Source organism: Balaenoptera musculus, chromosome 2 (genome assembly GCF_009873245.2).
Source record: "Balaenoptera musculus isolate JJ_BM4_2016_0621 chromosome 2, mBalMus1.pri.v3, whole genome shotgun sequence".
Classification (NCBI taxonomy): domain Eukaryota; kingdom Metazoa; phylum Chordata; class Mammalia; order Artiodactyla; family Balaenopteridae; genus Balaenoptera; species Balaenoptera musculus.
Window position 1 is genome coordinate 150015024 of NC_045786.1, and position 70178 is coordinate 150085201.

At 48.7% G+C, this 70178-nt stretch overlaps 2 protein-coding genes across 5 annotated transcripts; one reads left to right on the forward strand and one right to left on the reverse strand.

The window, feature by feature from the left end:
- The first annotated feature begins 10091 nt into the window (after positions 1–10091).
- On the forward strand, positions 10092–35217 carry VASH1 (vasohibin 1). 2 transcript variants are annotated; one of them, XR_005018618.1, is made up of 8 exons: positions 10092–11514; positions 18268–18356; positions 19614–19670; positions 21227–21301; positions 23971–24352; positions 26150–26262; positions 27189–30824; positions 34585–34595. XR_005018618.1 is itself a non-coding variant. In XM_036841918.1 (7 exons), the coding sequence occupies exons 1-7, from the start codon at positions 11212–11214 to the stop codon at positions 27259–27261; spliced, it is 1092 nt and encodes a 363-aa protein (XP_036697813.1). In that variant the 5' UTR covers positions 10092–11211; the 3' UTR covers positions 27262–35217. The 2 variants fall into 2 exon arrangements, 1 of the variants encoding a protein (XP_036697813.1); XM_036841918.1 differs by having other exon boundaries at positions 27189–35217.
- On the reverse strand, positions 34761–57992 carry ANGEL1 (angel homolog 1). Of its 3 annotated transcripts, none has more exons than XM_036841917.1 (10): positions 57854–57992; positions 54453–55028; positions 53310–53536; positions 52779–52848; positions 49926–49966; positions 49318–49444; positions 48898–49008; positions 38274–38343; positions 37582–37748; positions 34761–36837 (listed from the first exon to the last, which is right to left on the reverse strand). In XM_036841917.1, the coding sequence occupies exons 1-10, from the start codon at positions 57915–57917 to the stop codon at positions 36677–36679; spliced, it is 1614 nt and encodes a 537-aa protein (XP_036697812.1). In that variant the 5' UTR covers positions 57918–57992; the 3' UTR covers positions 34761–36676. The 3 variants fall into 3 exon arrangements, with proteins under 3 accessions (XP_036697812.1, XP_036697810.1, XP_036697811.1); XM_036841915.1 differs by lacking the exon at positions 49926–49966 and adding an exon at positions 51740–52173; XM_036841916.1 differs by lacking the exons at positions 48898–49008; positions 49926–49966 and adding an exon at positions 51740–52173.
- Between the last annotated feature and the right edge of the window lie 12186 nt (positions 57993–70178).

Here is a 70178-nt window from a genome sequence, read left to right on the forward strand (position 1 = left end):
TTCCCTGGTGGCGCAGTGATTGAGAGTCTGCCTGCTAATGCAGGGGACACGGGTTCGAGCCCTGGTCTGGGAGGATCCCACGTGTCGCAGAGCAGCTAGGCCCGTGAGCCACAACGACTGAGCCTGCGCGTCTGGAGCCTGTGCTCCGCAACAAGAGGCCGCGACAGTGAGAGGCCCGCGCACCGCGATGAAGAGTGGCCCCCGCTCGCTGCAACTGGAGAAAGCCCTCGCATAGAAACGAAGACCCAACACAGCCATAAGTAAATAAATAAATAAATAATTTAAAAAAAAAAAAAAGTATCCCTCTGCAGGACAAGGAAGCTCAGGGGTTTATCCACCAACTCCCACCCTTGATTAGTTGAGGGTCACTCCTAGGATCTTAACTCCCTGGCATCTCGGGCAGAGAGAGGCAGGAGGCCACGAGCATGTACAGGAGCTGTCTGCAGGTCACCTCTGAGATGGGCTCCAGGGATGTGGGTGGCACCGTTGGCATCCGCTACTCCCAGTCATCTTGTTGCATTATATGCCCAGCACCTAGTGTGGTTTCAGGTGCACAGCAGGCACTCAATAAATAGATGTGGAGTAATTGGATGTTTTATCACCTGAAGATGCCTTTACAGCTGTTCCAGAGTCAGCAGGAGAAAGGGCCCTGAACTTGAACTTGTAAATAGTGGGCTCAAAGCACATTAAGCTATATGACCTTGGGCAAGTCCCTAACCCTTTCCAATCTCAATCTTCACAGCCATAAAAAGGAGACTCTAACAACTTCCTTGCCTGCCTCATTGGACTGTGATGAGACGCCAATAAAAGAAACGCGGTGAAACTGCTTTGGAACGCCAGAACATGCTAGAACTATCTTTCTTGTGGAAAAAGCCTGGAATATGGAATGTGGTCTGAAAAAGTAGATTCTTGGTCAAGTCAATTCTGTGTGTGTTTCCTCAGTTATAAAACAGGCACAATGATAATCAGGCCACGACACGTCTCAGAGTGCTGTGATGGGGCTCATGAGGCAAGATAATGGATGTAGCGTGTGCCACTTCCTTCTGAAACTCTACAAAAATGACAAAAAGGGATGTGGATTTTTAAAGGGGGGGGATCATAAACGCATGATGACACAGCAACAGGAGAGGAAATGATAGCAACAAAACTTTGAAAGCCAGAAAGTAAACGGCCAATTAGCAAATGGCTTAGCTAGCAGAGAAAGTTAAATACTAAAATAGTGCTAGGGAAAGAAGGAACGTAGCTTGCCCCAAACATTAGGCACCAGACACCTCTGGCAGTGAGGGTGAAGGTGGGGCAAAGAACAGGAAGATTGGCTGAAAATCTTTTTAAGAAGTCAGAGCTTCAAACCCCTCCTCAACCCTGGCAGAAACTCTGGGGGTGGCCCCCAGCAAGCTATGTTTCTACAAGCCCTCCAAATGATCGAGGGGCTCTCTGGAGATTGTCTAATTCCACAAGGGTGCACACTTACGGTTGTCTTTCTATGGCCTTGGCTATTTTACAACCCTGTAAGGACAGACGTTTAGTCCTAGAAAAACTGAGAGTAATGCAAATGTTTCTTGGCCATAGAAATGCAAATTAATTTTTCCAGTAGTTTTTAGAAAAAAATAACCTCATTCCAGTTCACTGCCCTATGGAATATTAACTAGATTTACATCCATTGGCAAATTCGTTTCAGTATTACTGATTATATAGGTCTGTTCAAATTTTCCCCTTAACTGGTTTTAACAACTTCCTAGTTCTCTCATTAATTAAATAAATAAATCTTTAACACGAATTCATTTCACATATGTATGAGAGCTATTTGTACCTTTTTGAAAAGTATGCTTTAGCATAGTGATTCTCAAAGTGAAGTCCTGGACCACCGCAACATCACCTGGGAACTAGATGCAGATTCTCAGACCTCACCCAGACCTGCTGAATCAGAAACTCTGGGGGTGGGGGCCAGCCATTTGTGCTGTTAGGAGCCCTCAGGTTCTAATGCACACTCAAGTGTGAGAAGCACTGCTTTAGCACTTCCATCAAACGCTACCAAGATGCTACCTTAGTCCTGACTCAGTTGAAACCTTGGAACTTGACAGTATACGTGGTCTCTAACATAGCTCTGCCTGTGACAGATGAGAACAAGCCAGGCCATCCTTCTCTGTCATCTCCAGGGATGCCTCAGCTGTCCCGTCACTCACTCCCTGTCTCCTTGCAGCACCAAGAGATGGAACAAGAGTCCTTTGTGAGCTGGACAGAACATAAAATACAAGATTCCTTGAGAGGATTCGTTTAGGGCCCGTTGGCACCTGCTGGTCTGACTCTGTGGGACTAAAATCCTCAAGCTTCGGGACTAATGGTCCCAAAGCTGGGACCACTACCCCAAAGAGAAGGGATGAGCATGAAGGAAAAAACTACCTCAGAACCCAGCCCCAAATGTTGTGTTTATTTATTCTCTGCCTCCTGCAATAATAATAGAGTGTTATTTCATTGCTGACAGATGCAAACTAACAAGCCCGTTGTGTGCTGATCTGGAGCACATATGCCACCCATTTGTCTTGCAGCCTGACCGGGCGCTCTGCCCTGTTCACAGGCAGCCCTCCCTGACAGCCGAATGCCGTACAAGCCCGATAACTGCCCTTCACTGGGGGGAGGATCCCCTTCCTCTGCACAACTGATGGGGTGGGAAGGGCATTCTAGCCACTCCTCACTACCACAGCCCCAATTCTGCCACTTAGCAGAGGTGTGAACTTGGACACGTTTTTTCCCCTCTTCTAGCCTCTGTTCCCCTGGGAGAATGCGAATAATAAAAACACCTTCCTCTAGGGGTGCTGTGAGGACTAAATGAACTGATGATTATAAAGCCCTTAACACAGAGCCACTCCCCAGATAAGTGTGGGTGTTTGTACTTGGTGGTGGGGTGGTTGATGATGAAATAGATTCCCTAAAAGCCCCTTGGAAGGGGAGTAGGGGCCATAGGAAGAAAAACAGGCATTAAGTGCAGGCTGAACTAACTGAGGCCAGGAAGGAGCTGGTTATAGAGGACCCGCTCCATCAATGAGAAGCCTCCAGCCTGCACTGAGGTCCCGTGGCAACTTCTTGTGACTGTCCTTTGCTTTGTATGCGACAAGAGTGGGCCACAGGGCCAGTGGGAAGAGGGAAATCTGAGTGGATGCTCTTTGTCAAGCAGGAAAATATTAATTCAATGATTTTTTTCCTCCTTTCTTCATTGCCAAAATACTTGTCTTAACAAGATCCTCCTAGGTCCAGGTGGAAGGCCACTGCTTACCTAAAACCGGTGGTTCCCAACTGGGAGTGATTGTCACCAGTGGGAACTTGCTACTAGCTTCTAGCGGGTAGAGGCCTTGGATGTTGCTAAACATCCTACAGTGCACAGGACACTCTTCACAATAAAGAATGGTGCAGCCCCCAGCGCCAGCAGTGCCTAAAACCAAACACGGTTGCCCATACTAGAGCGAATCTCTCCCTCCTCTATGCTCTTCAGACACCTCGTTTGAGCCTGTGCTGGGGCACTGGCCTGACTCTGCCAGGTGTGGTGGTTAGCTGGTGGCCTCCTGGAACAGCAGAAAGGGCAGAGGCTCTGAAACCTGGCTCAGCCACCCACTGGCTAGGACCCAGAAACAGTCATTTAGCTTCTCTGAGGCCCTTTCCTCATCTGAAAATGGAACTTAGAATCCTAATTTGCAAGGTTATGGTCAAGATTATATAAAATACTCTGTGTAGAGCACCTGGCACATGGTAAGTACTCAGTCAGTTATAGGGTCACATCTTCCTAGATACAACCCAGAGGGCCACAGTGATGTCTTGCATATCTTTACATTGCCTACAGCATCTTAGGCTATGCCATGCACATAGTAGGTGCTCAGAAATTGTGGAACTAAAGTGAAGTCTTGCCTGGAAGCCAAGGCTCAAGAAATAAACCTAGCCCACCTCATGGACCTATAGTCCCGCCACTTGTAAATGGTTTTAATTCAGTCCTCAGGATGCACCCGTATCTCAGAACAGGATCTGTTTTTCCCTGTCACCAAGTCCTGGGTCCTTCCAGGGAGCAGGGAGGCTGAGCTTGGCCTTTGATTCTTTCAGGGACAGCCAGAGCCTTGGCCACTGCTTGGGAGCAACTACCACAGTCCAGCCATTCCCAGCTGACCAACTCGATATCCTGCCAGTAGCCAAATACCTGCCTCAGTACCTGGAGAAAAAAGTCAAAGGAAATGCCAATTTCCTAACAAAGGAGGGATGCAAGTCTGGATGAGTATGATTTGCTTGGAAAATGAGAGGGGCCATCACCCAGCCCTCCAGATTGAACAGAGCCTTCCTAAGTACACACCCTGCCCACACCCACCCACTGACACACACAGCTCGGCCAGAGCGTGAAGCAAATGTGAGAAGACCATTTTTATCCCTTTCCACTGAAAAGCTTTCAAGGGTTCATCTACTACCAGCTTCTCCCCTGCTAGAGAAGACATCAGGGAAGGCCTATTGGACCAAGAGGGAGGCCTGAATGCAAGTGTGATCCCTGCCAATAACATGCTGTGTCATTTTAAGCAAGTCCTGTCACCTCTCTGAGCCTCAGTTTCCCAACTATGGAATGAAACCTGGACAAGAAGGGCCCTTCCGGCTGTGATATCCTATGCCCTTTCTATGGCCAGTCGTGGCTTCGCTCCCACATAGACCTGCTGAATGCCACGCAGACAAACGCTGATCCATTCCGAGTCCAGCCCTTGCTGCTCTCCAAGGCCTGGATCTCCTATTGCTTTACCAGGTGGCCCCCAGCGAATGGCAGGGGAACCCTATCTCCCCCTCTGTTAGAGTTCTTTGGAATGGACATAATAGTCCTGCCCCTCCTCAGCACCCCACCCCCAGCCCCGAGGCCAGGCCAGGCTGCCCAGGAAGTATCAGGCAGGGACTCAGATTGCAAAGATACACGGTGACACAGACACTCTGCCAGCCTCCAAGAATCCAGGCCAAGAATAGATAACGCTTACACCAAGCATGCACCATAATTGCTAGGTGTCTACGAGCTAACTGCTCCAGGCACAACATTGCTCTTAGCTGCTTTCTCCAAATCCCTTGATAAAAGGAATCTAGGCACAACCATCAACAAAAATGAGAACTCCACTCCAAATCCCCTCTCCTGTCCTATTCCTGAATCTTCTTCCCTCCAGGCCCCAGTACCCTCTCTGAGTACAGTGTCTGGGTCACATTAGCTCAGGGGCTTCCCCTGACACACAAAGGACTGCATCTCACCTGCACAAAGCTTTCTTTCCTATGCGGATCCAGAGCAGTACACAACTGTCTGCCAGCTGCCCTGCACTCTTGGCTATGGGGTAGGCTCAGGGTGGGGAAGGGGAAAGAACACCAACTCCGGAGTTGGAATCCCAGCTGTGCCAAGTAGGACAATTTATAATCTTCAGTCTTTTTGCATCTTAGTTTGCAGATCTATAAACAGACATTAGCAAAACCTACCTTACAAGAGTGTCCTGGGGATTAAATGAACTGACCTACACTAGGTGCTCGGGAAAGGGTGCTATTTTTATAGGGGTTTCACCAACTTGGCTGAGTAATACAGTTCCAGGCACAAAACACTCAAACAATTTGTAAAAGAAGCATTTTAAAACCAGAGTTCTATTGGCACTTTATTGGAAGTGAATCGGATTCCCTTTGGACTAAGGAAGAGCAGACTTGGTCTTCTCTAAGAACGGTTCATTCAATTCAGACAGATGCCAAAGGCATGGAGAACTTTGATTCTGTTGTAAGAAGCCCGGAATGGAGGTCAGACCCATGCTGATTCAGGTTTTCAGGTTATCTCAAGCAGCTCACTTCCCTGGTCTGACCAGATTGCAATGGTTCTCAAGCCCAGCTACACGTTAGCATCAGCCCGGGAGCTGTTCCAACCTATGGGTGTGCAAGCCCCATCCCAAAGCAATTTCACCAGAATCTCTGCCAGGTAGGGTGAGGTATCCGTACTTTAAAGAGCTCCCTGGATGATTCTCATGTGAGATGCACTGGACCAAGAGCTCTCCGTGATCCCTCCCAGGCTCCTGGTGCGTACAGTAATGTATGATTCAGAGTAGACATTTAGTATATGTTTATTGAATAAAAGGATGAAGATTCTGACTCACCTTTTTTGCTATTTCCATATTCACAAAAAAAAGAAGAAAAGAAAAAGAGTTGAATTCCAAGTAAGAATCCTAGAGCAGTACTGTCGAATAGAAATTTCAGGGATTCCCTGGTGGCGCAGTGGTTGAGAATCTGCCTGCCAATGCAAGGGACACGGGTTCGAGCCCTGGTCTGGGAAGATCCCACATGCCGCGGAGCAACTAGATCCGTGAGCCGCAACTACTGAGCCTGTGCATCTGGAGCTTGTGCTCCGCAACAAGAGAGGCCGCGACAGTGAGAGGTCTGCGCACTGCGATGAAGAGTGGCCCCCACTCGCCGCAGCTAGAGAAAGCCCTCGCACAGAAAACGAAGACCCAACACAGCCAAAACTAATAAATAAATAAATAAATAAATAAAAACTAAAAAAAAAAAAGAAATTTCAGCAATGATGGAAATGTTCTATAATCTGTGCTGCTCAGTACAGTAGCCATAAACGGTATGTGGCTACTGAGTACTTGAAATGTGGCTAGTGTGACTGAGGAACTGAATTTTAAATTTTATTTAATGCTGATTAAATTTAAATAGCCACATGACTTCTGGCTACCATATTGGACAGTGCAAACAAAGAGTATGTACCTTTAATGAACACATCTATAGCTGTGTACTTCCACGTCCCTCTTTTACCAACAGCACCCCATTGTCATTTAGGGCAGCCCCCTGCCACCACCACCTGCAGTCTTTTGGGGACAGCTAATGAAGTTGCCCTGCCCTTCTCCAGCCAAGGGGTGAGCCCAGCACACAAGCTACATCAACCTCTCCACAAATTTTACTCTAGCTTCAGTGTCACAAGAATAGAAAATGAGTTGGAGTAGATAAATACCTATGTTAGTAGTGGCATTAAGACACTGTGTATCGGTTTCCAGAACATCAGTCCAGAGTTTGACGATCACAACAATGATATACGATGTGAGCTAGGCATCCGTGTATTAGTTTCCAGAACATTAGTCCAGAGTGTGATGATCGCAACAGTGATACATGAGATGGGCTAGGCATCATTATCATCATCATCCTTGTCATCATCAAAGTCCCTGGTACCTAGAAGCTCTGATGTGCCAGCTTCTGAACTAAGTACTTAAGTTGCCTAGCTTCCCTGTGCATCATCTCTTCATCTGTAAAATGGGAATTAACTCCTCCTAACCTCTTCCAGCGTTTTTGTGAAGACAGATCATGTCCATCAGAGCTTTGAGCCAAATAAGGAGTTATCCAAGGTTTTGCTCTCTGGGTATTGGTGTGGGGGAATCATGACAGGATTTGATGCAGGACACAGTATCTAGGCCCAGTTCACAAGCTGTGTGACACCAGGCAAGACACTTGTCCTTTCTGGGCTTTCAGTTAAAATGAGATTGAATTAGACACCTCCCTTTCCAGTTTCTCCATTTTCTAGCTTATTTGCATGCCTCTCCCACCTGGACTGACACCTATCCCTTCCCACTTCTAAGAACACCCCCCAGAAAACTCTCTAGCCAAGACCATGCTGGCCTTGTGGCCAACTCATTTCTTCTTTCCCCGACAACCCACCTGACCAGAAAGTTGCCCGGGGTAAGCACTCCCATACCTTCCTGTACTAAGCGTCTGGCAAAGCACTTTACTCGAAACATGTTTAAACATCTCCTCTACTAGTAGACCATAGCCCTACTAGAGCAAAGACCATGTCCTTCTTATTCACCACTGTATCCCCAGTGCCTAGTACAGGGTCAGGCACATAAAAGGTGCTCAATAAGTACTTACTGTTCGAATGAATACCCCAAATCTATTTTATTATTTATCATTTCAGGAAACCCACAGTATTCATTATCTAATGCTGTGTAACAAAGTATCTCAGAACCTACCGGCTTAAAAACAACAACGATCACTTCTTATCTCCCAATTTCTGTGGGAGAGAGATTCAGACAGGGCACAGTGGGGTTGGCTTGTCTCTGCTCCATATCTGGAACGTTGGCTGAAAGACTCAAAGGCTGGGGGCCGGAATTGTCTCAGTTCACCACCTAGCTGGTGATTGAGGCCAGCTGTTGCCTGAGAGCCTAGCTGGAGATATCGGCCAGACCACTTCATGTCACCTCTCCCATGTGGCTTGGGCTTCCTCACAACATGGTGGCTGCGTTCCAAGGGTGGGTGTCCTGAGTAAGAAAGAGACAGGAGGAATGTCTCCTTTTTATGACCTAGGCTTGAGAGGTACATCCCATTGCTTCCACCACCTTCTATTCATTAGAAGCCAGCCACTAAGTCCAGCCCACATTAAAAAGGAAGGGGATTAGACTCCATCTTTTGAGAGAAGTGGTAAAGAACTTGCAAACATATTTTAAAACCATTACAGCCATTTAGCTAACACAAGCAGGCAAAATGCATGGCGAAAGCTAAGTGTCTGAAGAAGTAGGAATTCAGGTCAAATTATTAGCTGTGTGAACGTGAGGAAATGACTCTCTGAGACTGGGTTTCCCCATCTAAACAATCAGTAGGTTGCAGTTATTGGTCCCTGGTGGTATTTACATGCTTGGAGTCTTCTTGCCTCAGTCATCTTAAAAGGATTCCCTCTTAACTTTCTTGACATCCACTGACCCTTCCCATCATTGATCACCCTTGGTTTCTGACAGTGGAGGCAGCAAGAGTTTGCTACTGGAGCTAGGGGACCTAGGATTCAGACACCAGGGGCAACTTTAAGGAACAGATGTTGAACCACTGAGGACCTCCGGATTCTCCAAGGTCTTCTCAGTCCCAGCCCAGGAGAGGTGAGAAACGCAGCAGTCACAGACCTGAGGAATCTGAATCTGCCTGCCGGGGCCCAGGGATCTGCATTTACTTTTTCACACTAACTGCTGCTGGGGGGAGGGGAGGAGTCTTAAAGCACGTACCCCGGCTGCCTCATTTTAGTCAAGTTCCTTGCTTTTGCTCCCAGTTCGAGGATTTTCCACACCACCACTTTGTGAAAGGGGGAGGGGGAGGGTGCCTTGGGTCTCCGCAGTCCTGGGCCCCGCAAACAATAGTGAGCCGTACTTTCGCCTTTTTCTGGGCCGGCTGACCCTCCCCAGCCATCGCCTCGCGTGGGTCATGGTCCTAAGACTCGGGCGGAGCATCCCTCTGCTGTGTGCGCCCGGCGCCCAGAGCCGGGTCCAGGGAGGCCCACAGGGGCGAAGCCAGCACACCCCGCTATCACTGGTGCAGGTCATGGGGTGGAAGAGGGTGACTTTTAACCCTTTCATTTTCAAGTGGTAGTAACCCTGACCCCTTGATAGCTTCCTTTAAGGAACACGCGCGCCGGGAGATCTCTGTGCTCACCCAGTGTGAAGACCTCGGCTGACAGATGGGGAAACCGAGGCCCATAGAAGGCAGTGATCTGTTGCATGTCCCACACGATCTAGAACCCTGTATTTTCAAACCATAGTCTGGTTTCTACACCCTGAGGGAAATTCAGGCAGGCTGTCCCTCAGGAAATTCCCGACCGCGGGCCTTCCGAGCCCGGAATCTCCGTGGAGTTTGAGCTCGGTTTGGCACGTTGCGAACTTCGCCCGCAGCTCTGCACCGGCTTCGCGGCGTCCTGAGAGAGGGGTGAGAGGGCAGCGCAAGCCCACCGGCATCCAAGAGGTGACTGGGGTCAGAGGAATGGCTGCGGGAGAAGGAGGCCCCGGCGGGAACACACTGGCCCTTTAAGGGGGGGACGGAGCGCATGCGCGGCGCGGGCCGGAGTCGAGCCGGGTGGGCGGCGGGCCGGCAGTGGACCCCGCCGGCAGCTGCTGGGTCCCGAGGCGGCGGGGGTGGTGGTGGCCTCATCTTCGCCGAGCCTCGGAGCAGCGACCTGCGCGTGGACCCCTCGCTCGGCGGGCTGCTCTCCGGGGACTAGCGCAGCCCGCGTTCGCCGAGGCTTTGTCACTCGCCTCCAGCTTCATCCGCGGCCGTGGCTGCGCGAGCCTCCGGGCTTGCTCTCCCCGCCCAGCTGTCCTGCCTCCAGCCCTTAGCTGGGGGCGTGGGGTACGCAGCTGGAGCCCGAGCGAACAGCCGCGGAGCATCCTTCGCCCGTCCCGGCCGCGCCACCGCCCATGCTGCAGCCAGTCCAGGGCGGCGACCCTGTGGCCGCAGCCCGCCGCTCGGTGACCCTGCGCCCCGCCCGAGCCTTCCCCGCTGAGCCCCGGGCCCGGGAGCGGAACCCGCGCCCCGCGATGGCTCGGCTGGCGCAGGTTGGCGCCGGGTGCCCGCCATCCGCCCTCTGAGACGCGCCCGGCTGGGTACCGGAGGGGCCTTGGCGCTCCCCGCTTCTCCTCCCCGCCGCGCCCTTCCCCCTTCTGGGGGCTCCGCCGCTCCTTCCCGGGGGCGAGGGCACAGGGGGCCGAGACAAAGCCCACTTTGTGCGGGGAGTTGGCTGCGGGCGTGGAATGTGCGCGTCGGCGCGCGCCCCCTCCCCGCGCCCCGCCAGCTGCGAGTCTTGGCTCCCAGACTCGTCGCGTCGGAGAAATCGTGCCCCCTCACCGCCCTCCGGTCCGGGGGTCCCGGCTCGGAGCTGACGCGGCCTGGAGTCGGGTCGGTCCCCCACCCCGGAGCGCGCGCAGGTGTGAGAGTGCGATATTTTGTAGAGGAATTTGCTTGCCTTCAAAACTGGGAGCTGGGGCGCCCAGTCGGCGTGGGCACTCGTGCCTTGACCCTTTCGTGGCCGCAGATCTGAGCTGCCTGGCCTCAGTTTCCGTCCGACTTTCCTCTGCCAGCCCAGACTGCTGTCCGTTATTGTTCTCGCCGTCAAATGGGGGTGCTTTGTGAAAGCTGCCAAGTTGGGATGTATTCTCTAGATCCCGTTTTTCAAAAAGAACAAGGCCTCTAAGGCTCATCCGGGACAACCAACCCCCTCTGCCCCGCACTTCACGTTGAGGCACTGATTTCCGCCCCCCCCCCCCCATCAAGTAGTATTTTATTGTACGGGAGCCACGCCCTGGTTTCTTAAAGGCGCGTTGCACTCTGTTTGGCCATGTGTTATCTCTGCAGCTGGTGTGTGGGAGGCCTCCTGTGAGCCACCTTTCTTACCCCTGCCCGCTGAGACATCCTCCCACCCCCGTCAAGGATTTGGGGATGCCAGGGGGGAAGAAGGTGGTCGGGGGCGGCAGCAGCGGTGCTGCCCCCACTGCCGCTGCTGTCCCCTCTGGGGCCAGGCGTTTGGAGACCAGCGAAGGAGCCTCAGCCCAGAGAGATGATGAGCCAGAAGAAGAAGGGGAAGAGGACCTGCGAGATGGAGGCATCCCCTTCTTTATCAACCGGGGTGGGCTGCCTGTGGACGAGGCCACCTGGGAGAGGATGTGGAAGCACGTGGCTAAGATCCACCCCGATGGAGAGAAGGTGGCTCAGCGGATCCGTGGGGCCATGGACCTGCCCAAGGTGAGGGGTTTGTGTGTGGGAGGGGAGCGGAGAGCTAAGATCTTAGTGACCTTGGGGCTTCCAGAACAAAGGGACACTTTCTGTGTTGGGGTAGGGAACTACTGGCATGGAAATATGTTAAAAATATAGGTAGGTTGAACCTGTCCAGAAGAACTTTCTCTCAGTTGCCGTTGAGGTTGTTCTGTGAGGTCCACATGCCATGTTTCCAGGAGGCCCTCCTCTATCTCTTCTAAAAAGCCCATGTTTTGTGGGCAGAGCAGCAGATTAACTAACAAGTACACTAAAGTGGCCTGACATCTTATTTGCTAAGCCAGAGAACTGTGGGCAGAGAGAGAATGAATGACTAAGGAGGCTCCAGGGCTTAAGATGTTGAGAAAATATTTTCATGTGTTGTTTCGCTGAATTCTTCAACAGCCTTGTGCATTAAGTGCAGTTTGGGGACCCATTTTACAGACAAGAATGCTGAAAACTCAAGTAGGAACTAGGGGTCCCACAGCCAGTAAGTGGCAGAGCTTGGGTCTCACCCCCAGGTCTTCCGGTTCCAGGGCCTCTGCTTGGGGGGACACGAGGTTCAAGGGCAGTTAGAAGAGGGCCTGTGGAGAGGGGCAAAGCTCAGTCATTTATCTGTGTACGGCTGGAACTTCTCCATGACGGCGCTCCTTCAGTTGTGTCACCATGGAGGCTGAGGCTGTCTCATTCATCTTTGTCTTTCCAAGGCCTCCTGTGTGCTTGGTACAGAACAGGCACTTGTAAGTGTTTGCTGAATGAAAGGGTTCTTGAGACTTTCTGTGCCCTATAGTGCTAGGTGGAAAAACGTGCCTGATTTTTTTTTTTTTTTCCCAACGTTATGGTTAAGACTAAGGAAGCACTCTCCCAAATGCAAAGTCCTGAAATCCCCCAAGAAAAGCCAACTGGACAGAGGTCAGAGCCCCAGGCTCAGGTCCTGCCTGCTCAGGTGAGAAGGAGGGGGCCAGGGAGAGCAGCAGTTAATGTGGATTAGACATGGAGACAGGTGGCCTATTTTGTTTTCTTTTTACCAAGTTATTGGTAGAACCATCAGAGACTATCTTCTGGGACAGGCTGAATTCAGAGGTTGAAAGTTGGGCAACTGCCTTATATTTCCAGGGGAAATCAAATGTGGTTTGATTTTGAATGGCTACCTAATCGCCTTCTGTACTAATTTAGAATTTAGCTAATTCCCTGTGTCTGGACATTGTTTCTGATAATTTATTCTTTTTTTTTTTTTTTAAAGAATTTTATTTATTTATGGCTGTGTTGGGTCTTCGTTTCCGTGCGAGGGCTTTCTCTAATTGTGGCAAGTGGGGGCCACTCTTCATCGCGGTGCGCGGGCCTCTCACCATCGCGGCCCCTCTTGTTGCGGAGCACAGGTTCCAGACGCGCAGGCTCAGCAATTGTGGCTCACAGGCCCAGTCGCTCCACGGCACGTGGGATCCTCCCAGACCAGGGCTCGAACCCGCGTCCCCTGCACTGGCAGGCAGACTCTCAACCACTGCGCCACCAGGGAAGCCCCTGATAATTTATTCTTAAAGTGAACACTGTGTTGTACATTCTAAAACATGAATTTGGGGGTCCATCTCTGATTATTTCCTTGGGATAAATGCCTGGAAAAGGAAGTGTGGCGTCAAAGGATATGGACATCTGTTCTGATCACCCACCTAGCTATGAACTCAAGCAGGCCCCTTCAACCTGTTTGAGCCACAGTTTTCTCATCTGTAGAATGGGGTTGATTGTAGTGAAGCTTAAATGAGAGAATATGTTTTAAAGCATTTAAGAAACTGTAAAGCCTCAAACCAGTACTGGTTACTGGATGTTCATTACCTCTGTTCACATCCTTCATCAGGAGAGAAGGCTAGATCTCACTCAGCATTTGTTCCAGTGAAGCTAGAGCCACATGCTTCTCCCACGTGAGCAAGTTGGGGATTAGCAGATGGCTATCCAGCCATCCTGCTGATGTCTAAATCAGGCTACGAGAGAGTGTGAATGGTCCCCTGCAGAACTGTCACAACTCCTGGGGGCTGAAAAAAAAAAAATTGACAACCTCATTAGCAACTGGTTTGGTAATGTCATCTTGTCATCTTCAAGCTTCCATAGGAAAGATACCGATGAAGGAATGAAGCTATTGTCTGTGGGGGGGTGTCATGACTGACAGGAGTGTGCAGGTCCTGAAGGAATTTTGTGAGAGGATTGGGAAAATTGAAACTTCGCCTCCTCAAACCACAGGAAAAGTGTGTGTGGGGTTCCTCCTCCACCTCGGCCCAGAGTAGGAAGGAGCCCCAGAGTCTGGGCAGGGTGGAGGAGGCCAGGAGGCATCAGGGTCAGATCCCAGAGTGCCAGCAGTATGCACCCAGTGCTGGGCTGGCCCCTCCCTGAGTGGTCATGCCCTTGGAGTTGACACAGAGGCATTCACAGAAGAGGTTACACTGTGGTGAGACTAAGAGTTTGGGGACGGCATAATGGGTTTTTTTTGTGTGTTTTTTTTTTTTTTTTTGGCTGCGTTGGGTCTTCATTGCTGCGCGCCGGCTTTCTCTAGTTGCGGTGAGCAGGGGCTACTCTTCGTTGTGGTGCGCGGGCTTCTCATCGCAGTGGCTTCTCTTGTTGCAGAGCATGGGCTCTGCGTGGGCTTCAGTAGTTGCAGCACGCAGGCTCAGTAGTTGTGGCTCGCAGGCTCTAGAGTGCAGGCTTAGTAGTTGTGGCGCATGGGCTTAGTTGCTCTGCGGCATGTGGGATCTTCCCGGACCAGGGATCAAACCCGTGTCCCCTGCATTGGCAGGCGGATTCTCAACCACTGTGCCACCAGGGAAGCCCTGGCATAATGTTTTAAAAGACCACTTGAGCCAAAATTTAAAATAGGGAGATTTCACATCAAGGTCCAGATTTTTGGCATCTTTTCAGAAAATGAGAAGATCTGGGAACAGAGAATCTGTGATCCCACGTGGCAGCAGGCAGCTGGGGGTGAGGGCTGGTTCCACTCCCCCAGGCGGCCACAGTCCCCGCCACTCACTCTCAGCCTGCTTTCCCTGTGGTTACCTGTATGGCCCCTGCAGGTGGTTGAGTCTGGGGCCCCTGCAGTGTAGTGTGATGAAACATCACATCCACCATGTTCAAATCCTGGTTCTCCCTTAACTACTTGTAGGTGGAAGGTATGCAAACTCCTTGTGCCTCAGTTTCCTCAGCTGTGAAATATAAAATGGGCATAATAACAATACCCACTTTCGAGGAGTTATTGGGAGGGACTGATGAAGTAAAGCATGTGAAATGGGTGAGCATGTAATACGTACCCAGCAAATGGGGCAAGGAGGTGAGGGTGCAGCAGACCACCCCACAGGCGCTTTGGGGAAACGTCCTTTAAAAGGATGATGCCAGTATGTTAAAGGGCAGCAGTTTCTAAAAGGATCACAGATCCAGGAGCAGTTTGTGCCCCTTTGTATGAATGTCTCCTTGATGTTTCAAGCTGCCACTGCCTTTTTTTTTTTTTAATAAATTTGTTTATTTCATTTATTTATCTTTGGCTGCGTTGGGTCTTCATTGCCGCGCGTGGGCTTTCTGTGGTTGTGAGCAGGGGCTACTCTTTGTTGTGGTGCGCAGGCTTCTCATTGCCGTGGCTTCTCTTGTTGCGGAGCACGGGCTCTAGGCACACGGACTTCAGGAGTCGTGGCTTGCGGGCTCTAGAGCGCAGGCTTAGTAGTTGTGGCGCACGGGCTTAGTTGCTCCGCGGCATGTGGGATCTTCCCGGACCAGGGCTCGAACCCGTGTCCCCTGCATTGGCAGGCTGATTCTTAACCACTGCGCCACCAGGGAAGCCCCTGCCACCACCTTTGTGAAAGCTCAGCGGCCACTGGTGGGGCTCTGGACACTGAGCTCCTGCAAAATGCGAATTTGGACATCTCCCCCAAAAAGCCAGCATTGCCGGGGTCCTCATGGGCTGACCAGTGTCTTTGGCATGCACAGGAATAACAGTGACAGTGGGCAGGAACCAAGCCTCTGCTGTGTACAGAGGACTGTGTGCAGGGCCTTAGGCCCTGTCCTAAGGCCTGGACATGCAGTGTCTCATCTAGGCTCCGAAGTTGGTTCTGTTATGGCACCCACTAGGATCTTGCTGCCAGGCAGTGAACGACAGGGCTGGGATTTAGACAGAGATGGACTGGTTCTAGATCCAGCTCTGTCAGCCTCTAGGCTATCTTACTTCCTGTCCGCACACTCAGCTGCGGGCTGCCCCTCCTCCCCCAAGCCTCCTTTCTGTTCTAGACTGAGATGGACTCCGCCGGGGAGAATGTCTTAATAGAACTCAGGACTTTAGGGGGTTCCTGGAGCAAAGGTAACCCTTGGCCTTGGTAGTGGAGGAGGAGTCATCCCTGAATTGATCTGGGCCAATATCACTTACCTCCACTGTGACCCCACTTAACCCCACTGCTCAACAGTGAGGGCGCATTTCCTGGCTTCTGGTTTGGGGTTGGGGGCTGTGGGCAAACCCAGGCTGCCAGCCCTCCACTAGGCCTGATCATTTGGATGTACAGAATCTTGTCTGTTTGTTTTGAGTGAATGAGTGTATGCTCGTGTGAACATTCAGAAGAAAGGTGCCGGCCTGTTGGCAATGGTTAATGTGAGTTAATGTGTCACTGAGCCGCTGGACAGCTCCCTCCAGCTAAGCCTCAGTGATGGTGGCCTTTAAGCCCCTGCTCATGGATCCCAGGTCTTTTTTAACTTTTTTGGAGCCGTTTAGTTTTTGCAGAGCCGCCAGTTCTTGGGTCCTCTGTCTGGATGGCAGGGGATGCCCTCGTGGGTACCGCCCGGCCCTGGCCCAGGGCTGGCTCTTGTGAGCTTAGTCAAAGGACTCTTGGACCGCAGTGCCCTCCTTGTTTGGAGTGTCTCATGGGAGGGTGTACTTACAGTCCCTCCCCAAGCTCCTAGAAGTCACGGGATGCCCTCACGGGAAGTGGGAATGACGTGCCTGGGATCGATCTTCCACCTGAAGAAACCACGTGCCATGCTGTTTATAGTAAATTGTGCAGTAGTTCCTCTCATTCCTCTCCCACCCCATATCCTTGACACGGGGAGGCCAGCCAGGCCCTCAGAGAGTTCTGGAGCCCGTCTGGCACGGGGTGGTCAGGCAGGCAGGGGGAGAGCCCACCGTTTGTCCGGGGCTTTTATCCCTCTGCTGATTGTAAGTGGTGGCGACAGTTTGGGCAGCAGGGGGTGGTGTGAAAGGGAAAGTAGCTTCCCCCAGATGAGGTGTCAGTGGCTTGCGACTGCCCAGACCGGAAGGAGGGGACGGGCAGGGAGGGGGAGGAAGTTCACGCAGAGCTGTCTCCTGGACCGGGCCTTCCCTCTGTGCCTCGGCCCTTAGGGGCAAGTCAGTGTCTGTTAGAGGCTGTGCTGTGTCCCCCTGCCATCTGTGATCACTGGTGTGTCACTTCCCTTCATGTCAGAGACCCAGCCGCTGTAGCCACGTTATTTGAAAGGCTGTGCCTTCACCACACCACAGGGAGCACCTCCCCCAGCCCAGCCCTACCTGTGGGCTCCTGCTTTACCCCTTCCCTTCCCTACCTGCGCAGATCGACACTCTCAGCAGCCCCTGCCTGCTGGGGGGCTGGGCAGAGGCCTGGGGGGAAGAGCGTGGGACCTTTTCGTGTGAGGAGCCCGAGGCCACCTCACAGCTGGCAGTGCTGGTAGCCAAGGGGGACCCCAGAGGGGTGGGCCTTGGCCCTGGAAATCTGGTTCTTCTACCCAGTGAAGGCGTTTCTGTAACCCCGAGGACCCAGTTGATGCTTCCCTTGGCTTCTGAGGCCTCACTGACTTGTTGCAGCCAAACCGTCAGCCTTCGGGCTCCCCTGGCCGGAGAGGGTGGCCTGGGGGTGCACACCTGGTGGTGTCCTCTTTCCTGGCTTGGTTGCTGGGGGACAGCCCTGGGGGTCCACAGCTCCTGACCTGCCTCCCAGCATCCGGGCAGCCCAGGCTGGCGGTTCCCAGCCCTCAGGAGGCCCCTGCCCAACACCCCGCCTCTCCCCTTCCTGGGTCTGGCTCTGGAAGGTCTCTTCTGGTGAGGAGAACTGTCCAGTTCCCTGGTCACCTGTGCTGGTTACAGGTGTGGAACTGGTAGGACAGGGGGCTGTTGAAGGGGAAAAGGAGTCCCTGTGCCGCCGTGAAACCCCTTCAAAGTGGCTAGTCCATGGCAAGACCTGTCCCAAACCACGTCCCCCTGCACGTACTCCTGGACAGCTCAGCTTGGAGCTGGAAGGCCTGGTCGATGTGCTGTGATGTGGGGGTGGCGTGGGTGACACCACCTGCCGAGGGTGCGTTCACCTCTCACGGAGCGCTCCCCCAGCCCAGGGCAGGGACACCTGATAAACCGATTTTGATCAGAGTGAACGCCACCCCAATACTGACATTCCTGTGAAGCCTTGAAGTTAATGAAATTTAAAATTCAAACACCTGTGAGTCAGGTGAGTCAACCTGTGTTTTTCTGAAATCACTAAAGAAGCATAAAATTGGCACATCGACGTAAGCTCCAAATTAGAAATGCTGTCCAGTGCCAGGAGGGAGAGGAAGGGCTGTGGTGGGGGCCTGACGGGAGCCTCTGGAAGGGGCTGCCGAGGAGAGAGGCTCGGCCGAGGAGGGAGCCGGGGTGGCCCTCCATGGGATGTGGCTTCTCTGGGGGCTAATCTGAGTGTTGGGTGGGCTGGAAGCTCCACGGTGAGCGTCCCTCTGTGACCAGAGCTCTTTCTCCGTCCCCAGATTCCCATACCGAGTGTGCCTACGTTCCAGCCGTGTACTCCTGTCCCTGAGCGCCTGGAAGCTGTGCAGCGCTACATCAGGGAGCTGCAGTATCCTCCCTGGTCAGGGCCATGGCCACCGTCTGGCTGGTCCAAAGGCCAAGTGGGGCTTGTTTTCGGACGGGGCCAGAGAGGGCTCGGCAGAGCAGCCTCACTCCACGATTCCAGGGGCGCCGTTCCCACGGCACCTCTGTGCCCCGGAGTCGTGTAAGCACAGCCTGTGTCCGCCCGGGTGTTGGAGGTAGTTTGATGAATGCCAGGCCCACTCCAGCCTCTCTGCCACCTGCTTCCTCCTCTGTGTGACGGGCTGAATGTCTCCTGAGCGACCTGCTGGTGGAAGCCTAGTCCAGGTCCACCAGGCCAGACCTCTGCTGACCATCCAACACCAGCAGAGGGAGAGAGGGGAATTTCCCTTGGGGCTGTTTAAAAACTGGTCTAAAATGGGTGTGTGGTGGGAGGGCGGCCGGTAGATGGAGGAGAAAAAGGATTTTATGCTTCGGGAGGTCACTTCCACATCTTGGAAGTTTCTCCCATTTCTTCACCTTTTTCTTCCCTGGCAGGAGGCCAGCTGCCCAGCATGGGAAGAGCCTCCCCTGAGCCCAGGATTCCCCAGTGTCACTGAGTTGGGGCCCTCCACCCCTGTGCCCTGCCTGGAGCTATGCGACCTAGGCTCTCCCCCGCCCTCCTAGCTGCAGAGCCGGTCAGAGATGGCGGGACCAAGCACCAATTGCGGGTCCTGAGCAGAAGAAAAGCCAGGCTGGTGACTGAAAACTGGGCCCAGCCCTTCCTTTGCCGTTGGGGGGGGGGGGGGGCGGGGGGGGGGCGGGGGGGGGGGGGAGTTGGGGCCCGGAGAGGGAGGCGGTTGGCTTGGGAGCAGTACTCAGCAACGTAGTCGTAGTCGTGCAGGAATCCCACCCCAGCCTTCTCCTCTCAGTTCGTGCTGCTTCTCACTGGTTGGAATATGAGGCACTGCAGAGAGCTGTCCGGGGCTCAGCCTCTTTCCCAGCGCTGGCCTGCCTGGCTGCCTGCCCCACGGCTCCCTCCCTAGGAGAGCAAGGGTGGGAGCAGAGGATGAGAGAGAAGGACGCAGAGGGGCCCTGTGGGGCAAGGAGAAGCAGCGTGCTGCGTCCCCTTCTCCCTTCAGACAGTCAGGTCTTGGGCATCCTCCCAGGTGCCTTACAGAAGCATTTTGTGGGGTCCTTACCCAGCCTGCACCCCTGGGAGTGCTGGACCCCCAGGGTCTGGATGAGGGCAGAGGGACACACCTCTTCCAGCTCAAGCCAGGAAGCCCTTAACCAGCACCCACAGGTACAATCACACAGGGACGCAGTTCTTTGAAATTAAGAAGAGCAGACCTCTGACAGGGTAAGTGTGGGGAGTGCCTCGTCCCTCTGCACCAAGGTAACAGCGCCTGGTCCAGTTGGAGCCCCTCAGGCACCTGTGGGTGGAAGCTTATGAGGCAGGCAGGGACTCTTCCCAGGGGAGCCCGCCAGCAGGGCAAGTACCACCGTGGGGCCCTCCTTAGGACATCCTAAAGAGGGGACTCTGGCCAAGACGGGCAGCCGGGGCTCCCTTGAGGATGAGGAACCCTGACATCCATGCTGAGCCAGGAGGGTGATGGCAGCCCCCCAGCTTGGTGATGACAGAGGGCAGTCCCAGGTAGATGTCTGGGTGTGAGCCTCGTCTTCTTTTTAAGAGAGGTGGGCCTCGCAGGGGAGAGCCCTCTGCCTCCTCTCCATTCCCTAGAGCTGCCTGTGCACTACCCCCGGCAGGGGCCTGCGTGTCACCCCAGTGGCCTTACTGGACTCTCTTCTGGTCATTTAGTACAAGGCCCAGTGTCTGAGCAACAGGGACCCCACTGGGGAGAACGCTGCATCTCTCACTTCCCATTCTACACCCCAAGTGTTGACCCCTGACTGGATCCACCCCGAAGAAACCCTTAGGGCAGAGCAGAGTGGAGACTGAATGCCACAGCTGAGTCTGGGGGCCCAGCCCAAAGCTGTCCAGGTGTCTAAAACCCTGTGCTTTTAAAATTAATGTGAATTTTACGTCTTGCTCCACATATAATCTGCCCATGTTCACTGCCTTGTAAAAAATGCTTTAAATGGTTTATTAGCTCATTAATTACCCCCTTTCCAAGCCCCCTGGGGGAATGCAGCCTTCCTAACCCCAAAGCTTTGCTCTTGTTGTCCTGTGGCCGCTGTGTGGCCCAGCTCCAGCCTCATGGGATGGAGGAGTCCAGCACCCTCCCCAGCACAGCCAGTGGCCAGGCTGCATTCCCAGGCCCAGGGGGCAGCATTCGGTGAGGAGGGAGGAACCCGGCTTCAGGGATAGTCTATGTTAAAGTGGCCTGAATTTCCAAGTTCAAGAGCAGGCAGGGGAGTCACTGGGCAGCTAACTTCTTGAGATCCCATGTCCAGGCCCCAGGCAGCTGGCCAGCTGCGGGGTAGCAGTTACAATCAATTACAAACTCTTCAGAGAAGTCATAGTTGGGTCAGGGGTGTCCACTGTGCTGTGGAGGAGACAAGATCAAGATCAAGGCCAAGGTCTCCAGCATCCTTGGCATGCTTTCCCATGGGCCCCCCAAGCACCATCTTCACAGAGGGCCCCTAGCCCAGTGGCTGTCAAAGATCTGCCTACCACTGCATGGCCCCCATTCATCCTCCGCTCCAGAGGTCTTGGAGCAGAGCCTGAGGGGAGGGGGAAGAGGCCTCTTTCCTTATCTTCAGTGGTTGCCTCTTCTCCCACCCCCTTAGGCTCAGGAAGGATGTGAAGGGAAGGAGAGGGAGGTGCTGGGCCTGAGCTGAGGCAGCTTGGAAGGGAGGGGACTCTTTGTCCACCTAGCATCTCTAGTCTACCTCGTGATACTCCTTCACTGGAAGGAGCCTCTGTCCTTATGACTCTGCCTCCCTTCCCCCCAGGCTGATGGACCTGGCCAAGGAAATGACCAAAGAGGCTCTGCCAATCAAATGCCTGGAAGCCGTGATCCTGGGAATGTATCCTTCCTCTGAGAGGCCTAGGTGGGGGCAGGCACGTGCTCAGCACCTCTGGGCCAGCTTCCTCCTCTGGAAGGGGAGGGCTGAGTGAGCTCCAGGGCCCTCCCAGCTCCTTCTCCCAGCAGTCATGAACTTGGCCCAAAGTGAACGAGCTTGAGGGGGACTCAGTCCCTTGCACCTCAGTTGCTAACTTCCGAGGCTTACTGGGCAGCTTTTTTGAGTCGTGGACGAAGTTACCCTGTTCTCCGAACCACAAATCAGGGCACATTGTTTCATAAGGCTGTTGTGCTATTTCCCAGAACCAGAGTCTGGAAGAAGCAGGCTGGATGCCCAAATGTTGGCATTTCCAGGACATGTTAATTTGTGGAGATGATGGATGGGATCTTTGATATAAAACTGCCTATTAAAAAAAAAAAGCAAACAGAGTTTCTCAGTCTCCCCCACCCAAAGGGCAGAACTGGGACCTATAGCTGGGTTACCAGAGTAGCTAAGTGGGATGTATAAGCCCCCCAATATCCCCAGTTAGAGCAAAGTAAGGAGACAGGTGTTTATGGCCAGTTCTCTGTCATAAGTGGACCCTGCCTGAGCCCTACCCTGTTTTGTTTTGTTACAGAAAATCTTAACCTTGTATAAACATAGATTAATATAATGGAACCCATGTGCCCATCACTCAGTTTTACCAATTGAAGGCCAATCTCAATCCATCTCTGCCCACCCCTCACATCACCCTCTTTCCTGTACCTACCAAGGCTTTTAAATATTCTGTTTGCCACCCCTGGTGCAGGCACCTGGCTCTGTGCCGAGCAGGGCAAGGCGGCAGGTGCCTAATGGTTCGGAGGAGTCCACTCGCTAGGGCGGGTCACGGACGCGAAGATGACGGTCAAAGGCCAGGAGCACAGCTTCTTTGAGGAGGACTACTGTGATCTGAGGGGGACACTCCCCACCCCCGTAGGCATACCTGCCTTAAACTATGTGAAGAGACTGAAGGGGTGCCCCCCGGTCCCCCTCCCTGAGGGGTCCTCAGAGCTAACCCTACTGTGGCAGTCCTCTGTGGATCAAAGAGCCCCACGAGCATGGCCCTGTCCAAAGGGTTCTTTGCTGGGACGAGTGTGAGGCCAGCCCAAGAACTCCAGGCTGCTGCCAGCAACCCCTTCAGAGCCACACACGAAAGTGGAGGTTCCCACCCCGTCGTAAGAGGGAGACGCGGCTCCCCTCCCCCTGAGCACACAGAGAAGCTGGTCCAGACGGGATCACGTGGTCCTGCAGGCTTTTCAGGGGTTACCTGCTGGCTCGTACGTAGGCGGGAAGAAAACAGGAGCAGCCCCCATCTGGGGGGACCCCTCCCCGCTGTCCCCACAGGACCACCACGGGTCCCTCCTACACACATGGTGAGCGCTGTATTGGGTTTGTCCCTGGGCCTCATCCTCGCTGCACACTGAGCCTGCACCTTGCTCATCTGTGTCCCCAGTCACTTGCTTGCAAGGAGTCAGGCTCCATAAGCATCGTGGTGACTGAGAGAACAGACTTCGGGGTCAGGCCAACCTGGACCTGAATCCTAGCTCTGCCGCATCCTCACTGTGTGACGCCGAACAAGTTCCTTAACATCTCTGAGCCTTGGAGTCCTTCTCTGCAGAAGGGGACGATGGCAATCCCATCCCGCAAGTTTGTTAGGACAGTTGAATGAGCGGGTGCACGTAGGACACTGGATGCAGTGTCTCCGTGGTCTCTCCTCCAAGCTTTTATCCTGTTTATCTCATTCTACCCTTTGTTCAAGAAGAGTTTTGAGTGACTCTTATGTGCCCACCTCTGTGCTGGGCCCCAGAGATACAGCAAAGAACATGACAGACAAGGTCCCCATTCTCAGAAGATTACATTCTAGCCGGGGAGACAAAAAATAAGCAAGTAAACCAAGAAATAAGAAAAATAGTTACAGATTGTGGTGATGGGCCGTGGGGAAAATACGTAGAGCAGACTTGCTTTAGAAAGGGAGGTTGGAGGAGCTGGCAGCTGCAGCGGGGGGTGGAGGGGAACAGCTAGAGGAAAGAGCTGGTGCAGAAGGTCCCCTGTGGAGATTGCAGTGGGCCGCTGGACCAGGCTCTCGGCCTCCCAGGCCACGGGGGCAAGCTTGGTTTTATTTGAAGAGCAACAGGCAGTATGTCTGTGCGTGGGGGGTGGAGAGAGAGAGAACAGGATTGTCAGTGCATCTGTGAGGAAGTGTGTGTGAGGGAAAGACCATGTGAGAGGCAAGGCAGAGGTGAGGAGGGCTGTGTGACTGACAGGAGGAGAGAGGGAGATGGGGTGGTGGGCAGAGGGCCCTCTTACCCTTCCTTCAGCCCAGGACTCTGGAGGGCCCTGCAGTTTGGAGTGCCGGCCTCACTCTTAAGGTGTTATTTGGTGAGCCCTGCTTGACGTCATAGCAGCAGCCGGTAATCACTGAGTGCCCTGACCCATAGAGATTGAGTTTATTGAGCACCTACTTATGCCAGGCCCAACCCTGACGACAGGAAGCGGAGATGAGCAAGACCTGTTGCCTGCACTCAGGAGCTGGGGTGCAGGGCCGCTCACTTAGCCTCTCCCAGGTTGGGGTGGAGGCCGTCCCCGTCCCGCCCCTGCGCGCTGGCCCTCGGGCCTCTCCCTGGCTGTTTCCTTAGCTGGGGCGGCGCGGCCAGTTACCTCACCAACAGCATGCCTACCCTGGAACGCTTCCCCATCAGCTTCAAGACCTACTTCTCAGGGAACTACTTCCGCCACATCGTGCTGGGGGTGAACTTCGGCGGCCGCTACGGGGCGCTGGGCATGAGCCGGCGCGAGGACCTGATGTACAAGCCGCCGGCCTTCCGCACGCTCAGCGAGCTCGTGCTGGACTACGAGGCCGCCTACAGCCGCTGCTGGCACGTGTTGAAGAAGGTGAAGCTGGGCCAGTGCGTGTCCCACGACCCGCACAGCGTGGAGCAGATCGAGTGGAAGCACTCGGTCCTGGACGTGGAGAGGCTGGGCCGCGAGGACTTCCGCAAGGAGCTGGAGCGGCACGCCCGCGACATGCGGCTCAAGGTCCGTGTGTGCGGCCGCCCCGCCCGCCAGCGTCCGGGGGCGTGAGCGTCCAGGGGCCGGCAACGGTGGAGACGGAAGGGCTGCTGCTTCCTAGGGGGTCGCTCTTCCAGGGAAGCCCCCTCCCTCCTCCCCTGTCCCCCCGCCCCCGTCCCAGCAGAGGTGGTGCCAGGATTAAGGGAGATGAGGGGGAGAAGTTTCCGGGCTTTGCGCAAAGGTCGTTATCGATGAGGCAGTCCCCTCAAGTGAGCAGGCCAGGGGAGGCTCTGGAGGGGGCAGCAGACGAGCCGGGTTTGGGCACGTGGAGGAGGGCAGGGGTGCCACAGGCCAGGTGGAGGGGGCTGTGAGTAAGGACGAGGGAAATCAGGGCCTGTCTGGAGGGAATGGTAGTGTGGGCTGGGCAGCAGCTGCCATCACCCCTGTGCATCCTGACTCTTGACCCCTAGCCCCAGTGAAGGACTAGGAGGAAGTCAGAAAAAGGAGGAGGTGCAGACTGCGGGGAGACGAGGAGGGGGTGGTTCCTCCTCCCGCTTCCCACACCCACTGAGCAGGGGTCTTGGAGGAGGGGGAGGAGCTGCTGGACCCAGAAGTAGTTGGGCTGAGCTGCTGAGGGGTTGGCCCCCAGAGCCTTACAGGTGAGCAAAATCTTGGCCTCTCCCTGGTTTCCCCTGTATGGGGGGTGCCTCCTCTGGGGCCTGCCAGCCCCTCCCCATTGCCCAGTCATGCAGTCCTGTGCTCTGCCCCTCCGGGTAGCCTGGGGCCGCAGCCATGACTGTGGCACTTTCACATCCACTGCTGCTCCCCAGAACGCCGCGAGGGCAGCGGGCAGCGGTGGGTGCTCCCTTTTCAGGGTAAGGAACTGAGGTGCGGGCAGCCCAGAGACTTGCTCGCGGGCCGTGGGAGGCAGATGGAACTGGGGCTCAGTCTCCAGATGGGGAACCCAGGCATATCACAGGTGCCTTCAGGTGTCCCGGCGGGGATGCGGCAGAGCTAAGGCTGCCCTGCCCCGCCAGCCAGCCCCTAGGCCAAGACCGTGGGGCAACAGTGCCTTCCCCAGGGCGGAAGTGGGCTATAGTTGACCCTGCCGCTTTTAGGGGCTGCCCGCTTCCCTTCCTGAGCTGGTCCTCCCCTGTTCTTCCCCTGCAGAGCTCTGGGTACCCAGGTGCTGCAGGGTTACTGCATCTTCAGGGGAGCAGGTTGGATTTAGAGTTGGAGGCACTATTACTTAGTTTTTAGTGCTGTTTCCCAATCTGTTTGGTGCTATGCACTTCCCATGTTATTTGCCCCTTTCCAGTACCCCTCCAGTATACCCCAAGTTTTGAAGATTCAGGTCAAACGGACAGTGCTGCATAAATTCGCTTGCTTTTCTTATTTTTTTCTTAATTAGATATAGCTGCTAGTCTGAACTTCTGATTGACTCGAGATAACCAGTGTCACCCTTGGGTCTGGTAGGATCCCAGCCCAAAGCTCAGACATGGGCTGTTTCCCCAGCCGGCACATCTACCTGGCATGGGTAAATGGCCCTTTTCTCAAGGGCCACCATGAACCCTCAGTAACTTCCACCCATATCCTTGCTATTTCAGGGGCCAACGGAGATTAGGCAGCCCTGCTGTGGAACCACTGCCCTGGCGGTTTTAGTGCCTGGGAAACAGGTTCGGGAAGACCCTGAGACAGGGCAGAGCTTGGCACGAGGCTTCCTGGGCCCTGCCCGGGGCAGCTTTGGGGCTTGTGGCTCCTGCAGGGCAGGACGGGCTCTGGGGCAGTCCTGGAATGAGTCTTTGTTTCTTCCTCCCCATCAAGATTGGCAAAGGGACCGGCCCTCCCTCCCCCACCAAGGACCGCAAGAAGGATGTGTCCTCCCCACAGCGGGGCCAGTCTAGCCCCCATCGCAGGAACAGCCGCAGTGAAAGGCGGTGAGAAAAGGGTTTCGCCTTGGGTGGGGGGCTGGGGAGGCAGCAAAAGGCGTTTTCCTTCCCTCTCATCTTCCAGATCCCTCTGTTCGTCCCCCACCTCTTCTCTTTCTCACCTTTCTCTTTTTTGCCTCTGCTGGAGGGAACTCGGGATGGTGTGTTTGTTTGTGTGTTGATATGGCGACAATGCAATCCCATTTCTCGAGAGAAGATGACATCGCTGGCCCACTGGTCATCCTATGCGGGGCCCAGATGCCAAGCTGGAGACCCACAGGGAAGGCTGGAGGCCAGCAGCAGAATGGGCTCTATGGGAGGGAGGGTAGAAGGGGCGGGGCCCTGCCTACTGTGAGTCCTAGGAATATCACTGGAAAAGGTTTGACGTCAGATGGCGGCTGGTGGCTGGCTTTGAACGTAACTTTTGCCCCTGTGAGTCTGTGGTTTCTGCCTGTAACTAGACGGCAGAAACATCCCATTAAGACACCAGGCTGCCTCATCAGATTTGTCTCCTACACGTCAGCCTGGCTCTTGCTTTAAATGTCGTTGTCATTCTGGAAGCACCTCTCTGGTGTAAGGGGCGCCAAGCTGGCCTCCAATATCCAGCATCCTTCACTTTGACCTAGGAGGCTTTCAGAGAGAACAGATCCCCCTCACAGAGACTGACGCATTACACTATTACTTTCTTACTTAACTGCTGACCTCCGTGAAAAGCAGTACCCCGCAAGAGAGTGCAGGGACCACACTCAGGACAGCAAGGCGTGTGGGCGCTCCAGAAACACACTTCTGCAGGGGCTCTACCGATTCCTTTGGGACACCTTGGGGACTGGGGAGGTGGGGAGCCAGCAGGTGCAGCCACCCCTTGCTCCCTGCTCCCGCACCTCCCTGATGGGCCACTCACCCCTTCCCCCTCCTCTGCTCTCTCCTCCCTGCAGGCCTTCTGGTGAGAAGAAGCCTTCGGAGCCCAAAGCCATGCCAGACCTCAATGGGTACCAGATCCGGGTGTGAGGCAGGCGGCAGTGCCCCAGCTGCACCCACTTCTGGGGGCCAGGATCTGCCTGCCAGAACCGGCCTCGCTCCTGGGGAAGTTGGGGCTGATGATGGGGGCAGGGTGAGGGGCAGCAGGAAGAGCGTGTCCCAGCTCAGCCACCCAAGATGCTGCCCCTCCCGCTGGGCCAAGCCCCCTGACTTTGGACCACGAGGCAGTGAAGAGTTTAATTTTGAGTTTTTAACTCGACAACTGAAATTTAAGGTATTTGGGAAAAAACTTAAAACTAATGGATCTGCCAGTGGCTGGAAGGCCAGTGCTTAGAGGATCTAAGTGCCACAGGGCTGGGTGAGGAGGGGTTGCTGGCTCTGCTGGTACCCCTGCCCCAAGGTCTCTCTGGGATTTGGGTCCATTCCATCTATGGGAAACCTCCCAGCTCTGCTAGGCCTCTGGCAGGACGGGGGGAGGGATGTTTCTCCAGTCCAGTCTGCCCTGGCAGAATCTTCACCCAGGGAAAGGAAAGCAGGGTAGGAACCACCCTGAGAAAGGGCTGTATGGCCCATATCAGGAGCTTAGCACAGGACACATCTGCCCCAAGAGCCAGAGCCTGTGGCTTCGGAGGGTCCTCAGGCCCTTGCAGCCCCATGGACAGTGCTGTGTGGGCTGACATTGCCTCGTGGCAGGGCCCGTGCTGGGATGGGCTGGACGAGAGCCCAGGAGAGAACCACTGGGGGAAGGGTTCCCGGACCCCTACCTGGCCTGCTTGCTCAGCCCAGCTCTGCCTGTTGCTGAAGCCGGGGCCTCCCTGCAGAGGGGCTGGGCTCTGCCAAGGGCTCAGAGATGCACTGGGCTCAGCATGACTGTGGGGACTGAATAGACCTGGTGGGTCCAGGAACCATGGCTGGCGATGGGGTGGGACACTCAGGCCCAGGTCTGTCCCCCTGGTAGGTAGTCCCCAGGGACTGCTCCCCCTTCCTATTACCTTAGCCCTTGCTGGGGAAATGAAGACCAGATCAGGCTGCCTGTGTCCCAGCCCTACCTCCCCTCATTCAGCAGCCTGGGTAGGTGTGGAGGGCCCAGTGATGATCAGGCCTGTTGCGTGAGGCCGCTCATCAGGGAAGAACCTGAGCTGCTGGAGTCTGCGCAGCCTGCCTGGCAGGTGTGAGATACCTGGCGGGCAAGTGAGAGGTTGTGGAGAGAGGTTGGAGGGCCTGCGGGAAGGTTCTGGAGGCCCAAGTAACAAAGAGGTGTAGGTCAAGGGGGCAGTGCGGCCACTAAGGAGAGGCAGGGCCCGAGAACTGGGGAATGTAAGTGAGAAAAGAATGTGGGGGAGAGTTTAGAATCAGACGGCCTTGGAGTAGTGAGTTCCCTATTGCTGGAGGTATTCAAGCAAAGACTAGATGGCTGCGTGTCATCTTGAAAGCTATAGAAAGGATTTAGGTTACGGAAGGATAACTGGATGAGATGACCATTAAGGTTTCTTAATACTGAGAGGCTATGATTCAGCCAGGGGCAGCTGGCAGTAAGGCTGCAGCGGGGCTGGGGGCCTGGAAGAGGGAGGACCAGAGCCAGAGTTGTAAACTCAAATGCCTGCGGGGCCAGGCAGATGACTAAAAGGAGGGCTGCAGGGCTGGGTGGGGATTGTGGCAAATTAAAGAAAACATACCCCATTAAAGCAGCCGCTGTTGCTCAGCCGTTCTGAGCGCAGGCCCTGCAGTATCAGATTGCCTGATTTTTTTGGTTGAGAGGCCAGAACTCTGAATTTTTATGTGAAATATGCTGATTTTTAAATGTTGGCAGTCAGTTCAGAAAATTGTAAAGCCCAACGTTAAAAAGAATGCTGGTTTGTAATCTCTGAAGTAGAGAGGGCTTGGGCTGTGGAGAGGTCCACCGAGGTACTTTGAGGTGGAAAGCATGAAAAGTTGTAGGCCTCCCAGAGCAGGCCGGGCCAGGGCAGCGTCCTCGCTGCAGAGGCTGCTCAGAGTGGGCAGCTACCCCACGTTCATGTTCGCTCTCGCTGCAGACCAGAGACACACCAGTAACTCCCTGCGGTTGCTGAGACACCAGAGGGGGTGGAGTGGAATAGAAATAGTGCAATTCTCAGCCTGCCAGGGAGATGGATTGTGCCTGAGAAGCAAAGAAAGGGAGAGAGGGAGACAGGATGCGTTTGCTGATGCAAGTGCCCGCCAGGGAAGGCACCAGGCTGGCAGCTCTTCACACCAGCAGCTCTTGGCCCAGAGCCAGGCCCAACAGGGAAGACGGCTGCTCAGTCCCCTGGGTTTCTCATGGGTCACTGGGCCCTGGGGAGGTGCCTAACCTGTCCCCCGGGCTACACCCCAGCCAGACCAATCCGAGGGCCACTATGAGCTCTAACTCACCATCCCATCCCATCCCAGTTTTCAGGGAGAGGGGTGGTGGGTCCCCACGTTCACACATTCACCTGAGGCAGAGATGGATCCGTTTGGGAGGCGTGAGGCTGAAAGTGAGGACTTTTGTGGGTCTGGATGTGGGTGCCTCGTGCAGGCCGCTCATTGGCAGACACCCCAGATGCCCCTGTGGACCACAGGGCTTGAGGGTGAGACGTGAGGGAGCCGCTCCTGGTATGGGAGCCCAGCAGGGTGCTCTGACCCTCTGGCTCCTTCCCGAGCCCTTTGGGGAGAAGGAAGCAGGACGAAGCCCCAACCCCTACTGCTGTCTTCCAGGGAGGGAGCCGACCACCCACAGCTGATAACCCCCTAGCACTCCCCCTTCCTCGCTCAGACCTCGGGCCTGTGGACACCCACAGGATACAGCGGTGCTTTTTAATTTAACTGTTTCACATATGTAGCAACCCCTCCTCCCCTCCTGGGCGTGTTTACACAGGCTCTGCTCCCCAGGGCTGGCCTGGCTGCAGAGTTTCTGGGGAGGCAGAGGCAGGGACTTTAGGGCCTTAGTCACCATCCTCAGTATCACCTCATCTCAATTCCTGTGAGGGACCGGGCCTCGCTCCTCCCGACTCAGGACTGCCTTCCAGCTCTCAGCGTGGGTTCCTCAGGGGTAGGGGCTGCTGGCTGGGGAGGGGTCAAGGGGAGAGCAGAGAAAGCTGCTTGATGAAGCGGGGGTCGGCAAGGGGGGGCAGTGATTGCTCCCCAAGGCCTGGCTGCCTGTGCTCTGTGCTGGGTGCCGGGTCAGAACACTGGGAAATTGGGTTTCAAGCCTCCCCACCCACCGACCTGCCAGTCCTCTCCCTCCCGTGGCCTCAGTAGTCATGGTCCCCTCGCCCATCTCGCCAGCCACCCCATCCTTCCTGGGCGTGGCCAAGTGGGGAGAGCGGCGCCCCCGGCCCCCAGGTGCGATGATGAAGCCTAGGGCCAGGGTTCTGAGCAGCAGAAAGAGCCTGGAGGTTGGCCGTATCTGGTTTCTGGCCCACTCTGTCATCTTTTGCCCCCCACCGCTTCCAGCTTCGACTGGACTTACCGGCCCAGGGACGGGGTCTAATTCTGGCTGGTGGCGCTCAGAGGCCTGTGTGCCCGTCCGCGCCTGGGTCTCCTGCCTGGGTGGTTTTCGGCTTAGCTACAGCAGCTTCCCCAAGCACCGCCCCCGAGTACAGGGAGGTGTGAGCTGGGCCCGGCATATCGACCGCGTTCTGTGTGCCAGAAGCGGGCCGTGTTGAAATCCCCACTTCCCTTGTTCCACTGAGAAACCAGTGTGAAGGGCAGGGAGGTCCTCTGGGGGAGCGTGGGGTGGGAGGGGAGGTCTGCCCCCGGCCAGGCAGGGCTGCCGCGGTGCTAGCTCCAAGTCCATCGGTATTGACCCCGCTCGCCCCATCTTGGCGCTCCAGAGTTCCAAGTTTCCCTTTTTCTTCAAGTCTGATGAGAGAAGAAATCGGGTGCGCTTGGCCTGGGGCCTAGTGATGGTGGAAGGCCCCTCTCTCGAGCTCTGTGTTGGCTGCCATGTTGTACTGGACTTTGTTCCCCCTCTTCTTCTCATACCAGTGTTGCCCCTCCCCCTCTGACTTTTACACTTCGTCTCATTCCTGTTCTCACTTTTTCCTTGAAATGAATAAAGTCTCCCCAGCTCAGCTGTGTGGGCTGGGAGGAAGCCCCAGTTTGTAAACCTTGTCTTCTTCCCTCTGGGAGCTGAGGCTGGAGCTGCCCCACCCACCAGGGTCAGCCTCGGCAGCTCCGGAGAGAACCTGCCCGGAGGTGAGGAGAGCCCCAGACAAGGCAACAGGACACTTTGCAGCCCCTGCAGTCATGATAAAACTTCTGGGGTCCCAGACAGTCACCCTCAGCCTGCTGAAGCCACTCAGCTCGTGTTAATCCTAATCTGGGAGGTCTTTCCTGCTGGCTGTAAATGAACCCCTTCTCCCTCACACAGCCAGTTCAGCCCCCAGAGGCGCAGGATGCGTTCCAGAGCCCTGCTCTTCCTACCCTAGTCCCCAGCAGTCCATCGGGAACAGAAGAGGAAGGCTGGGTGTTCTCCTGGGAGCTGAGGCTATTTCCGGAAACCATAGCAACAGGGATCTGCAGTCCCTTCTCATCACAGTTGCCAGTGCAGAATCTATGGTGGTTAAAGCCACAGCTTTGGAAAACACCGCTGGTTCCACCCTTCTTCCTCTACATTGTCCCTCCAGCTCTGGACCTCTTCCCAATGCTTTAAGGCAAGTCCAAACAATTACAACCAGACCTGCACAGAAATATCTTTTAGACCCCACAGCATTTTTCACCTTTAACCCTTCCTCCCTGTTTCTCTGGTCTCCTTTCATTCAGTTTGAGAGTAAAACCTAGACTTATAAGAGGAGGGAGTATATTTCCTACTTCTTATCCCAGCCAATCCCCATAAGGTCCTAACTAGAAGTGTCGTTTAGCACAGCAGGAGTCCCTCACTTTCAGTAGCGTGGTGGTGAGGCGTGGCCACTGGGAAGAGGAGGGGTGGTCTGTTGGAATCCATGAACATCTTAGACTGTACGCCATTAAAAAGAGGCAGTTATGTTAATTACAGGTTCATTTAAATCCAGCTTAAACGATAACAAAAAAGAGCCTTTCAATAAACCAGAGTTTGTGAGTAACTTGGATTATACACCTTTACACAAAGGCAGTGTTGAAATTTACACATTCAAGTTCAGCTAAAGTACCAAGTAAAGGGCCTTGTGGGTGGACTTCAATGAGATGGGCTCATACACAGTAGGGCCCTGGAGTGCTCTCGTGAAAGGAGGGCTGGGTTAAGTACTGTGGTGAGTCTGTATGAGTCAACCAGGCTCACCGTGGACACTGCTTGGCCACTTTCTTAGAATTGACACAGAGGTAAGTGCCAATTGTGGACGCCCAAGAGAACCAGAACCCAACTTGCTGTGTGGATTACCGCGTTTCCTTCTGCTCCCTTTCTTTCAAGCTCACAGCATGTGCCTGTCTAGTTTAGGCACATGACTAAAGTGGGTCGGACCTTTAAATGCAGGTGGCACTTCTCAGAGGCCTGGACATGAAGAGATTGAAGCTCTGCACCCACATCTGCCAGGATCTGACATCTTGACCACGACTGTGGAGGGCAGTGGTGACAGGAAGTGCTGGTCATACCAAAGACCAAGCCGACTGGGCCACATGCAGGCTGCCTGGTAACCCTTATAGTGTTCGCCAAGGGGGTGAGGGGCCCGCTGAGGCCTGGCAGGTGGTTGGAGATGGGCCACCTCAGGTGGGCTGAGGGACAGCGCTCTGAGCAGCCCACATGGGAATGTGCACTCCCTCCAACCCCCAGCCAGAAAGGACTTGGTCATGGGAAAGACAAAACCTCCAAGAATGTTGTGTGGAGACTCCACTCTTCTCTCCGCAGCTGTGTGAGGCCTCTGGCCTTATGGGCACAGGAACTGACTAGGGATGGGGCAGAAGGCAGAGTTCCCAATTAAGGTCACATTCTCCTAACCTGGGAGAGATCACCCTACCACGTTCTCATCTGGCTGGCCCTTGCCTGGGACAGTTTTGTTTTGCCCACTCTCCCCGGGTGGAAACTAGAGGAGGTGGGCCCCTCCTGCTCCCAGAAGACGGAAAGCCATGCTTTGCCTTATGTAACCAATCAGAAAACAATCCTCTAGTCCAGTAGCTACACCAGGGCAAGAACTGGGGAGAAAAAACAGGGTTTAAAAACAAGCCAGCAGAGGGCTGGTTGGTCATTTCCCTTCTCCCAGGCCCAGCCCCATGTATCTGCCTTACAAGACAACCTGTCTCTTCTACTCCCAGGAAAGGCTGTGTTCTGAGGAGTTGGGTGGCAAGAAATAAAGGAGATTCTCAGTTTACCTCTTTGGGATCTCTATTTCCTTGGATATAAAGGTAAGATATGCACACCTGAACTGCCACCTTGTAGTGCAACTGTCTACTGATCATGGAAGTGGAAGCACTCTGGAAACTGTGAATCAAAGTGCCGTGCAGATGCTACGTGACTCACCTTACCAGGGGGAAGCCCTCCAGGCCAGGAAAGGGGTCTCTGGGGACGTACCTCAAAGCTTAGGAGCTATAAAGTAATTCCAAGCCCCCAGGGCCAACTGTCCAGGCTGACTAGGGAGAACTACCCACCCTCAATTCCAACTGTTACCAGTAATTACCAATTACTGTAATTACCAATAATACTCTGGGATTCTTAGCATCCCTTCAAATAACGTGATTTCAGATATGAAAATTCCTCACGCATGGAAAAGAATATTACTTTAATTTCTATTTCACCAAGATACGTGCAACATAGGGAGGGGTTAACTTACCCACAATCACCAAGTGACCAGGCCAAGATGACAAGTGGTGTTCCTAATCCGTGGCTAAATCCCAACCCAGGTGGTTCAACTGGTACCCAGGTAGCTTTAAATAACCCAGATTCTCAGGTACTGATTCAGAGGTGTGGGGTCTGGGATTCTGTTCAGGTAAGGCAGAAAACCACACCTGTCTCAGGGCTTCTTCCCACGGGCACAGGGGCTGGTGGACCTGCTGCACAGGGAGGCCGGAGGAAGACGAAGTCGCAGCACAGTGAGGCCTGGGAAAGATGAGAAACCTTGCCAGCAACAGGTGGCTCACAGCTCAGCCCTGGCTCCCGAATACAGAAGAGATGATCAAAAATAGAAGCGCGGCAAGAGGCATCTGCCATATGCATCATGCCTCATGCAGCTGCCATAGCTTTGACCAGGAAAACTTCTCATCCTGCTTTCGCCACAGACCCTCCTCTGCTTGGACTAGGCGGAGGTACGGGAGGTACAGGGGCAGCAGATGGAGTAAGAATGAGAGCAGCTGAAAGCAGTATTCTCCTCTAGCTTGGCGAGGATGGAGAAGAGAGCTGCACCCCACGAAAGTCGGGGCAGGAGGCTGCACTCAAGCCGTTCCTCCCAGGCCTCAGAGTAGTGGGCAACTGCTCAGTTACCAGAGGGAGATGATAACCCTTTTCTCTGGTCTAGATCTCAGGTTTGAGGCCCCACCCCAGGATCAGTCTCTTCCTCTCTGCCCACCTCATTCCCCAGGCCTTCCCTCCCCCGTGCCTTTCAGGATCCTAATAAAATAACCAACAGTAGGGGGGAAAGGTAAACCTTCATTTGGAAAAGAGAGTTCAAATGACCATTTAAAACTGCTTTTCATTTCCAAAACAGAAACAAATAAGAAAACAAGGAAAAGATCATCTATCAAGCTTCTGCCCTCTGCCATCTTTAGCCATTTTCAAACTACATTTCCTGGCAGAAAAAAAGTGATGGGCCCTAGTCCTACAAACCAATAGGGCACTGTCTTGAGACCATCTCAGGAGATGCCCAGGGAGAGACAAATGGAGTGGATGGTGGAGTGTGGACAGATAGGCCTGGGGCTCAGACAGGCACGTGCCCAGTACCCAGGAAACAATGTTTAAAAATATACATGAGTAGATAAATTCCCCAGAACCTAGGCATGGAAAGCTTATAACCATGAACGCAGCAGCAGAATTATTCAAGCTGGGTCTTTGGCTCTCAAAAAAAAAAAAAAAAAAAAAAAAAAAAGGAGAAAACATTAACCTCTAGCTAACTGTCCCTAACTCCAGCCTCTCAGCTATATCCTTCAGTCCCATTCTGGAGGCCAAGTGGGCCAACAGCAAGTCAAGTCTGCAGGGCCAGCAGCTACACCCAGCAATGCAGGATTCGGGCATGCAGGTGACTCATGTGGGCAAGGGAGCGCCCCCTGAAGGGGCCAGGGTGCTCCTGCACCAGGAGAGGGAAAGCAGAGGCCACGAGCGGCCAAGGCCTTGCCGGAAGTGGAGCACCGCCACCTCCAGTTCTTGGGCCAGTTTTGCCCAGGGCCACCTTTCTGCTGAGAAGGTCTGGCCTGCGCTAAATACCAGGCTTTTCTAGGGGAAAAAAGGAAGGGGGTGGGGGAGGCAGCAAAGAGTAGAAAGCAGTGGGAGGAGAGGAACAGAGAACTGCAGCTTAGCTGTGCAGAGGGAAGGGAACAAGTCCCTGAGGTCTTGCGTCCCGGCTGAGGCAGCTGCAGAACCTGCCGGCTCTCTCCCCCCTGGGACTCCCACCCTCGCCGCAGTCCTCCAGTGAGATAAGAGTTCCCTGACAGTTCTTCCTCCTCATGCCTAAAGAGTTTGGCACCTCAATCCACTACCCCTGCCCACTGACCCCGCACAGGGCTTCAAACTTTGGCCTCCCACAGGGCAGCCTGGGGAGAGGGATGAGCCCTAGAGGAAGCATGCCAGGCCTGTGGGGAGCTCTGGGTCAAGGGCATCCCTGGATCCACTGCTCCAGCTCGTGGGGCCCACTTGTTACCAGAGCCCGGACGATGAGGATGCCCTGGTTGGCAGGATGGACACCTAAAGAAACACAGACGATAAAAGGAGAGACGGGCCCACGCTCCTGCCGCTGGCAGCCAGGTGCCCATGTGCCTGCAGCACACAGCTACCCGGTCACGCCCTCCACCTGCCCCTAGGCTGACAGCCCCAGTGTGGAAAGCAGGCTAGTCAGAGACAGGCATGGCTGCGCAAAGCAGTCCCACCCCGAGAGGATGCACACACGACACACACCTCACGTGGGTGTGTCTGGCAACAGGGCTGGGCCCAGGGGTCTCAGGCAGAGAGAAGGTCAGGTCAGAAGGCACCCCACCAAGAAACGGCCTGAAGACAAATAACCAATGAGATCAATAGCTCCCGCAACCCTGGTAATTAAAAATCAAGGGGAAGCGCTGGATACATGGAAGGAAGGGGGAACCCCCCTTTCTGCCTCTCCCAGGGCCACCCAGTATGTGGCACAGGTTTAGGAAGAGGCTGGGGCGGGGCAGGGACCACAGGCAGAGAATGTGGACAGGCCTGGAGGAAATCTAGCCATGGGAAAAAGGGAACAAGGAGGGGAGGGGAGGGGACGTAAGTTTCTTGGATCTAAGTTTCCAGAAGCATGGGATATTTCCACAGTCTCTGATCCAGGTGGCTCTTCTGGAAGAGAAGCTCTCTTCCCCTGGGAGACCATCATGGGGCGGTGACTTCCATCCCGAAGCTGGCCAGTAGGCAGAGGTGGTCTGAAGAGCAGAAGGGGTTGGGTAAGCCATTGGCAGCCCAGAGAATCTCTTCAGAGAGGAGGGAGAGCCGGCCCAGGAGTTTCAGAGTTCCATCCCGACAAAGCCTGCGATCTGGAGCACAAAGCGGAGGCCGGTGGGTAAGGCAGCCACAGCCAAACTGCACGGGGTGGGGGGGCCCCATGGGAGCTACACCTTAGGAGGCTGTGTCTCCTCGGCGGCCCTATCCTCCCTCACCTCCTGCCGCCTCTGGCGGAGGCCTCATTTTCTCAGATATGCCATGATATGTCAATGAACGAAGTCGGGTGGCTTCGGTGGGACTGCGGCAAACTAGAGTGCACGTCCAAGCCCAGCATTACAAGATCTTCTGATTTTCCAAGAGAAGCCAAAGTCCAGATTTGCTATATAAAATTTGATTTCTCAACAGAAAATCCAAACATTTTAAAAGACATGCTTTAAACAAAACAGGCATGGGGCTGATAGACTGCTATACTGTGACTATTGTGAGGGGTGAGAAGACAGGAAATAGGGTTTCTAACCTAACCAAGTCCCTTACTAACCAGCTGCCACTGAACAAATCCAATAGAGCACCTCCTGGTGCTCTATTTTCATCTTTAAAATGGAGGGACGGCTTGTTCTGCCCACATCTTTCTAATGCTACAAGGATAAAAAGAGAAGGCGGGCAAATGGCCTAAGGCAAGTATGATGAGGATGACCAGTGTCAGGTAGGTATGAGATCTGCTCCTTTGCTGGTCAGGTCCCAGCAGCCCAAGCCATGTGATCAAATGCCTGACCTACCATCAGTTCCCAGGGACTCTTGGGGGTGGCTTCTAGGAATCCAGGATCCACCAAGCTTACCAGTTCTGTTCCCATTCTCGCAGGACTCAGCAGCTGAGAAGAAGATGTAATCTACTGTCATTCCAAGACCCAAGGGCATTGTGGTGACCTCTGGGCGGCCATGCTGGGGCAGGAAATGAGTATAAACCGAGGTCAGGTGGAGGCAGTGCTGGATGGTGCCTACAGTCCTTCGGGGATGGAGGGGAATATGTCAGTCAACAAACATTACTGAACTTTCCCCAAGGTCACTTCTCTGTGGGTTTTATCAAGTTTTTTAAGGGATGATCCCAAATAACTCAACCTCAGCAAATGCCTTCCCATGCTAATTAAGAGGCTGACAGTCTTAGCTAAAATTAGCCTAGAAACAGACACATTTATACACAGTCCTGCTGACATTCCTCACCCCCCACTCTCCTCTTGCTACCTGGTGAAGTATACCTAATGTACCCTTGTCCATGGGTCAGCAAGCTCTTCTGTGAGGCCTTACTCCCAAATGAAAAGGGCAGGGGCTTTTCATCTGCAAGAACCTAGGTGGGTCACCTCTGGCCTCTGCACACCAGTATGTGCCTCCATAAACTTAGCACACACAAGAGGAAGAGAGAGCTCAGCAAAATGTGTTCCCCCAAATCAGCCCCAGGAAAGCCAACAGGAATCTCTCTAATACACCTCGATGGGGCTGGAATGCAAGCAGAAGGGAACTGGAAGAAGATTACCTGCGGAAGTCAGGCTCAGGCTCAGATATGTCTTCCTCAACGACAGACTCGACCCAGCCAGCAGGTCGCTCTGTAGAAGACCGGAGAGAAAGGGTTTTATCACTCACAGACAGTGAAGCAGGGTTAGAACCTTGCACCCTGAAATCCCACTCAGATCCTTGACTGGATTGTTCCAGAAGGGAAAAGGGAAAGAGAAAAGGTGAGGAGAGGAAGAAAACAATGGACCAAAGTCAAGAACCTCAGGAAGCAGACAGACAGAGGTCTCTAACACAGACATCTCTTCCCTGGCTCAGCAACTTTTTAAAAAATTTAAATTCATTCTTTAGAATAGGTAATACAGTCACATGGTACACAAATCAAAATGTAGAGAAAAATATCAGTGAAAAGGCTCCCTCCCACTCTGGGACCTTGCCACTCAATTCCTCTCTCCAGAGGCAACCAATGTTAACAAATTCCTGGTGTATTCCTCCAGAGATTTTCTATCACCCACCATCCATTGTGTGCATATATGTAGCTGCGTATGTATGCGTATACATATGTATGCACACACACACGTATCCATACTTATACACACCTATACATGTACACACACATACACAAAGAAAAAAGACACACATTACCAATATCAGGAGAGAAAGAGGGACTATTATTACAGATCTTACTGACATTTATAGGTATTATGAACTGAATGTTTGTCTCTCCCCAAAATATGTTGAAACCATAACCCCCAGTGTGATGGCATTAGGAGGTGGGGCCTTTAGGAGGTAATTTGGCCTTGAGGGTGAAGCCCTCATGAACAGGATTAATGCCCTTATAAAAGGGATCCCAGAGAGCTGTCCTTTCTGCCATGTATGGATGCAACAGTAAGTTGGCAATCAGCAACCCAGAGGAGGGTCCTCACCGAAACTGGACCATGCTGGCGCCCTGACCTCGAACTTCCAGCCTCCAGAACTGTGAGAAATAAATTTCTGTTGTTTATGAACTACTCAGGCTGTGGTGCTTTGTTACAACAACCCAAACTAAGAAAAAGGATAACAAGGATCAACAAAATTGACAAACCCTTAGCTAGACTGACCAAGAAAAAAAGAGAAAACTCAAATTACTAAAACCAGGAATGAAAGAGGGGGCCATCACCACCAACCTTAAGAAATAAAAAAATTATAGGGATACAATAAATAATTGTATACCAACAAATTAGATGACTTAGGTAAAATGGACAAATTCCTAAAAAGACAAAAACTACACACACTGACTCAAGAAAAAGAAGAAAATCTGAATAGTTCTATAACAATTAAAGAGACTGAATTAGCATTTAAAAATTCTCACAAAGAAAAGCCCAGGCTCATATAGCTTTACTAGTGAATTCTGCTAAACATTAAAAAAAGAAAAAAAGTAATATGAATCCTTCACAAATACTTCCAAAATATAAAAGAGGGGACACTTCCCAACTCATACTTCGAGGTATTACTCTGATATCAAAACTAGACAAAAACATCACAAAGAATGAAAACTACAGACTAATATCGCCTATGAATGTAGATGCAAAATGCCTCAACAATTACAGTTCTGTGATTTATAAGAAATGTATATTTGGTCATTCAGATGACCAAATATATATTTCTCATATATAGTCAGTCTTCATATACAGTCTTAGTCCACAGTTGCTGGTTCAAAGCTCCCCAAACCCTTAGAATTTCCTGAGTGTTGAGAGTGAGCAAGGTGCCTTTTGTTATGTTCATGAGGCAATTTTGGAAAATACCTAAGGTTGGGGGCTGGTTGCCAATGGAACCAACCATGTGATTAGAGGAAATTTCAGTCCCACCCTATGACCTCTAGGGAGCAGAGAGAGGTTGGAGGTGGAATCAATCACCAATGACTACGGCTTTAATAAATCATGCCCATGTATGAAGCCTTCATAAAACCCAAAAAGGACAGGGTTTGGAAAACTTCCAGGTTGGTGAACTTATGGAGATTCGAGGGAGAATGGTGCACCCAGAGAGGGCATGGAAGCTCCACATCCCTTCCTACATACCTTGCCCTATGCACCTCTTCTGTACAGCTGTTCCTGAGTTATATCCTTTTATAATAAACCAATGATCTAGCAAGTGAAATGTTTCTCTAAGTTCTGTGAACCACTCTAGCAAATTAATCTAACCCAAGGAAGGAGGGGATAGTGGGAACCTCTGATTTATAGCCAGTTGGTCAGAAGAAGCACAGGGAACAACCTGGTCTTTTGAGAGGCACCTGAAGTGTTGGAGGGGTGGGTCTTGTAGAACTGAGCCCTTAACCTGTGGAATCTGATGCTATCGCTGGGGAGACAGTGTCAGAATTGAGTTGAATTGTTTGTTGGCGTTGGGGGAAACTCCTCCTCCCCCATGTTGGAAAATGAGTCTCAGAACAATATACTGGCAAACTAAATCCAGCAAAATAGAAAAATGACTATATACTATGACCAAATATGATTTATCCTAAAAATGTAAGGTTGGTTTAACATCTGAAAATCAATTAATATAATACATCATATTAATAGAATACTGAAGAACAAAAACCACATGATTATCTGAATAGTCACAGAAAAAATATCTGACAAAATCCAGCACTCCTTTATGACCAAAAAAAAACCCCACAACACTTAAGAAACTAGGAATAAAAGAGAACTTCCTCAATCTGGTGAAGGGAATCCACAAAACACAAACAAAAAACAAACAAAAAAACCTCATGGCTAACATCATACTCAATGCTAAAAGACTGAAAACTTTACCCCTAAGATCAGGAGTAAGACAAGAATATTCGCTGTCACCACTCAACACTGTAATGAGAGTTCTAGCCAGGACAATTATGGAAGAAATAAAACGCATCCAAATTGGAATGGAAAAAAGTAATATTATTTCTATTTGTAAGATGACATGATCTTATATATAGAAAATCCTAAGAAATGCACTAAAAAACTATTAGAACTAATAAATGAGTTTGAGGGACTTCCCTGGTGGTGCAGTGGTTAAGAATCTGCCTGCCAATGCAGGGGACACGGGTTCGAGCCCTGGTCACGGAAGATCCCACATGCTGCGGAGCAACTAAGCCCATGCGCCACAACTACTGAGCCTGCGCTCTACAGCCCAAGAGTTGCAACTACTGAGCCCACGTGCCGCAACTACTGAGCCCACGTGCCACAACTACTGAGCCTGCACTCTAGAGCCCGCGAGCCACAACTACTGAAGCCTGTGCGCCTAGATCCCCTGCTCCACAACAAGAGAAGCCACCGCAATGAGAAGCCCGTGCACCGCAACGAAGAGTAATCCTCGCTCATCGCAACTAGAGAAAGCCCAAGAGCAGCAATGGAGACCCAACGCAACCAAAAATAAATAAATAAATAAATAAATTTATTTTTAAAAAATTGAGTTTGAAAGATTGCAAGATACAAGACTGATATACAAAAATTGCATCTCTATACACTAGCAATGAACAATCCAAAAATGAAATTCAGAAAATATTTCCATTTATAAAAGTAACAAAAGGAATTTTAAATAGTTACAAATAAATTTAACAAAACAAGTATAAGACACACTGAAAGCTATAAAACATGGAAAGAAATTAAAGATCTAAATAAATGGGAAAACTTCCATGTTCACTGATCGTTAAGATAATACTGTTAAAACGGCAACACTTCCCAAACTGATCTACAGATCTGTAAATTCCTATCAAAATCCCAACTAACTTTTTTGCACAAATTGACATGGTGATCCTAAAATCCACACAGAAATATATAAGAGACCCAGAATAGCCAAAATAATCTTGAAAAACAACAATGAAGTTACAAGATTTACACTTCTCTATTTCAAACTTATACAAAGCTAAAATAATCAAGGCAGAGTGGTACCGGCCTAAGGATAGGCATATAGATGAATGGAATAGAACGGAGAGTCCAGAAACCCATACGTCCACTGTTGATTTTTTACAAGGGGAGGGGTAAAGGGAAAATAACTGCTAATGAATATGGGATTCCTTTTGGGGGTGATGAAAATGTTGTAACATTAGATTGTGATGATGGTTCCACAACTCTGAATATACAAAAAGCCACTGATCTGTACACTTTAAATGGATGAATTTTATGGTATGTGAATTCCACCTCAATAAAGTTATTTTTAAAAAAAGGTAACAGAATGTTATGGACTTCATGCCAATAAATTTGTTAATTTATATGAAATGAAATATTCCTACATTTTCCCTGTTAAATTGTTTTCTCTTTTTGTTGCTATTATAAATAGGGTCTTCTTAAAATTACATCTTTTAACAAATATATCATTATTTTATTATATGAATACTATTGATTTCTGTATATTAATATTCTACCCAGATACTTTCCAGAATTAATGCTAATAATAGTTGTTAGTTGATTCTCTTGGATAACCAGTTATATAACCATTTTAGCAGCAAGTAATAGTTTACCCCCTCCTTTCCATTGTTTACTTGCCAATATTTCTATGTTCTATTTCTAATTCTGTGGCTGGTGTCTCTCACAGTTGAATGACAGTGGTCATCCCTATCTTGTTCCCAACTTTGACAGGAATGCTACTAGACTGTCTTCTTTAAGCAAGATGCTCATTTTTGGATTGAGATAAGTGCTTTTGTTTTTTTTTTCTTTTTCAGGCACCTGGCGGCTCCATGCCCCTTCCTCCATGGTGCACCAAAGTGCTGACTGACCAAGATAAATGTATTTTAAGGGTATAAGGAACTATCTATTTTTTCCTTAAGAAGGTTCTTTTTAAAAGAATCTGGAATAGATGTTAAATTTTAACAAATGTCTCTGACATCTACAGGATGACATGCATTTCTATATTTTAATAGATTTCATATATTTCTTAGCATGATAAATAAATTAATAGATTTCCCAATACTGAACTACCTTCATATTTTTGATAAACTCCATTTGGCCATAGTATGTTGCTCTTTCAATGTGATGTTAGATTCTGTTTCCTGATCTTCTATGTACATTTTTTGCATCAATATTCATTAGTGGACAATATTAAGTTCTGTAGTTTTCTTTTCCTGTGTAACTGTTGTCAGGTGTTGGTGTCAAATACTTCTTTTGTAAAAATAACTTGGCCCCCTTCTGCTGTGCTCTTTAACAATTTAAACAGTAATGGAATTACAAGTTCTTTAAAGGTTTGATGATGTTCTCCTATCAACATGAACATGGTGTTTTTGTGGGACTGTATCTCTGAGAACTTTCGCTATTTTTTCACCCTGTGGTAATCTATTTATGTTATGTCTCTCTTTCACAATCAGTTTTAGTAAATTACATTTTCTAAAATTAACATAGGCCATCTAAGTTTTCAATTTCTTTCGCACTCAGTTGAGAAAAGAACCCCCTTATAATCCTCTTAATTCTTCTGCATCTGAATACTTTTACTTGCTCCTGCCCTGCCCCCTTAAATAGGTTAGATAATAGGTTAGCTAATCTGACAGCTGTTTTTCACCCAAATAACCAACTGATTTTTAGAGCTTATTAGTCCTACTGTTTTTCTGTTCTCTAAATTATTTTCATTTTCATCTTCTTTCTTTCAGCTTGTTCTCTTTTCTAACTTGGGGGATACTTAATTTACTTAATTTAATCTTTTCTTATCAATATAATTCTCTGATTCAAGATATTCTATATAATTCTATGAATTTTTCACTGAATGCTATTTTAGCTATATATCACAAATATATGGTATTTTCATTATTGTTATTTTCTACACACTCTGCAGTTTCAGTTTAAATTTCATCTTTGACCCAAAAGTTGTTTGAAATTTTTTAAATGTCCAGATGATAGCATTCTTTTAACTTCTATTTTTAATGCACGTGTGATCACGGAAAGTTGGCTATACTATTTCTACTGTTTGAAATTTACTGATTTTTTTTGTGGTAGTCTAATATATGGCCAATTCTCAGGAATTTCCTGTGGATATTTTAAAAGATGTCTTTGCTCTGCTTTCAGTGTTCAGAGTTTGATATGTATCCATCAGATTTACCATACAACATGTTATTTAAGTCTTCTATATTCTTAGTTATTTTTTATCTACTTGAACTATTGTGAACTGAGAAAGATGAATTAAAACCTTCAACCATTAGTTATTTTCTGACTATTATTCCTTGTTAAATACTGCAGTTTCACTTTGTGATGATTGATGTGATGTTATTTGGAACATAAATGTTCCTAACACTAATATCTTCATTTTGAATCAGAAAAATCACAGTGACCAGCAGGATATTGAAAATGGTTTTCTCTCCAGCAAGAGGCAAGCTAATTTAGGCTTCTGAATCATATAAGAGGTCAGGAATCAGAGGTACCATTACTCCAGAAAAGAGGTGGGAGGTGAAAATCAAAACTGGCACAATGAACTCGCCAGTCAACTAGAGCCATCCCTTACACAGAGCCATTAGGTTTTCATGTCTCATTCCTAAATGTGAATGGACACCTGATGGAATCTTTGGGAACAAACAAATAGTGGGGTAGGAAGAAACTAACTCTTAATTAAAAGAACCTTGGAAGGAACAGATGGAATTTTAAAAATTATCATCCTCAGTAGTAGAAAGGCAATATTGCATTCATTAAAAAAAACCCCAAAAACAATGGTATAAAAAAGAAGGAACTTTTAAAAAGAGATTTGGAAATTAAAAATATAATGGCAGAAATTTAAAATCACTAGAAGGAATGAACAAGCTGAGAGCATCTCACAGATGGTAGATTCTAATATCCAATTAACAGTAATTCCAAAAAGAGAAAGCAGAAGGTAGGAAATTATTGAAGAAATATTACCAGCAAAATTATGTGACTCGAAATAAATTAGTTTCCATTTGAAAGGGCCCTGGAGTATCCAAAACAATGAATGAAACCAACACCCTGAGTAGGGTAAACCATCATGAGATTTCAGAAATCAAGGGATTAGAGATAAGAACCAGAAAGTCTCAGAGAGGCAAAATAGGTGATATACAAAGAAAGGATCAAGAATCAAAATGGCAGCAGACTTCTCATTAGCAATGCTGGAACCTGCTAGACAATGGACTGATTTCCAAACTAGACATTTACACTTTGCAAATTTTCATATTAGTGTGAGGATAAAAAAAATCAAGTCTTCTTTTAGTACATGAAAAGAAAAACAAAAAAGAAAGAAAGAAAACTGCTTCTCTCAACACCAGGTTCTACCTATGCAGCACTATGTACAAACGGCACTGCTCCAGCAGTTACATGGGACTCAAGGCCTCTGCCTGTCCCACCAGGCCACATGAGCACATGGGCCACAACTGCCTCTACCTGAGCTGCAACATCTTCCTGGACCATTCAGTGCTGGCAGCAGCCAAGCAAGTAAGTTCTTCTGCAAGTACTTGGGAAGAGGATAATAAGTTGTGCAGGGATGGGCCAGTGGAGGAGCTGGATTCAGAACTTTCCTGGTTCAAAAACTGATCAGATAGCCTTTCCTCTGTGGCCATCTGGTCAGTTTGTTAAATAGTTTACGGAAGTCATTTATTAGCAACTGTTTTTTCCTAGAACGCACTTAATTGGGCACATGGTTTATTTTTACATGTTAAAAGACCTGAAGCTCCGGAGATAAATGGAAATGTGCAAGTGCTCATGAAAAAGAAAACAGAGTAACCCCTTTCAGTGTCTTTAAGAACCACACTGGAAAGAATAAACCACTAATAATTAAAAATATTTACAAGAGGGGGACTTAAAATTTAGATTCCCATCTTATGAATTATTCCTTCACAAAGGGAGTTGGGGAGAGTGAGAATCACAATTTTTTTTTATTATACAACTTGTGTGATGTAGAACACTCCAGCACAATGCAACGTCAACTTGTTGGAAAGTTAGACCATCACTCCCTAGCACTGTAGCTCCTTTGGCAACTCAGATGCTTCCCATTAAAGTCAGTGTCACAGTCAACTTGGCAAGTTTGAATGTCTGCAGTTGAGTTGGATGACTCTGGTATTGGACTGGAAATATTATTTGTTAGTACATCTAAACAAATCCTCTAGAAAAAAAGATCACACACTATGATCTCCTTGTACTGCACTTAAGTCTTTCTACTCATGGTCTAAAACTGGTGGTAGGTTTTTAGATTTGGAGTCCTTAAAAGAGATTCATCAGGACCCTATTTGGCCCTGGGTGGGGATACTAAACAAACGGAAGGGTACGTTCACAGTATGTGGAGGATGGGTGTGTTTACCCAAATTTAATCTCAATTTTGAAAATACTGCTATTATTGGGCACTGTGAGTGAACTGGATATTTTCCCCCATATAATGATTCTACTTACAAAGTGATTGTCAGTGTATTTTAAAGGTTCTTATTTTGTTATTAAATTTAAATGCTTATTTTATGTTTCAAGTACAGTACTGATTTTCTAAAAATAACCTATTCTTAACATGGAATTACCTATGTGGGATCCTACTACTGTTTAACTTTAGGATTTTGTATTCTTAAAACATTGAGCCACTGCTTCCCTGCCTGAGCCCAACTGATCCAAGCACTTACCCCAGTTCCTAGCACACGCCAGTCGCTCTATGCATGGTGGCCACCACTATTATTATTGCTATCACCACAGTTATAATAATACATTAGCTTTGCAATTAAAAAAAAAAAACCAAGCCATTGAAATGTTCACTGCTCTGTGCAAAATGCCAATTCAAGTTAAATTCCTTCAAGAAAAAAATGAATTCACTGCTTACCACCAGTCCTTTTACTATAGTTTTTTCAGTCATTGCTTGGTTGTCTTAAGTTATTCTTCTAGCAGTTTCTTCATGAAAGGCTTTGGGTTGAGTATAAAATTTTTGACCATACCGTCTTTCTTTGAAACCTTGCTCTCCTGTGTTCCAGAGTCGAATGTTAATGTTAAGAAATCTGAAGCCTACCTGATTATTTTTACCTTTAAAAATAGCCCAATTTTTTTGGTTCTGCCTAAAGGATTCTTTTATCTTTGACTTCTGTTAACTTCACTAGGATGTCTTACTGTTGACTCTCCTATGTCATTTTTTACTGCGACATGGTATATCCTTCTCAATGTGGAGAGTCAGATCTCTTGATTTTGGGAAAATCTTCCTTGAATCATACCTTTAAATATTCCCTTTGTGCTATTATACTGGGTTTCTTCTTTGTGAACTCGAACTATGTGTATGTTGAATCTCTTTAACTTCCACTACTGTCATTTTCTTTCTAGTGCTTTTTATCCTTCCTGGCCTCTGCCTCTTGCCTTGTTTTCAGCAGTGCCTATTCTCTCTTGGACTGCTTCTAATTTTGTATTCATTATGTGATTCTTAAATTTTTTATTCCACTTCTTTCCTGAGCTCTGCAGTTTACATTTCATCTACTGGTGTCTTGCCATGTGCTTGAACTTATTTTATAAAAGCAATTATTTTATTTTTGCACTCTCATGTTATAAAGACAATTGCTTAATTTTTTTTATTCATGGGAAAATAATCATAATTTTCATATGCTCCATGGCAACAATTTTTATCTTCGAAGTATTCTTTATCTGCCTTTTATTTTTCCTGTTCTTCCACCTTTTTTTCTTATAGTATTTTAGTACAGATCTCACGCTGGCTCCTTTTGGGCACCCCAGCTTGGAATTAGTTGAGGTTTTTATGTACAAGCTATTGGTACAAAGCTTTTATAAGCGAAGACCTGGGTGTGCATTCCAAGTAACAGGCATTTTCCTTATGACGCAGGGTTGTGTGTGAGTCCTGTTCATCTTTACTTCCCCCTAGCCAAAAGAAATATGCAGTTTAAGTATTACACCTCCCCCCACCACTTAAACAGACTGCTTCATGCAAATTTGGCTTGATTCCTTGATCAGTCTTTCCTCTACTGCCTCTTTGGACCAAAAGAGGTTCAGACAATATCCTTTCACAACCTGTGCATCCTATTCTTGTTGATGAAACAAGGGATTCTGATTTCGTGCCTCAGGGTACGCTCCTCACCCTGGAGAGAGGCACCCAGCTGGTTCTTTCGGAGATCCACGTGGCCCCACAGACCCGTCTCTCCATACCTGCTCCAGCACCCCTGCATGGCCTCCAGTGCTTCCTGCAACCATTCCACCTGTGCTGCGGTTCACGATTTCAAATATCTTCAGGTCTCCTAGCTTTCTCAAAGATGGAGTTTGCATTTCTCTTTTTCATTCTCCTTGTTGCTTTGGAGTGTTTTCAGAGACAAGAAGGGGAGAACATCAAGCATACTCTGCTACTTACAATCTGGAAGTTCTCAGTAGGAGTAACTTGTTATTACAACCAGGAGTGCTGTCACCTTATGATCTTCAAAGCCCCATCAAGTGTATTTTCTCTCTTAAACATGCTGTATACATGCTAGTTATTAGCAACTTAATACTAAAAAGCTTGTGGCTTACTCAAGGTCTCAGAGCTAGTTAGAACCCAGGTCTCTTGATTCCTGGTCCACGTTCTCAACACATTGCACATGGCCAGTGAACTCCACTGACCTTCCTCCTAAGCATACTTATTACCAGAAGCTGATCTCTAAGAATTATACCTAGAAAAGACTAAGAAACCACATAACTGACAAATATCAGAGGTGAAGAGGAAAGAAAACCAAGCTTAGTTGGAACAAGTTAGGGAACAAGCTTAGTTCCCATTACCTGGCTTAGTATCTGTCACTCCTTCCATAAGAACCAGTCCTACAGGTCGCTGACAGGCGATGTTGCAGAAGCGGAAACGTAGCAGGAAGTCTCGGCTATACTTACGTCTCTCTGTAAACCAGGAAAAGCCATACAGTGAAAGACAGGAAGAGAAGCCACATGCTGAGACTTCCTTAATACCAAGAAGCTTACAAGTAGGGACACAGAGGAAGTCTGGCTCTGAAGACAAGGAGATTTTTCCAATGGCTATGATTTAAAGTTGTCCATTTCATTGGGTGACCATGAGGAGGACAATGAAAAAAACAAAGGAACGTGCTAACAGAATTGAGGGAATTACACTTTCTCTTGTCACTGAGGTGCCAGCTTTCTCCTAAAATGGGCATGGAGGGACAACCAACCAAGAATGTGGCATGTGCTCACCTGATCTCTTGGGGTGACAGAAGGTGACATACTGACAGCAATCAGTGATGCCCAGGGAGCTGGGCCATAGTGGGGCCTGCAGCTTCCTCTGATAAAGCTGATGGGAGAAGTCTTCCTGTCCAGATACCTGCAAGGAAAGAGCAGATGGGAATAAGGAATCTGAGATGGAAAAAGGAAATAGCCCATGTTTTGGGACATGCAGACAAACATACACACACACACAGACACACAGTCACATACTATGTACGTAACACAAGCAAAACACATAAGTCTCAGGGGAAAGTTAAAAATAAGGAGCTATTTAAAACTATTATTTTATTTTTACTAGAAACACTGAAATGTCCATGAGACAGGAATAAGGGGTTAAGAGAGTGAGGTATGCGAGTCAAAGAGAACAGAACTATATGAACATATGGTCTCCTAAATTTCAGCTCAGAAAAATCTACACTACTCTGCCCAGGGAATGTCAACTTTCAGGGGCTTTAATTTGCAGTGGGAAAAGGTTTATCCTGATCTTTGGACCTTCTGGATCAAAGTCTAGCATCTTAAGCCTATTACTGGGAAACCACGGGGTCAAACCAAATGGGAAATTCACCAAAGCACTTTACCGTATCTACGTCACCATCCTCGGTCAAAGCCAATGAGCAGCCTGGGAACGGACAGAACGTAGTAGGGGAAACATTCGGCAACATCAGTCATCTGCATATCTCCAACGTGTGTAGCAAAATCCCCTTTATTTCATTTAACAACAACAAATATTTGAATGCCAACTATGTGTAAAACACTAGCTAAGCGCTGGGGAGAGAGCAGTGATAGACACAATCTCTCTGCCCCTAAAGGACATACATTTTCAGTATGCCATCAGAAGTAAAACACACCTTCAATTTAATGGCCATTTACTAACTGTGTGACTTTGGGCAAGTTAGTTAACTCTCTTGGGTTCAATATGCTCTACTACTGAATGGGAAAATAATACCACATACAATTAAGAATCTTGGTAACAATAACTACTACCAATTACTGACTGCTTCCTTTGAAGCAGGAACTGGAAAACACTGTGTGCGTTATTTTATGTAATCCACCAAAAAAACCCCTCTGAAGTAGGTCCCATTATATCCCCAGTGTATGACGAGGCAAATGGGGCTTACGGAAGTGAAGTAACTTGCCCAAGGTGGCAGAGCAGGGATCTCAACGCAGGACTATCTGGCTTCAAAATGAGTGCTCTTAATCACTATGCTTAACGGCAGCTGTCACATGGTAGGCACTTAGTAAATTCTTATTCCCATTCCCTGAGCCCCTTGATTATAGCAGCTTCCTGGCAGGATAATGCCTTTCTCTACGCATGTGGCAACCAGGACATCGCTGGCACTTGAGTAACCTCATTAAAATAGAAGCCCAAAGTGCTCAACAATAATTCAGTCATTTTATGTCTTTTCTCCCCTGTGCCGTGCCGAAAGTTAAGCAACAAATTGGATCAGCAGGGGCAAAAGAGAGGAACAAGGAGATTAAGTGACATGTAAAGAAATCAGCACAAGCTGAATGCTCCTCAGTAGGGCTAAATAAACTACAATAAAACTATAAGATACCTAGGTTATAAACATTCAGCAGTTAAAAGGAATGAGATAGATACATATGTACATTGTTGAGTGAAAAAAAAACAAGCTACAAAATGAAATATACACAATATATCACATTTATAAACACACACAGTACATTATATACCAGCTGTTAGAAGCAATCACAGCATAGTATTGGAGGGCAAGAGCTCTGGGGCCAGACTACTTGGTTACAAATCCTGGCTCCACCACTCACTACCTGCAAAAACTAGAGTAAGCAAATTACCTAACTTCTCTACACCTTAGCTTTTTCATTTATAAAATGGAAGCAACGATAGAAACTGTGAAAATTAATGAGTTAATACATGTAAAGTGCTTAAAATAGCACCTGGCACACAGTAAGTGCTTAATAAATGTAGATTATGACTACATCATCACAACAGCTTAGATACTACAGCAAATGCATAGAAAATGACCTGGAAGAACACAACCAAACTTTGAACAGTTATTACTTGACTCTAAGTGGAGACGTGGGAAATGTAGGTAATAAAGGGGGCTTTGGTCTTATTTTAAAATGTCTGAATCCTTAAAGGGATGTACTTGTGTACTGACATGCACTTACGTATATAGTTATGTACTTGTAAACTAAACATAAATTAATGATAAAAACTGAAAGGATTCCAATATACCAAAGGCACTCACGAGCTCCTAACTTCCAGGCTTGGGTACCAGATATCAGTAGAACAAGAAAAAGCCAGAGGGAGCCAGAACAGGTGTAACTGAGGTCCCTGCCACAGAAGCAACACCAGATGCCAACACCAAAATCTCTCCCTAAGCCAACCCCGCAGTGGCCTCTCCCATTTCACCTTCCAGGTCGGCATCCCATGGTACTGGAGTTCTCCATCCCTGATGAAGTTGTAAAGAGGTGAATCAGGGACAGAATTCAGGTCCCCACACAAGATGATGGGGCAGTGGCTGCCATCTGACAACCTGGCCACCTTGTCCACTTCAGCCAAGAAAACGGCCATCTGGGCTAGCTTGATATCGCCCCGACGTGGGTTGTACAGGACGTGAGTATTTGCCACACATAAGGGGGCCACTGAGACTGGCCCCAGGCCTTCTGGGACTAGTGGCTGCAGCAGCAACACTAAGCCCACATTGTCCCGATTGAGGAGCTCCAAGCCAGGCCGAAAGTACTCCACGGGGCTGGCGCAGAGCAGACGGAATCGCATGGGCTTGTAGCAGACGGCACAGCCATCTGTCTTACACCCGGTCCTCCTCTTGTAGAAACAGGTAAAGCCTGCAAGGAACACCCCACCAAGGAGATGGGTCAGAGTCCTGGAAGATGGGTTAGGGGCCCGCTACCCAGTGGCAGTAGCCCAGGCATATGTGCCTAATGCATTGCTCCTGCTGTTCAATAAGGGGAGTCCTTGCCCTTGCCAATTCCTTGGTTCTGCAGAGGCTCCCTTACAGTTGTAACCAGACGACTGAGTGGCTAGAAGGGGAAGGAGGGACAGAAGGGTATGAAGCAATAACCTGACAGGAAAAGCATGGACTCTAGGGTCAGACAAGCTGGAGTCCAGGCTCCACAACCTATGAGTTTTATATTTATAGCTTTGTGACCTTGAGCTAGTCACACAAATTTTCTGAACCTCAGTTTCCACATTGTAAAATGGGGATAATAATATTCAGCCTCACAGGGTTGGTTACTTCAAGCATTAAGTGGCAATATATGTCAGAATTGCTTTAAAACTTCAGGACTCTCCTTCTCACCCACACAAAGGAGCTAGCTCACAGATGAGACTGAGGGTTTACTGAGATGAAAGAAAGATACAGTGCATTCAGGAGAGAGCAGACAGGGCTGTAGGAAGAAAGACTGACAAACATGCCAGGGAGTGGCATTACCCATCATTCTCAGAGAGGGCTCCAGCTGCTCCCAGTAATGATCTTCCTGGACTTCCTGGAGACACAAGATCTGGGAAAATGACAAGGAATCCAATCACTCCAGAGTAATGGAGGGCGCTGGAGTACGACTCCCACCCCAGGAGCAGGCACTGAAGCCACACGGGAAGCTGCTGTGGGTCTCAGGCTGGGTCACACTGAAACTTCCCCTGGGTGCTGACTCTTCCCTGATAGCCACTACCAGCAAGAACAGGCCCAGAGTTAAGCTGAGATCAGATACATGTGCTGGATTTTCCTGCTCCTTCAATCCCTCAAGTCTCCCTCCCTGCACAAAGGTGCTGGAAAGCGTGTACCCACGGAGAGTCTTCTTAGCATCTGCCCCAAACTCATTACACCAGGCAGGCAAGCACCAGTCCTAGGCAGGACGCCAGTCATATGAACAACTATGGGGTTCAATTCATTTTCTAAGAGCATTGGGAAACAGCCAGGGTCCAGAGCAAATGCAGGATGGCACATCTCCCCATCTTCACTCACATCAGGATCCCAGTGCTGGAATTCCTGCATGAGATTCGCAAAGCGGTAGTTCCAACTGAGGATGTCTGGATGGCAATGCAGATAGAGCTCTGAGCTCTGCTGCATCAGGTCCTGAGCCAGGATGTTATAGGACATCAGAGTGAACTGGAACTGAGGGCCATCCCCTGCCTCCAGGCCCTGAGCATCTGGCTGAGTGGAGAAATCCTCCCATTCTCGCCACAAGATTTCTGCAAAGGTGTTGGGAAGAAGAGGTCCATGGTAAGTCCATGTTATTCACAGGGCCCACCATCTCCACTCCTGACTCCATGATACTGTGACGAGTTCCTTTTTTCATTTTCTCTGTCATTCATCCCTTTCTGTGGTGATCTGAACAACATTCTAAGGACATTCTCAGACGAGACAATAAGCTCCACAAAGCCAGAGATAATCTTGGCCTGTTCATCACTGTATCCCTAGTACCTAGCATAGTACCTGGCACCTAGTACAAGTTCACTAAATATGGCCGACAATTTCTCACTTCTGATAAATCCATGGGTCTCTGGGGAATCACTCAGATGAATGTGCTTACTAGTCATCTGAGATTAAAGACATTTCTAGAGTAATCTCAGCCTTGGGTGTTTTCTGACCTCTAAACCTGAAAATGCCTATGGAGCCAGAAACCATAATGTGTCTCCCATGTGCCCTCGAGCAGGGAGCTGCAGAGTGGATTTCAAACCTATGTGAGCCACAGCACTCATTCTCCAAAGTTTAATGGAAGCCCGATATGTAACACAGATAAAAATGGAGTTATCCTGGTTGAGGCAGAGAATGGAGCCCTGAGAGCTCTCCACCCCTACCCCAGGTCACCTCCAGAGAACCAATAATGTAGAGAATCAGAACAATGGTCTGCTTTCAGTTCTGCCACTACCTAGCTATGTGACTTTAGGCATGTCCTGCTACCTCTCTGTGCCGTGATCACTTCATCTGAAAGGCCACGGGGCTGGATGAAATGCTCTCTAACGCCCCTCTGGATCTGCCACTGCAGGAGTCTCAGAAAAGCAGAATGCAGCAGCAGAGCTCCACACACGAGAGCTTTAGCAGTGACTGTGCACACATCCGAGACAACCTGCTGCCCCAGCTCACTCAGCCGGTTGTCAGACTCACCATGATATGGGATTTCCACTGGGGGAGACTGCAACTGCCCCAGGCCCTCAAAGGGCCAGATGGGAGCCTCTTCCTGGGGCACAGGCTCCGGTGCTATGCTCCAGGCCACCACTGCAGGGTCCTCTTCCCACTGCTCTGCAGCCAGGGCACCCACTGAGAGGACAGCACAGTCTGCATACTGGGGGCCGGTCTGCACCGGGACTGCTGCCCACATTGGGCCCTCGACCTCTGGCAGTGGCTCCTCTCCTAGCACCTCGGGGAAAGGCTCCTCCAGGTTCTCTGCTGCCCGCAGGTCACTCAGCTGCCTGCTGGACCACTTGTCTTCTGGAGCAGCATCGTGTTCTCCAGGATGATCCATTAGGAGCGCCAGGCTGCTCTGGGCTACTCCCTTATCTACAAGCAGACCCTCGCTCACTGTCGAGAGTGCCTGGCTTGACCCTTCTTCTTGCCACTGCTGCAGCAGGCCCTCACACTCCTCCTGGTCGGGGCCCCGAGGGGCCATGGCAAAGTCGCCGTCTACCTGGGGGGACGAGCTCTTCGCCAGGAAGGCATTTTTTCGACATGTGAAGAAAGCATCTAAGAAGAAAGCCAAAATACCATGTTATAAGATGACAGCATCACCCAACCCACGCTCTTCTCCCAACTTCTAATAAGTCCCATACAAGCAAGAATCATATCCACCTTGCTCATCACTGTACCATCACTGAGCCTGTCCATTTTAGTGCCTGCAACATCATCATCATCAGAGCGAAGTGCTTACTATGTGCCAGGCACTGTTCTAAATGTTTTACAAGTATTAACTAATTCATATGGTAAGGATCTGATAAATATTCAGTGTGTGAATGAAAGAATGGCTATCCCACATCATCTAGGACAGAGATGGTCACATACAACCACACTCCTTTTATCTGGAGGTTAAGACTCCTACTAACATCAACCCTCTGGTTCTAAGAGCCACATTACACTGGAACCAGCACTTGACCATGAGTCAGAACTGTGGGTTATGGCCTAGCACTGAAATTAACAAAGCTATGTGACCTTGGACAATGCCCCTAGTGAGATGGACTCACTCTTGACTGTAAAATGAGGACAAGGGAAGTTTGAACTAGATAATCCCCAAGGGCTTTTCTAGTTCTATAAATCCACTAATCTATGAATGCATTCTAAAAGAAAAAGGCCTTAAGTAGACAAAAAGGGTGTCTCAAAATCTGTACAATCTCTCTCTTAGCAAAGGCCCTGGGTCCTCTTCTCAAATCTATTTATTCTACTTATAAATCTTCACAGACTTCATTATCAGCTTTCCCATTCCATAGTACTCTAGCGGCTGTAAATCAGAAGGTGGCAACAACTGACAGCAATAGACAGCTGCCACCTCTCTGCTACGGCAGCCACAGCGACAGCCAACAGGCAAAAAGCAGGTGGGAAAAACTAAAAAATTAGAGCCCCCAAAATCCAAGCACAGTATTTTGGTGCAAACAAAACCTCCCCCCACCAACGCACACTAAGTCACTTATTTATAGCATAGGACAAGTGACATGTATGATGATGACCCTCAATCACCAGAGATTTATTTTATCAGCTCCATTTTTTTTTAAAAGGCAAGAAAAACTTCAAAATGGTTCAAACGCTGAAAGACACTATCTTATTTATGGTCTATGTGGATTTACGTCCCTCAAACCAGTGGTTTTTCAACCAGGGGTGATTTTGCCCTCAGGGAACATTTCTGCATTGTCTGGAGACACAGTGGTTGTCACAACTGTGGGGATGCTACTGGCATCTAGTGGTTATAGGATGAAGATACGGCTGACTATCCTACAGTGCAAGAGACACCTCCACACGAACTACCCAGGCCCCTGACGTCAACAGTACTGAGACTGGGACACCCTGCTCTAAACCCATGGGCTGGGTTGCTGGCCTTAGTCTCAGGAACTTAATTCCCTGCCCTTTGAAACATCCTCTGTGTATAGCGGATGGCAGAAGTTCTTTGATTTATATGTGTGAGGTTATTGGTTTTCAAACTCAGCAGGTTTTGGTTGGTGGTGGTGGTTTGTTTTTCAGCAGCAGAATTCTTTTATTAAAAGAAAATCTGCAGAAACCAAATGTACAAATACAAATGGGACTACTTTAATAGGTGTGTGCAAGTGAGTGGGGGGAGGCGGCCCTTCCTCCGAGATACCTAAAACTCTGACTACTGGTCTAGAAACCTCTGGACTAGTATATGTCACTATGGCTGCCATTATGGACACTGGCAGAGCTCCAGAAATGACAGCAACATGGCTAGAAGAATATGCATTAGTTCTCTGAAAACAATGACTTCTGTGGAGTTCCTCATTTCTGAGAAGTATGTACACAAAAGACATTCCCGAATTGAGTGCCTACTGCATGCTGGGCAGTATGCTAGCACTAGACACAGTGAGCAAAACAGACATGGCCCTGCCCTCCTGGAGCCCGCATTCTAGCGGCAGATACAAACATACACATACATACATTAAATGATTTATATGAAATATATAGGAACAGAAATTACACAAACACACACACACACATATTGTGTAAAGTTCCAGAAAGGAAAAGCACAGAATGCACACAGTTGGACCTCTTATTTCTAAAAGTCCTTCTTGGTCTGTCCTGCCCCCTAAAATGCCAGAGAAAAGTCTGGGGGTTCTGTGGGATCTCCCAGAGGAACTGATGGTCTCATAAGAGCCTCGGGGAACGTCAAAGACCAGGAATGGGGAGCGCAGGCAGATCATGGCAAAGTTATACAATAACTCTTCTCTAAGTACCCGCTGGGCATTGCCTCCACCCCACTACATCTCTAAACGCACGGGACATTGCTTCAAAGCTGAGGTTTCAATGTGTCTCTGGATTCTGAGCATCCTTTTTTTCAACCAGACTCCGCTGAGAGGCGGCTGGGAAAGGTGAGTGTGGAGTTGACCCAGGGGAAAACAGGTACGTCTAGGTCTTTAGTCCACAGATCCGCCCTCAGGGCCGACTGGCCCCTGTCCACAGAGAATTCGGACATTCGCCTCGGCCCCGAGCGGCCAACCCTCCCCGACCCCCAGGGAAGTGACTCAGCGGGACCCGGAACCTCTCCGCAACCCCGGGGCCAGAGAAGGGCAGCTCTGGCCCCTCCCCCAGCCCCCTCCACGTTAACTGTGGCCCGACGCCTCCAGGTCACAGGCGCGAGGAGGGGGCCGCCCACGAGGCTCGCCGGCCAGGCCCGGGCCTCGTTTAGTCCAGGACGGGCACGGCGGGGCCGAGGGCCGCCTCCCCACACCTTGGCACTGCCGGGGGAAGGTGGTCGTGAAGCCGGCCGCGACGCACGCCGCCCCAGGCCCCGCGGGGCCCCGCCGAAGCAGGCCCGGGCCTGGCACCCGCCCGTCAGGACGCGAGGCCGGTACCTGAGAGGGCGCGGAAAAGGCGCACGGCCGGCAGCAGCACGTAACACAGGCACGACGCGATCATGGCCGGCCGCCTGCACCAGCTCCCGCGCCCGCTCCCGTGCCCGCCTCCCCTCTTCGCGGCCGCCCGCCGGGTCTCCATCCGTTCGGCCCCGCCCCCGGCTCGCCCCCTCCCCCGGCTCGCCCCACCCCCGGCTCCGCCCCCGGGACGGCTCACATGGTACCACTGCGCTTCAACAACAACTTTATTGGGAGCGCAGGGCCAAGCGGGCGCCCGCTGGGCAGGGCAGCCAGTTCCCAAGGCAACGGAGCGGGCCGGGCCTGGCTCTCAGCTGCGGCAGAAGCGCCGGGATTTGAAATTAAACCCCTCCTGGAGGCGCCATAGTATTATTTAAAGTCCACAGTTTTATTCCCTCTTCTGCCGCCTCACTACGGCTCCACCTTGGGTCCACCACGTAACCCTTCCGCCCCTCAGTTCCCTCATCTGTAAAATGAGGTGCTGGACCTTGTCTAAGGCCTCACCCAGCTCTGACTTCTATGATCTTGACTGGCTTAGCCCAGACTGGAGAGAGCAAGCTCTTTCTCATTTTTCTCCTTTTCCTAACTCTCTTCCCCAGCTCAGATTTAGGTCAAACATTGAGTCCACACTCAATAAGTGGATTTTATCTCCTTCCTCATCCTGTTCCAAATGGGCCCTTTTTCCCCTAATCTGGAAAAAAGGGGTGTCCCATTGATAAGGGAGCCAAAAAGGGGAGGAGGTGAACCCTACACAAGGGCAACGGGACCAAGTCTGGTTGGTTGGTTGGTTTTCCTTGAGGTATCTCTTCTCTCCAGTGTCTATGACACTGTCAGGCACATAGTAGGGACCAAATAAACCTTTGCTGACTGAACAAAATATATGTCACTAAAAGAAGGCCAGTTCTTCCATCAACTCTGTACTACCCAGACCTCTTTAATTCTCTCCTCCCATTTCCCACTCTCAATCTTCTGCCGCTGTAAAGAAGGAGAGACCACTTAATACTCCCAGTTTCAGTACCCAGTGTGTGATTTCCAATTTGTGGCTGGAGCCTCGGTTGTTCGGGGAAGCCCTCTGTGGAGTCACCAGATCCGGGACCAGCTGGGTACATCATAACACTGAAAGGCTGAAAGGAGGAAGAAGGAGAGAGTCAGTATTGTGGCCTTCCCACTCTGTCCCCTTAGCTGTAGAGGCAGTGTATGCCTTCAGGCAACAGCGCTCTTGCCCTGGCCAGAGGTGAGGCAGAGGCTCCAGGGGCAATCTGAAGGTTGGGAAGCCTCTTAGAAACTAGCACACAAATGTTAACTTTACCTAAGGAGGCTCCAAAGTCAGATCACTTCCTTGATATGGCTTAAATAAACCTTCCTTGTATGTCCTTCCATGTTGTCCCAATAAGTACCCAGAAGTCCAAGTTCCAAATCAGATCCTAAATCAAGGCACTTATCTAGAGACTAGGTTTTGTAAAATGATGGTTCCTTTAACACTTGCAAATGTTTTTTTTTTAATTTAATTTTATTTATTTTTTTATAGAGTAGGTTCTTATTAGTCATCCATTTTATACACATCAGTGTATACATGTCAATCCCAATCTCCCAATTCATCACACCACCACCCCCACCCCCTGCCACTTTCCCCCCTTGGTGTCCATACGTTTGTTCTCTACATCTGTGTCTCACTTTCTGCCCTGCAAACCAGTTCATCTGTACCATTTTTCTAGGTTCCACATATATGTGTTAATATACGATATTTTTCTCTTTCTGACTTACTTCACTCTGTATGACAGTCTCTAGATCCATCCACGTCTCTACAAATGACCCAATTTTGTTCCTTTTTATGGCTGAGTAATATTCCATTGTATATATGTACCACAACTTCTTTATCCATTCATCTGTCGATGGGCACTTAGGTTGCTTCCGTGACCTGGCTATTATAAATAGTGCTGCAATGAACATTGGGGTGCATGTGTCTTTTTGAATTATGGTTTTCTCTGGGTATATGCTCAGTAGTGGGATTGCTGGGTCATATGGTAATTCTATTTTTAGCTTTTTAAGGAACCTCCATACTGTTCTCCATAGTGGCTGTATCAATTTACATTGCCACCAACAGTGCAAGAGGGTTCCCTTTTCTCCACACCCTCTCCAGCATTTGTTGTTTGTAGATTTTCTGATGATGCCCATTCTAACTGGTGTGAGGTGACACCTCATTGTAGTTTTGATTTGCATTTCTCTAATAATTAGTGATGTTGAGCAGCTTTTCATGTGCTTCATGGTCATCTGTATGTCTTCTTTGGAGAAATGTCTATTTAGGTCTTCTGCCCATTTTTGGATTGGGTTGTTTGTTTTTTTAATATTGAGCTGCATGAGCTGTTTATATATTTTGGAGATTAATCCTTTGTCCGTTGATTTGTTTGCAAATATTTTCTCCCATTCTGAGGGTTGTCTTTTCGTCTTGTTTATGGTTTCCTTTGCTGTGCAAAAGCTTTTAAGTTTCATTAGGTCCCATTTGTTTATTTTTGTTTTTATTTCCATTACTCTAGGAGATGGATCAAAAAAGATCTTGCTGTGATTTATGTCAAAGAGTGTTCTTCCTATGTTTTCCTCTAACAGTTCTATAGTGTCCAGTCTTACATTTAGGTCTCTAATCCATTTTGAGTTCATTTTTGTGTATGGTGTTAAGGAGTGTTCTAATTTCATTCTTTTACATGTAGCTGTCCAGTTTTCCCAGCACCACCTATTGAAGAGACAGTCTTTTCTCCATTGTATATCCTTGCTTCCTTTGTCATAGGTTAGTTGACCATAGGTGCATGGGTCTATCTCTGGGCTTTCTATCCTGTTCCATTGACCTATATTTCTGTTTTTGTGCCAGTACCATATTGTCTTGATTACTGTAGCTTTGTAGTATAGTCTGAAGTCAGGGAGTCTGATTCCTCCAGCTCCGTTTTTTTCCCTCAAGACTTCTTTGGTTATTCGGGGTCTTTTGTGTCTCCACACAAATTTTAAGATTTTTTGTTCTAGTTCTGTAAAAAATGCCATTGGTAATTTGATAGGGATTGCATTGAATCTGTAGATTGCTTTGGGTAGTATACTCATTTTCACAATATTGATTCTTCCAGTCCAAGAACATGGTATATCTCTCCATCTGTTGGTATCATCTTCAATTTCTTTCATCAGTGTCTTATAGCTTTCTGCATACAGGTCTTTTGTCTCCTTAGGTAGGTTTATTCCTAGGTATTTTATTCTTTTTGTTGCAATGGTAAATGAGAGTGTTTCTTTAATTTCTCTTTCAGATTTCTCATCAGTAGTGTATAGGAATGCAAGAGATTTCTGTGCATTAACTTTGTATCCTCCAACTTTACCAAATTCATTGATTAGCTCTAGTAGTTTTCTGGTGGCATCTTTAGGATTCTCTATGTATAGTATCATGTCATCTGCAAACAGTGACAGTTTTACTTCTTCTTTTCCAATTTGTATTCCTTGTATTTCTTTTTCTTCTCTGATTGCCATGGCTAGGACTTCCAAGACCATGTTGAATAATAGTGGTGAGAGTGGACATCCTTGTCTCGTTCCTGATCTTAGAGGAAATGCTTTCAGCTTTTCACCATTGAGAATGATGTTTGCTGTGGGTTTGTCGTATGTGGCCTTTATTATGTTGAGGTAGGTTCCTTCTATGCCCACTTTCTGGAGAGTTTTTATCATAAATGGGTGTTGAATTTTGTCAAAAGCTTTTTCTGCGTCTATTGAGATGATCATATGGTTTTTATTCTTCAGTTTGTTAATATGGTGTATCACCATTGATTGATTTGCGTATATTGAAGAATCCTTGCATCCCTGGGATAAATCCCACTTGATCATGGTGTGTGATCCTTTTAATGTGTTGTTGGATTCTGTTTGCTAGTATTTTGTTGAGGATTTTTGCATCTATATTCATCAGTGATATTGGTCTGTAACTTTCTTTTTTTGTAGTATCTTTGTCTGGTTTTGGAATCAGGGTGATGGTGGCCTCATAGAATGAGTTTGGGAATGTTCCTTCATCTGCAATTTTTTGGAAGAGTTTGAGGAGGATGGGTGTTAGCTCTTCTCTAAATGTATGATAGAATTCGCCTGTGAACCATCTGGTCCTGGGCTTTTGTTTGTTGGAAGATTTTTAATCACAGTTTCAATTTCATTATTTGTGACTGATCTGTTCATATTTTCTATTTCTTCCTGGTTCAGTCTTGGAAGGTTATACCTTTCTAAGAAGTTGTCCATTTCTTCCACGTTGTCCATTTTATTGGCATAGAGTTGCTTGTAGTAGTCTCTTAGGATGCTGTGTATTTCTGCAGTGTCTGTTGTAACTTCTCCTTTTTCATTTCTAATTTTATTGATTTGAGTCCTCTCCCTCTTTTTCTTGATGAGTCTGGCTAATGGTTTATCTATTTTGTTTATCTTCTCGAAGAACCAGCTTTTAGTTTTATTGATCTTTGCCATTGTTTTCTTTGTTTCTATTTCATTTATTTCTGCTCTGATCTTTATGATTTCTTTCCTTCTGCTAACTTTGGGTTTTGTTTGTTCTTCTTTCTCTAGTTTATTTAGGTGTAAGTTCAGATTGTTTATTTGAGATTTTTCTTGTTTATTGAGGTAGGCTTGTATAGCTATAAACTTCCCTCTTAGAACTGCTTTTGCTGCATCCCATAGGTTTTGGATCGTCGTGTTTTCATTGTCATTTGTCTCTAGGTAATTTTTGATTCCCTCTTTGATTTCTTCAGTGATCTCTTGGTTATTTAGTATCATACTGTTTAGCCACCATGTGTTTGTGTTTTTTCCTTTTTTTTCCCTGTAATTGATTTCTAATCTCAGAGTGTTGTGGTCAGAAAAGATGCTTGATATGATTTCAATTTTCTTAAATTTACTGAGGCTTGATTTGTGACCCAAGATGTGATCTATCCTGGAGAATGTTCCATGCGCACTTGAGAAGAAAGTGTAATCTGCTGTTTTTGGATGGAATGTCCTATAAATATCAATTAAATCTATCTGGTCTTTTGTGTCATTTAAAGCTTGTGTTTCCTTACTAATTTTCTGTTTGGATGATATATCCATTGGTGTAAGTGAGGTGTTAAAGTCCCCCACTATTATTGTGTTACTGTCGATTTCCTCTTTTATAGCTGTTAGCAGTTGCCTTATGTATTGAGGTGCTCCTATGTTGGGTGCATATATATTTATAATTGTTATATCTTCTTCTTGGATTGATCCCTTGATCATTATGTAGTGTCCTTCTCTGTCTCTTGTAATAGTCTTGGTTTTAAAGTCTATTTTATCTGATATGAGTATTGCTACTCCAGCTTTCTTTTGATTTCCATTTGCATGGAATATCTTTTTCCATCCCCTCACTTTCAGTCTGTATGTGTCCCTAGCTCTGAAGTGGGTCTCTTGTAGACAGCATATATACGGGTCTTGTTTTTGTATCCATTCAGCCAATCTATGTCTTTTGGCTGGAGCATTTAATCCATTTACATTTAAGGTAATTATCGATATGTATGTTCCTATTACCATTTTGTTAATTGTTCTGGGTTTGTTTTTGTAGGTCCTTTCCTTCTCTTGTGTTTCCCACTTACAGAAGTTCCTTTAGCATTTGTTGTAGAGCTGGTTTGGTGGTGCTGAATTCTCTTAGCTTTTGCTTGTCTGTAAAGCTTTTAATTTCTCCATCGAATCTGAATGAGATCCTTGCCTGGTAGAGTAATCTTTGTTGTACGTTCTTCCCTTTCACCACTTTAAGTATATCATGCCACTCCCTTCTGGCTTGTAGAGTTTCTGCTGAGAAATCAGCTGTTAACCTTATGGGAGTTTCCTTGTATGTTATTTGTCGTTTTTCCCTTGCTGCTTTCAATAATTTTTCTTTGTCTTTAATTTTTGCCAATTTGATTACTATGTGTCTCAGCATGTTTCTCCTTGGGTTTATCCTGTACGAGACTCTCTATGCTTCCTGGACTTGGGTGGCTATTTCCTTTCCCATGTTAGGGAAATTTTCGACTATAATCTCTTCAAATATTTTCTCGGGTCCTTTCTCTCTCTCTTCTCCTTCTGGGACCCCTATAATGCGAATGTTGTTGCATTTAATGTCTTAGGCTGTCATCATTTCTTTTCATTCTTTTTCTTTATTCTGTTCCACAGCAGTGAAATCCACCATTCTGTTTTCCAGGTCATTTATTCGTTCTTCTGCCTCAGTTATTCTGCTATTGATTCTTTCTGGTGTATTTTTCATTTCAGTTATTGTATTGTTCATCTCTGTTTGTTTGTTCTTTAATTCTTCTAGGTCTTTGTTAAACATTTCTTGCATCTTCTCAATCTTTGCCTCCATTCTTTTTCTGAGGTCCTGGATCATCTTCACTATCATTATTCTGAATTCTTTTTCTGGAAGGTTGCCTATCTCCACTTCATTTAGTTGTTTTTCTGTTTTGTTTTTTTTTTGTTTGTTTGTTTGTTTGGCTGCATTGGGTCTTCATTGCTGTGCGTGGGCTTTCTCTAGTTGCGGCGAGCAGGGGCTACTCTTCATTGCAGTGCGCGGGCTTCTCATTGCGGGGGCTTCTCTTGTTGTGGAGCATGGGCTCTAGGTGCGTGGGCTTCAGTAGTTGTAGCACACAGGCTCAGGAGTTGTGGCTTGTGTGCTCTAGAGTGCAGGCTCAGTAGTTGGGACACACGGGCTTAGTTGCTCCACAGCATGTGGGATCTTCCCGGACCAGGGCTCGAACCCGTGTCCCCTGCATTGGCAGGTGGATTCTTATCCACTGTGCCACCAGGGAAGCCCGTTTTTCTGGGGTTTTATCTTGTTCCTTCATCTGGTACATAGCCCTCTGCCTTTTCATCTTGTCTATCTTTCTGTGAATGTGGTTTTTGTTCCACAGGCTGCAGGATTGTAGTTTTTCTTGCTTCTGCTGTCTGCCCTCTGCTGCAAATGTTTTTAAAATACAACTTCCTAGGCCCTAGTCCCAGGGTTCTGAATTAACAGGTCAGGGATGGGGCCCTTAAACACTCACCAAGTTATCCTGATGTACAGTCCTCTGCTAAAAGACCTACCCTCAGCTGGGCTGTTCAATGAACATGTGGGCAAAATATGTCAGGCCAACTGATGCCATGTTCTTTCAGAGCCTTTTCCTGAGGCCAATTAAGCGAGGCTGGCTTCTTTTTGTTTCCTGATCCATTATCAGCTATGCTGGAAAGGATCACAAGCTTTGGAGTTAGACCACCTGGGTTCAGATCCTGACTCTGCCACTTCTTAGCTGAGGAATTACCTAACCTCTTGGAGCTTCAGTTTCCTCACCTTGCCCAACACAGGGTAAGCTCTCAGTGTTTACTATGACATTTTTTAAATTTAGGCCCAAAACAACTCTGGCTACTGCTAATGTAGGGTCATCTTCCACAATTCTGGGCAGAAATAAGGGCCTTCCAAACTGTAATGTGGCACTGCTAAGAAAGCCATAACAGCAGATCCAAGGAGACTTGTTCAGGAGAAGTGCAGCCTCATGAATCCCCGGTCAAAGGAAAATTACAAGTATAATCTGCACCATCTGCAGCCTCATCATGTCAGAAATATTCCAAGAAGAGGGACCACATGAGCCCCTCACTTCATCCCAACTGTAACCACAGCGCAGGCAATGATAAACATCTGCCTCCACCACTGAGTGTTTTCAAGGAGCCAGAACCTACCTAATGGGGCAGGTGGGAGGTTTTTCAATACTTTCAGGGATTTAAAATGTTCTTTTAGAGGGAAATTTCCTTTATATAGGATAAGCCCTCGACGATTCATATTTTACTTATGCTAACAGGCATGTATGGAAGTTCAACATGGTGGCTGCTTTTATTAATTTATTGGTTGAACTGTGCAATATACAGGATGGCATAACGCTTCCTTCAGGATTGCAGAGGCTACTGACCAAAGCCTAGAGCAGTGCTGCCCAAGACAATTATCATGTCAACCACGTATGTGCTTTAACATTTTCTAATAGCCTCATATAAAAGGTTGGGAAAAAAGCAGGTGAAATTAATTTTAATAATGTTTTATTTAATCACACTTAAAAATTTAGCATTTTCATGTTATCAATATTTTAAAATGAGATATTTTGTGGGTTTTTTCCTTTTTTTTCTACTAAGTCTTTGAAATCCAGTGTGTGTTTCATGTGGACAGCCCATCTCAATTCATACTAGCCACATTTCAAGGGCTCAGTAGCTATAAGATGGTAGTGGCTACTGTACTGAATCCATGCAGGTGTAAAGGCCTCAAACAGCCTGTCAGATAGGATAGGCTGAAAAGAATTGCCTATGCTCAACTTTTATGATAATCTGAGACCCATACACTCCTAGTAATTGGTTACTAGGAACTCCTAGTAACCATACACTCCTAGTAACATTATTCTGGGAAGAATGTGACGGATTGGTCTGAGTTGATGCATTCATTCTTTCACTCTTTCCGATTCATGCATTCATATATTCATTAGAGATTTATCAAGCACTCATCAGTATTTACCCCAGCTTCACCCTGGTCTTATCTTGACCTCAGGTCCACTCCTCCCCTTTCATTGAAGACTCTAGCCCTGGACTCCCAGTCCTCCCTACCTCAAGTCCTCGCATCATTATGGTGGATAAGCCATCCCAAATCCTAGAAGCTCATTGTCACCACCTCCTCATGACCTAATTCCCACTGTACTTCACACACCCTTGATGTGTCATTACAGGGTACTGCTCCACCTCTAGAATCATAAACTCACACCCCCACTCTACTGGATCACCTCATGGCTTTCTGCCTCTCTCACTTTCACTCCTGCATCATCTGTTCTTTAACTCCATTGAACCCATGAGCCATTTTTTAAATCACTCTCTTCCTAATATTGACTCTCTTGCCCACTGTTCTTTGATGACACCTGCCTAGGTTAGTAAAAGCCATTCTCCTTCTTGGCTCTTACATCTGGGCTGCTGAGCACCAGTGAAACAATTACCAGCCGCAAAGATTGGAGCTATTAGTGTGCTGGTCTGCAACCTCACTTTAGCCCTCAACTTTCCCCAGCCATCCTGTGTTCTTCATTAGCTCTGTCTCCTATTTCCACAATGACCATTCTTTTCAAACTTGCTGTTCTGTTGCCTCCCTTCCTGCTCTGAAGATCAACTTTAGAGAAAAAATAGAACCACCCAGTGAAAACTCTCTGCTCCCCGTTGCCAAACCAACACGCTGGCCAGCATCAGCAACCACCTTTTCCTCTTTCCCTCCCAACACAGTGGCTGACCGCTCCACCACGCTTGGGATCCCCCACTCTTGCCTCCTCAGAGACTGTGCTCCTTCTGCTTACCCCTCTCCTTTTCTTCCCTGACTCCTTCCCATCAACACTTAATCATGCTCAAATCACTCCTATATTATGAGAGTCAGGCGATGGCCCCCTCCAGCCATTCCTCCATCTCCCCACATCTCCTTCAAAGCCAAGCTTCTTGAAAGACTTGTCTGCTCCTCTGTCTCCTTCCTCACCCCTCATTCATCTTCATTCCACTGAGGTCTAGCTTCCACCCTCATCACTCCACTGACTCCCCACCAAAGTTCCCAATGCCTTCCTTGTGGATAAATTCAATAGACACTCTCCAAGCTTTATTATTTCTTGAATATTCTGTAAATTTGCATAACTCCCCCTTCTTAGAAGATTCTCTTCCCTCAAGTTCTGTGACATTCTCGTTTTCCTTCCAACTCTGTGGACATTTTGTCCTAGTACCTTTAATTTCTGTTCCATCCTTTCAATGATGGTATTTCTAGGATTTCATCCTTGGCCTCTCTCCTCTTCTTTAAAGTGCCTCTTTGTGAAACTTTCACCACTCCAATGGCTTCAAATAGCATCCATATACAGATAACTCACACATCTACATTTTTAACCCTTTTCTTGGGCCATAGACTCATAAATCCTTCTGCCTATAGATTTTTCCAGCAGATGTCTCAGAAGCACCTCAAAGACCCAACACACAAAGTTGCACTCATTTCCTTCCCCACCATCTGCTAAAAATCCACTACCCCATCTTCTCAGTCCTCTTCTTTGTGAGTGGCACAATCATCTATCAAGTTATCCTGGCTTCCTGCTTTTTCCCCATCTTTTACTTTCATATCTGATCTATCCCCAAGCCCAGGTGGTTTGGCCTTCTTTATATTTATTTAGTCAGTCCACTTCCTCCCCACAGCCACTCCTAACTGGTGTTGATCCTTCTCCTACCCTCCATCCACTTTCCACACTGCGGCCGGAACAATCTTTCTACCATGCAAATCACGTCGGGTCATACTGCTGGTTAAAAACCTCTTTGCAAACCCTCACTATCTTCAAAATTCAGTCAAACTCCACAGCGTAACATTGGAGGCCCTTCATTATTGCCCTCTGCTCACCTCCCATCTCATCTCTTAGCTCTTCCTTCCTATCACAACTCTCCCTGGAGGCGAGAATCACACTGCTAAACTGCCTGAGACTCTAACGTGCTGTTGGGACTTTTATATGCTTTTTTCTCAGCCTCAAATACCTCTCCTTCCCCCCCAGGTCTACCCCATCCCTCTGCCTTCACCCAATTACTGCCTAACAGATTTTCAAGTCTCAGCCTAGACATTCCTTCCCCAAGGAAGCTTTCCCAGATCTCCTACACCCACCCACCCACAGACACACTGCTGCCCACACCCCCGGTCTGGGCCAGAAGCCTCCTCCTATTTGCTTCTGAAACATCCTCACTTACTTTGGGCTCAACACTGTCACTGTCTGTTTACTCATCAGTATCTTAGTAAGTTGTATACTTCATGAGGTTCACCACTCTAACCCCATCACCCAGCCCAGTGCCAGGGCATTCAACACATTCATTCATTCATTCATTCATTCATTAGTAATTTATTAATGAAAATTCCTTCTTTCTGAAGAGCTTTGGTTTCATAAGGAAACCAAGCATAGTAAAATCCAGACTTGCAAAGGTGGACGGACACACAATGGGAACTTCTCTGTATTTTCCAAAGATTTTTTTGCTTTACAAAATAATTCTGAAAGTGCTTTTCTTTCAAAGTCCCCCGCATATTTGAAATCTGACTTGATTTACAGTTATCATTTAAAGAAAAACAGCCCTTGCGAAAAATTGGATATTATTACACCTAATAATGAGACATCTGTTTCCTTCTGTGGCTGTGCTCCCTCACCCTGCCTCCTCACATGGCTCCTGACAGCCTTCTTTCTTTGATTCTTTTCTCTCCATTCCTTCCCTTGGAGTACTAGGGCCTTCCGTAATTATCCCATGCTAATGGCCATCAAATGCAACAGCAATCTTTCTCCCAAAGGACCAGATAGAAAATGTCTTTGGCTTTGCAGGCCATGGGTCTCTGGAGCAACTGCTTGACTTTGCCATTGTAGCATGAAAGCAGCCACAGAAATACCTAAGTGAGTGATCCTGGCTGTGTTTCAACAAAACTTTATTACAGAAACAAGCAATGGACCCGACTTGGTCCTTTTGAACCATGAACAACAGTTGCCCTGAGTGGGGAACAACCATGTCATGTTCAAGGAATAGCAAGGGGGTCAATGTAGAGAAGCAGCAGCCAGACCGACTTCACTTATATCGCAGATCTACCACTTTCTCGCTGTTTGACCTTGGGCCCGTAACTTAACCTCTCTGTGCTCAATTTTCTCCTCTATAAAATGGGAATAAAAATAGCATCTTATAATAGTTGTTAGACAATTTAAATGTGTTAATACATGTAATGACCATCGAACAATGCCTGCACTTATAAGTGCTATATAAATGGTTACAGGATAGTAAAGGGTCTCTCTGCCACGATCCCCACTAAAAGATAGATTGTAACAAGAATATTGGCAATAAAGAAGAACATGGTCATTCTCTTAGTATTTGGCCATACCTTGCTCTGGGTGACATTCTCTTGGACTCATTTCCAGTCAAAATCACAGCTCCCTCCTCCCCTGAGACTGTCTCTTTTGCCCTGCTCTGTGGATAACCTGTAGTCAGTCCACCTCCCACCTCTAAATGCCTTAGGCCCACCTCCCAGCACCACGGGGGCCTATCATCTCACAAACTAGTGGTTTAAAGTACATTTTGATTAGATGGTCCATCACATGCTGGTTATGTGGTTTTGGAAATACTAGCCCTGCAAAAAGATACATATTTTTGACAGTGGTGAAAAGATAATACATGGAGAAAGGACAGTCTTTTCAACAAATGGTGCTGGATCATGTGAACATCCACGTGCATATATAGGTATATTGTATACTTCACACCTTATCCAAAAATTAACTCCAAATGGATCGTAGAAAAAGTTCTGGAAATGGAT

Bases quoted from the DNA above. Each gene is read 5' to 3' on its own strand.
- ANGEL1 (XM_036841915.1), bottom strand. From the start codon at position 57,917: ATGATCGCGTCGTGCCTGTGTTACGTGCTGCTGCCGGCCGTGCGCCTT. The intron at 52,174-52,778 runs GTAATGCCACTC...TGTTCCTTGCAG, and splicing joins GCCCTCTCTGAGAATGATGG to GCTTTACCTGTTTCTACAAG. The intron at 49,009-49,317 runs GTGAGCACATGC...CCTGGTTTACAG, and splicing joins CTGTCACCCCAAGAGATCAG to AGAGACGTAAGTATAGCCGA.
- VASH1 (XM_036841918.1), top strand. From the start codon at position 11,212: ATGCCAGGGGGGAAGAAGGTGGTCGGGGGCGGCAGCAGCGGTGCTGCC. The intron at 11,515-18,267 runs GTGAGGGGTTTG...CTCCGTCCCCAG, and splicing joins GGGCCATGGACCTGCCCAAG to ATTCCCATACCGAGTGTGCC. The intron at 24,353-26,149 runs GTCCGTGTGTGC...CTCCCCATCAAG, and splicing joins CCCGCGACATGCGGCTCAAG to ATTGGCAAAGGGACCGGCCC.